The following is a 72,089-nucleotide window of genomic DNA, read 5'->3' on the forward strand; positions in this document are numbered from 1 at the left end:
GAGTGGAAGAGGTTAGTGTATGGAGTGAATGTAATGTGAATGGTACTGGGTAAAAGGAGGGTGGTTGAGTAGTAGTGGTGGGAGAAGAGCACTAGTGGTAGGATGAGAGTATTAGTTATGAGAAGAGAATAGTAGTGTTGGGAGAAGAGTAGTTGTGGGAGGGGAGTAGTTATATGAGGAGTATAGTAGTGAGGGGAAGAGAGTAGTAATGTAGATGTGAGAGTAGGATTAGTAGTGTGTGGGGAGGAATAGTAGTTGTGTGGTAGTAGGAGTGTAGAAGTGGATGGAACAGTAATAGGGTGGTAGATAGAGGAGTAATAATGTGATAGTAGGAGAAGTAGGAGTGTGATAGGAGGAGCAGGAGTCAGGAGATTAGAGAAAGAAGTCAAGAGAGGAAGTTGTCGGAGTAGAAGGGTAAGCTGCTTGTAGGTCTGAGTGAATTATCTAGATCAATACAAAATCAGAACAATGCATCAAAATTACTAACAAGCATTAATTATGAAAAAATGCAAGCCTAGTGCAATAGGGAACATGATTGCATAGCATTAAAAGAGAATTGTAGAAGATGTTTTTAAGAAAGAGAGAACCATTTATCGATGATGTATAAAAAGCACAAAAATAATAAATAGAAAAAAGTAGCTCACTTGATCATAGTTAAAGACAGATGCAGCATATCAATCATAAAATGTCACTATATGCACACATTTTGTAAATGTCTCTATTAAATATAGGCGTGTTTTGCCAAGTGGGGATCAAGTGTTGTGACAGTTTGGCAGTGCTTGCTGTTCCACATTTCCACGTGTCGTTATGCCAAGTGCGGACAAAGTGCTATGACAGTTCGATCAGTTTGGTGGCCAAACTGCATCTGACACTTCCTGTCACAATAAAGTATGTGCAACCTAAGAAATCCATTATTTTTAAAGTGTTTGCTTCAAGTGTTCTGTGCCGTGTTTAGAAAGTGGGAAAGCCCTCGCATTTTCATCATGCGAGCTCGTAGCAAAGCACAGACTGACAGTAATAATCCACGTACGAGACGGATTCAATGTTCAATATTATACTTCTGTGAGGACCACCATAATCTACACCCTATTAGAGTAACACAATAAGCACGTTTCAGTGATATGGACTCACTTCAGCAAAATAAGTCACCAATTTATATAAAAACAATAAAGAATGCAAAAGCAGAGAGGAGAGGTGTCCCAATCAAAGAATGGAAAATGATGAGGAATACTGGACCATTGTATAGTATATTGTGATTTAATAATTCTTCATATTCAAGGAACAAGAAGATTAATTAAACCTCTATGAGGCGTGTTAAATTCGAAGAGTTATCACGGAATATCTGCTTCAAGTAATCGATTGACCATCTTAGTGTCTTAAAATAGTTCCCATATGGCAGATGCATGTAATGCCAATGTACTTCATTGAGTTTGTAGAGGGCAATATGTTAAATTAATATTTCATCTACCAATGATCGTCAGTAAGGTAGCGAAATTACAGAAACAGGGTGCGATGAGACGCGCATTAGGATACATTACTAAATTGACCAAGGTCCTCACAGTCCCACACATTTAAAAATAGGCAATTAATACATGTAGGAAATTAACACATGTACATTAATATGCTGCACTCAGTGAAAGGATGAGAAAGAACCCAAAGTCTCAGCAATTAATTCAAATACAACTTTTACAAATATCCTCATATTATTAGCTCAACTCAACTTTGAAAGATGCATTGAAGCGCTGACCTCATGGTCATACTCAAGGTTACTGGTGTCCACTATTTTTTAGATGATATATTTCAATATGATACAGCGTCATCACATATGCATTCACATGAATCGATCATGTGTGTGGGTAGTGTGACAATTTTAGAATAGCTTGTAGTGTGCAATCATCATAATAAATATGTTCTATGCACTAACATGACCAAATACAAAAACATTCACTTATGTGAGTTTGTATGCATTAAATATTTCAAATGCAAAAGGAAATCTGTACTTTAAAACATGGAGTGCCAACTATGGGGCATGGATCTACTTCCATGGCAATGCTTATTAAAGTAATGTTAGTGAAGCGTCATTCTCCAGACAGGACAGCGATAAGACATTTGACAAACCAACTACAAACTTCAATACCCCTGTATTCATGTCAAGCAGCTCATGGTAAGGTTAAAATATAATCATGCTCAATTATTTGGGAACCACTCATATTGGTCATTAAGATCATGTGTCTCATTTTCATTTAGATGGATCCAGTTTTGTCCTTGAACAAAGTATCCCATTCAATGTGCCTCAATACAAGTTTGGTGGTATTCCGGTAGTAAATCTGCTGTAATACCACCACATGGAATTATCATTAACGCCACATGATCCGGCTGCTTTACTGCAAGATTACAAGTGGTGGTAGCTGGTGTTAGTCCCCATTTATTGGATTCCATAGGACCCCATGGAGATATCAGGAGAATTACTGCTGGTGGTGATTCTGCTGATTTAGCAAATTGTTTGCAAATGTGTTTAACTCCATCTTTTTGCTGGACGGTGAATCCTCCACTTCACCACCTAACTTGTAGTGCGATGGTGCAGGAATGTGGTGGTAATAGGGTTACCACTTCATACCACCATGTTTTTACCATACCACCATTCTCATAATGAGCCCCAATATTCTTGGTCCATGTTTGCTCTAACTGCCTACAAGCCAGAATAATACACTGTCTTCTGTATACTGATGTTCAAAATAATGCTGATGTAAGTCAACATTTCAAATGTGACATCTTATTCTGTGCTCTGTGTTCTGAATATGCACTGCCCAACTATTTGTCAATGTAACAAACAGAGATAACAAGGGCAATATGTATTTGATATTACCTTTTTGCTTTTACAATTTTCCATTTCTTCTCAGGTTCCATGTACAGTGACTCGCAGAAAAGTTAGTAATCATTTTAGTAAATTTGCTGCTAGTACAAGTTCTGAATATTTCATATCCAGCAGAATGGTTCAAGGTTTCATAGTGTAATTGTGCAATTGATCTGGTCGAGGCATTCAATGCTTACTTGATCTAGATTTCTTGAGCATTTTCACGCAAAAAGAGGGATATCAGTATTTAGCAGATTTGCTTTTCCAATAATTTATGTTTTCATTTTGATTTGTTCGAAGATATGTGGCTTGGATTGTAGCTTGTGACACAGATCAATCTTGTTTCTTTCTCAATGCCCTGTGATTTATTAAGCAGATTCTTTCTGGAATTATATTTGGCAGTTTTCCTACAGTCCCTGAGTATTTCTCTGGAAATCTGTGAGCTAATAGCCAGTGGTAAAATCGTATGCATGTTGCAGATATTCTTAAATGGAACTACTTTTCCGTCTTATCATAAAAATTGGCTGCATGATAGGTTGTCTATTTTTGCTCTCGGATTAACCTTTTTTAGCTAAGCAACAAGTTCCTGTATATTGGTTTATGGTATAGAGAAAAAGGTAGTTTCATTCTGAATTATTTACAATCGAATCTAAGAAATTAAACTGGTGATTATTCTCAGATCTAATTAACTGAATGGCCACTAAGCCATTCAAAATATTGATTAAGGGGAGTACGATTAATCCAGGGAATGTGTTCCATCTCATGAAAGGAAAGCCAACTATTTGGGACTAAGGAGGGGATCCTCTTAAGGGACAGGGCAAGTGGGATCCCATGGGTTTGACTCCCCATTGGAGCACAACAAATCCCCAGAAAGAGTTTTTATTCATCCTCCCTCAGGTGAAAAATCCCATGTTTTTGTAGGCTGTACGAGGGATGAACTGGGCAAATGTGTTCAAGCCACTTTACAATTGGCTGGTGGTGCTTCTCGTTGTTCTACAACACGCCAACTACGTGAACCGCAGAATCAACGGATTGTCCAATTGCATTTCTGCCTGAAACATAAAGAGGCTGTACAAGTGAAACAGAAGTAGGAGGAAAGAATGGGTGTCAGCAGCAGAAGGAGGGATGCCTGCAGATTCAGCCACAGTAAGAGAAAAGCCTGAGAAGCCAGTTGTGGGTGGAGACAATTCTGCGGTGCCATCTGAAAGAGGTGATATCCTACTGGAAAGCAGGGACAAGCAGCATCCTGACGCAGAAGTCAGAGCCCATTTCAGAGAAGTCGAACAGCCCAGACGACCCTGCTCTCTTTGAGGATGTCCAGAGCGAGAGAGACCCCACCAAAGGAGAAGAGAAGTCACAACCACACTAGAAGTGGTTGACCAGAGCCGGAACATCACAGCGCCAGAAACACTGTTAAGTTCTGGAAGGAAGCAGCTGATGTGGAGAACCGAACCAGAACAATGGTTTTGTGACAGGAGTGCTGCTACACTGAACAAGGTATATGATTGTTTATTTATATAGCGCCTATACACAATGTGTTTCAAAGCGCTTCAAGGCAAGGGAGGGAACAAGGGAAAATACAACCAAATTCTTACAGGCCATGAATAGTAAGGATGTGAAATTAACGATCGTACTCCTCCTGACGACATTTGGGATAGTGCAAGAGCTAAGACATAGATAAGGAAGGGAGGGGGAAAGTGGGAAGGAAATGGAAACAGACAGGCAACTAGCGTACTAGGCCTGACGACATTTCTGGTAGAGCCAGAGAAAAACAAAAGGTGAGGGAGAGGGGTGCAGAAAGGGAGGGGAGGACCAAAACAATTGACTATCATACTAGGCCTGATGATATTTCAGATAGTTCTGGAGGGGTGGTGGGGAGGAAAAAAACAGTAATGGGAGGGTGGAGGAAACAGACGAGGTTGCTATCATACTAGGTCCAGGGACAATTCTGATAGAGTTAGTGCATAGATGAAAGTGAGGGGAGGAGATAGGAAAAAGGAGAAGGGAAAGGAGGAGAGAAAAGAGATTAAGCAGTCAAAAAGAGTGGAGAAGCAAGAGTGGAGAGCGAATACAATTGCAGAAGTCAGTAGTAACACATAATGTTGCAAGCCAGAATACAAGATGAAGATGGGAACAGCATGATTCAGGGCCACCATGAGTACAAGATGAGATGCAAAGGAAGTCCAGCATGAGAGTTGAGAAAAAGTGACGCACCGTGAATGAATGAAGTCCATAAAAGTCAAATCCAGCATTGGCCACAAGACAGTGATGGTGAAGGAAGGCACCAGGTGGGCAGGGCTTGCTAAGTGGTGAAAAAGAAAAGCAGGCAGGAAGGTACCAGGTGGGTGGGGCTTAGATCAGGTGACCTAGATCCACTTGCACCTGCTCCCTATCTGCAAAGGAAATGAAGCTGGAGGGCTCCTTAAGCAAGAAGGCACCAGGTGGGCGTGGCTTGCTAAGTGGTGAAAAAGAGCAGGAAGCAGGAAGGTGCCACGTGGGCGGGGCTTGCTAAGTGGTGAAAAAGAGCGGCAAGCAGGAAGGCACCAGTTGGGCGGGGCTTGCTAAGTGGTGAAAAAGAGCGGCAGGCAGGAAGGCACCAGGTGGGAGGGGCTTAGGCCAGGTGACCTAGATCCACTTGCACCTGCTCCACATCTGCGGTACACAGGTACACAGTTGTCCCAGGGAGCAGGGAGGATGGAGGAGTGACCAGGTATTACCCCAGGGTAGTTTGAGAGACCAGATAATTCAAGACGCAGTGAGAAGCCATAGATCCCAATGCAGAGTTGGAGATGAGAACTCCCATGGTGGGGTAAGAGACCAGAAACCCCAATGAAGAATGGGAGAGCAGAAACACAAGATGGGGTACATGACCAGAAACCCCATGATGGGGTGAGAAATAGATTACCACACAGTGGTGTGAGAGTAACAGGACCCCAATAAGGGTTGACGAAACAGAACCATAGAAGCCATTCCCAAAGTGGGGGAAAGAAACAAGACCCCAAGGTGGGGATAAAGACACACAACTCTAAGGAGGGGTGAGAGAAACCGTATTCTGTGTCTGAGCGACCACATCCCTACTGCAAGACTCAGAGACTACCCTTTATGAAAAAAGAGGATAAATAAAGAGACACTTCTTTATCTGGAACTTTGAACTGAACAACTATGCAGGCGGATTGAGGAAAGCCATAGAGACATTAAGGCTGGGGTCAAAAATCAGCCACACCTACAAGGGTTAAGAGAAAATCCCTTTCCAAACCTTTCGGATTGAGTTTATGTTACTCCTTTTCTTCCAGTGGGAGGGGCAGAGCTTTAGATTAGGCTTTAGACAAAGGACTGATTATGTGTAGAGAGCTCCTGGAGAGCACCTTATATTGTTTTCTTTCAGATAGGGCCAAGAAATCCTAGGAGTAGGGATAGGACAGGCTTTAGTCTCTTTTGTTCAATAAGTACAAGTTGTAAAATGACCACTTGTCTGTCTCCTGGGACTGATTTACAACAGTAATTTACTATACACTAGTAAATTTAGATGTAAAATCTCTGCCCTCTCTCACTAAACCTGCCTCTGCCTAGGTGTTTACGGACAAGGGAATGCAGAGGATTGGCATTTCACCAGTTCTTAATTAATAGAATGAATTCTTTCAGCATGCATTTTGTCGCACAAACATCCAGTCTATACTGATATTAAAAAAGAACACAGAAAATTGGGATATGCAATACCTTTTCTTTCCCAGTCCTTTTGCATTCCCAGATTTTAGCCTGATCAAAGTTGGACAATTTTGGCGACTGGGTAAGAGTTTCTTTTGATTTACCTTTTAAAACACAATTTATGATTATGGGATAACCAGCCAGGGACCTAGTCAGGCAGTTATTATTCCATCAACAAAATCATCAATTCAGGGATCTAGTTTGCTAGCCAATTTCTCTGTGCATATTGGGCATTCTTCTTTGGGCTGCTCTGGCAACCTTCTTTCAAAAGACAGAAGATTAACTGGGTTGTCAGTCCTTGCTGAGCTTTGCCTCCACTGGTTAATCTATGTAATTAAGATTGTGAGGTGCTGCTATGCTGGGGTTATATTGGCACACAACCAAGTGCTGATCCATATATCTCCAAGAATTAAAGCATAACCCCAATGCAAGCCCCCTTTCTTCAAAGCAGCCTGTGTGTCATTTACACATCATAACAAAATATTGCATATTTAATCCCACAAGAAATGTCCATATATTTCCAAAGCAAAAAGGTCACATTTAGTGTGTTTGTGCGTTAGTAAAGAGACAGGAAACATTCAGTGTCTGATGTACACTAATGTTCGATATGCCGACTACATGGCCATGAGTTTCGGCCTATGGGACTTTACCAAGGCAAAGTGACCATTCAAATCAAATTCAGCTTGTTACCAATATTATCCAATAATAGTTATAAAACACATGAGCAAATAGATAAAGAGACATGGGAAAGATCATTGTTACATAGACAAACAACATGAGAAAAATGAAATAAAAATAATCATTAATAAATATTATGGATGGTACGAAGGAATATAAGTAGGTGGCAAAGTCAATGTATGTAGTTCTAACCTTAAAGCAATTCATAAGATATCTTGTAGTGTGGTCTCTCCAATCACACCCTTCCTTATAAGACTTGTTCTAGAGCTGGTCAAAATTACCCAACTCTCCTCTGCAAGGATCCCTTACATAAAACCTTGTAAGATGCAACCCAAACCCATCTAGCCCAGTGTCCCTTCGGATAACCACTATTTGCACCCTATTCACTGTTTCACCTCCACTCCCTTTCAGTAATTTACATGTGCATCGCTAACTAAAGGTGTTCACTGTTCCCTGATACCCTAAAAGCTTGGACACTATGAAATGCTGTATTGGAAGGGTTACTGCACCATTTACCCAGCTAATGCGTTATTACACTATCAAGTGAGGTACAGTGCTCTCTGGCTTCCTGAAGCTATGCTCACATGCAATACCCCACCAAAAGAACATTAAGAAATAAATACAAAAACAAGTAAAACTGCATCCTCACTACTAGAATTGGATACGATTTTATGATCTGTGAGTTTATCTGAGTCCAGGAACAATTGTTTGAGTTGAGCATATTACTTGGTCAGACTTCTTTTTCATTTTATTTTATTAATGAACATAAATATCCTCTTAACATTTGAATTCTATGAATTGGTGTGTCTGTCTTTGATTATACAGAGCAATGACAAATGTTCTGAAACTAGCATATAGGTGAAATTGTATATTGTTTGAATCATCATAATCTGGAAATGGAGCTCATGACAGACTCATTTCTTCCCCAACTGTGACTTCAAGAAGAACCTTATCTACATGCACCATTGGGTGTGGCTGTCTTTTTCCTCAATATTTACGCTGATTCTACTATATCGATGGTCTTATGAATAGGTCAGAAGGTAACTTTTTCTCAGAGTGCTACCGGTTGCCAAATTCTGTGAAAAACCCATTGGAGCCTAATCCAATTTCAAAGGCTGTCTTACTAAAATATATACATAGACACACAGATATCCTTGAATGTTCTTCTACTGATTAAAATGTATACATCCCATATTATATATTTATATGTATTTTTTGCAAGGCCTGAAAAATGTATTTTGGGGTAAACAATGCATTATCTCAGTTGAAGTGTTCTTGACTATTTTTTCGCACGTTGAAGTGCGGTGGACATTTTACTGCAGAACGTCTTTAGCATGTGAATGCTTTGAAAGAAACTTTTGAAATGTCATATTTTTTCAAAGAGTTCTTCATTCCCCAAAATCATGGGACAAGATCGCACTGGAAAGACTTGATCCTGTGCGATTCCAAAGGACAAGGACCCAAAATGGTATTTGTTCTAACAATAATTATGAAAAGTTACACCATGCGAAATCCAGCAGTTCTGAAATTGACAATGAGCATATACTTCTTTCATAATTAAACTGTGTGTATATATATATGAGTAAACATTTCCAACAAAGGAAAACATGTAATTGAAACATTGATTCTGGTACATTAAATCATATGTCAGTTGTATGCATGACATCGGGGACACAATGAAATCAGAAAATGAATACACGGTTTAAAATCAACAAACTAAGCTTTCCTTCGCAGCTACTTCAATATGAGAGATAGATCATATTTTAACTGGGTTTATTAAACTTTGATTAATTCATTAATTATGAATTTATTAAGAAGGGCTTTTCCCGGGACATAGTGTGGTGCAAACAGGCTGTTGTGTTCCTAAAAGCAAAGACAGGAACATGAACTGAGTGAAATAAAGGCCAGCAAGCATTTCATGACTTTTCATTACTCAGGGCACATTCTAATGCATCGGACATTGCATCCAATAAAGGCCTGTGTATACACCAGAAAGCACTCTGCCTGAAGGGCCACCACAGCATGTGCGGCCTGCATTGAGCTTTCTGTTATCCCTTTGTCCCCGAATGATTCTAGACACAATCCCTTTGTCCCCGAATGAAGTAATGATGGTAAGGCAAAGGTATTGACCCACAATATATACTGACTGATTAACAATGGGCCCCCATTATTGAATGCTAATGGCATATTGTGGTGATTGTCTGGCAGTGATCACTTAGCTTGTTCCTGAAGGGCCAGAAGATCCCGCCGATAACACCAAATGTGTGTGCACTTTGGCATTTCCAAGGAGTTTCCCACATGCAAATGCTAAATTACCTATTGCACATGTGATTTCTTTCTATTTTCAAAACATTGAAATGGGCATTATGGCACTGTGGATGTCTGCCACCCATCTGGCACTGAGCATCCAAAGAGTGCCACTTAAAATGTGACTTTTGGGGGCAGGTAGGTAGAACACTGACTTCAGAGGGTGCCTGTCACCGTTGCAAATGTATGCCCGTGCACCTGTGTTAACAATGGTAATGCAACAGGAGCTGGGGTGGCAATAATAGCACACATGAAGCTCATTTCACAAAGTGGCAGGTGCCCATGCCGTTTTGTAAAATCCTCTGTCTATGCCGAGTTAGTGTCTGCGAACAGGCTAGGCTTACATTTGAGGAGCTTTTGGTGCGAGGCCTTAAATAGAGACCTTTCTAAACCAGACTTGCACCTAACGTTTCGGGTATTGCCTTCATTGCCCAAGGGTATCCCACCGGTCGACTCCTTTGCCATGTGCTTCCCTGTCCTATTGGGCTAAGCACAATGGAAGATAAATGCAGTGGACCATGGCTTTGCAAGAAGATGTAATGCTGAATTAGCGCTCCTGGAAGAGTCATCCGCAGCATAAATGTTGTCAACCGGGCGGGCACATTTCTCAGATACTGCGGCTACCATTTGCACAGGCTCAGACTTACACCATTACAAACAAAATCCTAGCATCAAACTGAAAACAGTGTTCTGCAGTATTCTTGGTTGCCTCTTCCATCAGTCCCACCGCTTCCAGAGTAATCTAGACAGGGCTTAACTGGCATTCAAAATAAGATTAAGGCTACCCAGCTTTCCAACTGGGTACAAATCAATTAAATGCAATTTAATAGGCTCCCCATCCTCTGGTAGAAATGAGCTCGGCTTATATGTTTGATTAGATTAAACATGTTAGAATTACTGTAGACCTGAAGAACCTCCAGGGACCTTCTTCTCTGCACTGCAAAGCACATATGATTATACTAATTTGGAATAAAACACAATAACTAAGTGGTGTATTGGAAATCGGAAAACATGTTCCTTTAATATATCACAGAGAAATATTAAATAACGTCATGTGTGCCCTGGATATCGTTGCAGTTTCATTTCTACATAACGTCACCATGTGCTTACCAAAGTGAAAATCGAAGTTAATATTGTTGTAGAAGTCAAAGAAAGTAAATTGCGTCACGTGTGGAAATCGTATGAAATAACCATTTGTTGTAGTTTGATACATACCCATTGGTCCTGATTTACACAGCACTTTTCAATGGGATTGTGCCATAGTAAAAAGCATTTTTTTTTTGTTTTAAATTCAGAAAAAGTCGTACTTTTTAAATATGACTTGTTATGGGATCATTTCAAATTCTAGATCAACGATCTAAAATTATGTCTTGGAAAGAAATCATGGCAAACATCTAAAGTGATATTGTTTGTTTAAATAAAGCAGCCAGACATATACAGACACACACACACACACACACACTTCATAATGTGTTCAAATTGTTTGTGAACGGTAAAATTGACTATACTTATATACTTATATAAATTACTTATATAAATTACACAAAACACACATTTTTTATGGCATGGAAATTAAGTCACCAAATGTGGGGATGGAAGTCGAATTTGCACTATATAGTTTAAGTGGTTTGGTGTAGTGCACATCGTGGGGGGCCCAATTCTGGAAACGAAAAATCATAGAAATAAAAAGCGTGAAGGATTACTTGTTCTTTTTACTTGTGGCATTTCAAGAAATTACCACATCACTTTATTATTCAGAAAAGTTGATCTACCAATTCTGCACATTTCTGTGGGGATGTGCCAATATCATTATCAGTGTTGTCATAGCAACGTACGCTGGCTTCCTGGACCGCATGGGTGCAGACTGCATTTTTAGTGCTGTGAAATGCAGAAAACTATAAAAGCTTCTGTTCATGATTAAGAAACAGAAGTACAAGCTGGTCAGTGGAAATGTATAAACGTGCATGATATTGTCAGAAATGACATCCTCACACAGGCAAAGGAGTCGCTAGCGGAGACAGGGGCAGCTATAGAACCGGATCTTTTGGTTGTAGCCCTGGCTAGAAGCTCAGGGTCCACGAACACAAGGCTAGCTAGGCCCGAGTCCCGAAAGTCCCGACATTGGCGTAGCCCCAGATCTTTTACAAACCTACCAGCACCACTGCCCACAGGCCCCTGTTCCTGCGTTGTGCAATGTGAATGTTCCCATGCATGATTTAGATTTAGAGGACCTTTGTAATGTGTAAATTGTATGCAACATTATTTAACAAAGCCATCACATCTCACGTATCCCTACACAATGTGCATGAAGGGTGTGCACTGTACATCATCATTGCTGTACACAAAGTGTCCTTTCTACCGTTCTCTATAGCATCAACTCTCCATCACTCCTCCCATCACAATTTCCATATAGCATTCTCTGTGCACAAATTCACAGAACAGCTTCGATTGGTTAAGTCACTGCAAATAGGGTTCAAATGGCAATAGTGAGATATTCTCAACTCAATAAGCTCCAGAGTCTGACTCGGACATAACATTGTCTCAGACACCAATGAAAAAGTGGCCCACAGTTGCAAAAGGCAATTCATTCCTTTTGTGACAGGCTGTTTGAGTAGTACCCAAGGGACAGGTTTTTGATAAAATGTGATTCAAATTGTGCATTTTAAATAATATTCATTCAGTAGCAGTGGTCAAAAATACTAACCCCATGGTGTAAGTTATCAAAGTTGTCCACATGGCCCAAAAAAGTGCCCCACTTTGACCCATAAAACTGTCCTATACTAGCATTTTGCGTTTTTGGTTTGGGCATAGCCCGATTGCCCTATATGCCAGCACGAACAAGATAAGCTCCTGATAGCCCTGAAAACTGTTCAAAAACCTGCAAAAACCTACAAAAAACGTGTACTTCAGCACACAGAAAGAGGGATGCACAACCTGCCACCCATGGTGCATGTGCAGTGGAATAGAGCACATCCTGCAGAAATGTGCCAGTGGGTCCCATAACCAGCAGAGTGCAGAGAGAAAAGCAGCACTTTGCGAATGAAACCCAAAAATGTGCCTACAATTGTCATTTGCTTTGTTGCCTAAATACTCCAAAATGCCTATAACACAATACTTTTCAACATTCATAATCTTGCTGGTGCTAAAATCTACGAATCAAATGGAACATTGTGAAACATACAAAGTCTGAAAACTGACAGCCTCTATGCCAAAACTGGGTGCAGTACCAGGGGCTGCCTGAATGACAGCTGTCAGAGTTACTAAGGCAGCTTTAAAATTACCTAAAACTGAAAAGTCTGCTGAAGTAGCAACATAAACAGGATTGTTGCAAAAAGGAATACTGATTTTAGTTGTGTTTTGATTCCACAGATTTTAAGGCAAAGAAAGAAATGTATTTGTATGTGATGCAACAGATGTGTTTTATTTTGCTAAGTTTAAAAGTTAATTCGTTTGGGTGAAGCTGCAAAACTGGAATAGCAGGTTTTTTTTCTCACAGAAGGAAGGCCTTCCCTCAGCAGGAACTCACAGAGAGGCGTTAATTACAGGGTAGAACAGAATCTGGTCTACAGAGGGAAAAGGAACAATGACAAGCTGCAGCTCCGGAAACTCAAAGTGTGAAGAGGGTCGTAAATGGCCTCTGCAAGGAACACACAAGGAGGAGCATGCTCCTGGACTTCAGGGAGACAAAAAGAGGTGGACCCAGCAACCATCTATGGCTCAACATGTACAAAGAACACTTGCTAGTCAAAATGGTGAAAAATATAAAAATGACAGAGTTGTTCATTTAATTCCTGGCTGCATGGGTGAAGAGGCGCCAGAACTGTATTACATGTTTTGGACAGCAATGGCAAGGTAAGTGGTTTTACGGAAAATGTATTTCCGCTAGAATTGTGAAACTTTATACACTCATTCCCATGTTAAACACACACATTTGTGGAAAGTTGCATAAAAATTGAAAAGTGTGTTCATAGCGAAAAGGGCAAAAGTCTGTAGAAAGGGGAGACATGATCCCACAGCTATGGGGTTTTGAGGAATAGCTGCTATGTAAAATATGCAATCGGTGTATGTGATTTTTATAGATGTTGCACATGTGTAAATATGTATTTTGCCAAAATTAGACTTTGTGTTCCAGTGGCTAGGGGTGTATTCTCAGCATCATAAAATTACACCATAAAGATGACACTCTGTTTCTCTCCTATCAAGTCAGAGAGTCGACTCTGACCCAATCACCTTTCAAAGGGGCAGACTTAGCTAAGCCAGCCCATACACCCCTTTGTGATGTCATTTTTGGGGCATAAATACAGACAGCTGAGAGCACATAGGGACTCACTGATCCAGCCCCAATCCTCAAAATGATCATCTCCACTCAGTAAAGCGCTATGTGGGTGAGAAGGCCTTTTGAACCAGTATCCAGAAATTCTATGGCTTGCGACCACTAGCGTTGCCTGAGGAATTCACCATCCAGCTTATCCAAATACCCACCTACAAGGAGAGCAGATCCTGTGCCAATCCGGTGACCAGTCTAGAGGTTCCAGTCCTGTGCCTGATGTGCTGTTTTTCTTAGACCAGACCCACTCCATGACCAGAGCTGACGGTCTCATTTAAAACGTATCCAGTGATTATAAATAGGAAGAATTGTGTCACATAGCGTATGTCCTTTGCACAGTCTTGTCCCTATTTCCAACCCATCCTATCTTTCAGTCAGAACCAGTATTGTTAGAAGTATCTTTGCCTTGTCTCATACCTAGCTTCAACCCATCCTATCTTACCTTCATAACCAGTATTGTCAGAACTATCTTTGCGCTACCAATTTCTCATCTGAAGAAGTCGGGTTTCCTTATCAGGTGGTCACCCTGATCCAGTGATTGTAATTGCTTTGTGGTATTCGCTTCTTCATAGTCATCCCCTAGTGTAAGCAAACTCATTTGTCATTTTTAAAAGTGCATTTCTATTTTTCACTCTCACGCCTACTTTCCAAAAACGACCTCCCCTAAAAACTCCATAACTCCCTCATTGCTTGTAGCTTACCTCTGTACCTATCCATAGAACCCAAAATCCCATTTTAACTCATTGCGATTCTCCCGTTATAGCGAATATTGCGCAATGAAAGTTTGCCGCAAATTTCCTTTTTGAGAAAGTTTTACAAGTGTAACTGCTTCCGACTTGAATCTTAAGATTTCTATTTTTTTCTGTTGACTAAATCATTGCTTGTGCTTGTGTGCAACTATCCAAAGTGGCTCCCATAAGAATTTATAACAATTTCAGCAATTTTGACCATATTTGGTGTTTTGTACAGTCCATTCTAAAGTCAATCTTGAAAGCCAGTCTGACAGCTGAAAGTCAATTCCGTTTTTCTCTTATGTTTGCTGGGGGAAAGTGGGACTGATATTCTGTTTGATTAATGCACTTCCTGAATACCTGCTCTCTCCTCCTATCGCTTTACATTGCCTATTAGGGGGTTGAGGGGTGTTGCAGGAGGAACTGCTAACCATAGTTTGTTTTGTTTGTTTATTAATTTGTATAGCGCACCTGACCCAAAGGTATATGGGCGCTTAATCTTTGAGTTACAGGCAAGGTAGGGTACAATTATACAGTGATGAAGCAAAGGTATACAAGACAGGATAGCAATTCGTGCATAGACAGTAATATAGCAATTCGTGCATAGACAGTAATATGCTGGCATGGTGCAAAATACAATCAAGCAGGAGGTATGCATTCAATCATGGTAGGTTAATTGTTGAGTAACCAGGTGATGACCTTAGTTCTGAAAGGTTGGAAGGTGGGTGTAGATTTGATATCCAGTGGAATGGTATTCCAAAGTTGTGAAGCCAGAACTGGGAAGCTGGAACCACCAGCTCTTTTGAGGGAGAATTTGGGCACAGTCAATTGTAGTGTATTAGAGGATCTAGTGGTTCTAGTGTTCTGTCTTAGTGTGAATTTGTTGGTGAGATAGGGCGGGGCAAGGCCGTTGAGTGCTTTATAGGTGAGGCAGATAGTTTTTAGATCTATTTTTTGTTGGATGGATAGCCATTTGCATGCGATTCTGGTAGCCGAAATATGTTCTCTTCTGGGAATATTCAGGGCGGCACGGAGTGCATTATTTTGTATAACTTGCAGTTTATTGATTACCGTTTTGTTGGCACCTACGTAGAGACTATTGCAGTAATCTAGTTTAGATTGTATAAGTGCTCTGGCTAGGGTGAGGCAGTTGTTAGGGGAGATCAGCGGTCTACAGGCCCTGATTAGTTTGCCTGTGTAGGCCGTGGCTGAGGCAGTCATATTAATTTGTTTGGCTAGGTTAGTGTTCGTGTCGAGGTAAAAACCAAGGGTTTTTACATTCTTGGCGATAGTGATGGTGTTGCCGTCAATGGTAAGGCTAGTGTAGCTAGGACTAAGTTTCCGAATGGTGTTGGGTGAGCCGACAAGGAGCAGTTCAGTCTTGTCATCATTCAGGCAGAGGCCATGTGTGGCCATCCATGCCTGAATGATGGAGAAGACTTCATTGATCCAAATGGCGTCCGAATTATAGTTGCCGGTTAAGGTGAGGAGTATCTGGGTGTCGTCTGCGTAGTTGGTGTAGGTGACACCCAGATGGTCCAGCTTGTCGAATAGGGGCTTTGTAAAAATGTTATACAAAGTGGGTGATACATACGATCCTTGTGGGACACCACAAGTAATAGGAATAGGGTCGGCCGCTGCTAGGGGTGAGAAGACCCGCATGGTCCTATTGTCCAGGAAGGATTGGATCCATGAAATTGCGGAGTGGGAGAAGTGAACTGCCGATGACAGATGGTTGCACAGGATTTTGTGATCAACCAGATCAAAGGCAGCGGATAGGTCAAGAAGAAGAAGGATGCCAGCTTTACCTTTGTCTTTGAGGTCGTCTATCTAGCACTTGAGTGCTATCTGATCTGAACCAACACAACATTTTTATTTTCTGTGCTGCATTTGTTTTGCTCATTACTTACTCCTTGTGTATTAAAGATATTATTCAGTGTTCTGTCACCCCATTGGTGATTGATGTATATCTATTAAAACATATTGTGATTACATTTTAAATACATAAATACATATGCACCTTTGCAAACTAGCCTGATTTCTGGTCCAGCGTGACCCAGGGTATTCTTAAATAAGGGATGTGATACGAGTGGCACATCTTTCAAATAATTGAATCCACATTTCAAATACGTTTTTCCATTGCGCTGTACACTTGGCCGAGTGCTGAGTGTATCGCCTGATTGAAATACTTAACAAAACAGAGTAGTTCTACAGAGAGCGCTGTCTCTTGTCCATCACTAGCCCACTTATATGGACAGTGCCCTCACCCATCTATGTCTACTTTGCTTCACCTGACACTGCATTCACCCCACAGCCCTGAAAACCCAACTCGGTTCTGCCATCATTCTAATATCCCCATGTTTCCCTTATGAATGGGCCAGAAAATTATAGAAAACAGGATATGCCAGGCACTGGTGTAAATTATGCATTGCCATAAATTACTCCATCAAAGGCCATGACAGATGTCTCCCAGGATAATGTTCGCTTGTAGGCACAAACAAAGGTGAAACAAATGTGACACCTGTCCTATGGCTGGTAAAATCATGACAGAAAATATGTGTGCACAGTCACCAGTTGGACACACTAACCCAGGCACAGTGAAAACACATTGACAGGCATTTCAAGTCACCAGTGGCATGTACCATACCTTGGCACAGACTCAAACCAAAACACACAAGTGCATACCACATATTATTCCCATCACACTCTCTGTCTATCCACAGCCATAGCAGACTGGGCCATTATCCTGTCTAACAGACAATCAGAAGGAAATTTCCCATATGTATGTCCAAGATTTAAAAATGGCCACGATTGGCACCCACAGACAGACAGCTGCCCACACCGGAATTACCTCATTATATCCCAGGAGTCAAAATGTCACAGACACAACAAGAATCTCTGACAGCAGTAACAGGTTTAACTACATAAACACACAGAGCCTCATTACGAGTCCGGCGGTAACCGCGGCGGTAAAACCTCCTGGTTACCGCCAGACTCGTATTACCATTCCGCCTCTGTGATTCCCGGAATTACCGGGGCATTACAACCCCGGTTTTCCAGGAATCACGGAGGCGGAATGGTGTTAATCCCCATTCCCCTTGAGTCCTATGCGACTCAATGGGAATGGGGATCATGGAAACACCAGCAGCATCTCATAATGCTGCCGGTGTTTCCTCGTCCGCCTGCAGGCAGGCAGGTGTTAAACCCGCCAGGTCAGACCTGGCGGGAACATCACCTCCCGCCTGCAGGAGTTGTGATCGCCCGGCATGGAAACAACGGTGGCGGCGGGTTTACCGCCACCGTTGTTTCCATACCGGGCGATTTGTAATGAGGCCCACAGTCTTATCACCCAGGGCGAGAACGATTTTAACCCTGTTGTACATAGGCTCATGACAGGATTGGAGACTGGGATGTCATTTCACCAAAAATGCCAGGGTTAGTGGAAGTGACATCACACAACCCTTGACCTCTGATGACATCACATGATGTGATGTCATTTGACCCCACTCTGAAATGACATTAGAGGAAGTGATGGAACACAACCTTTCACCACTTGACAAAACAGGAAGTGGCATTATATAGTACACCACGAAAAATATGGTTAAGATATCACTGTAATGTGATATACATTTCAAACAAGAATGGATCACCATATGCATCATTATTATCAGTGTGTATAGGCCTATATTACCAAATTACTGTGAATGCAAGCAGACAACCAAGGCCAAATGATAATGATATGTTACTATATAGCACTTACGCTTAAGCGCTTTCTATAGACCAAATATACGTACAATATTGCCCAACCTGTGTTGGTACTCATTTATCGACCTCAGAAGGATGTAAGACTGAGTTTGCCATGCCGAGATTCAAACCTGCACCCTGCAGATCACACGCACATCACAGCAACAAGCACAACCCATTGAGCTATTTTACCGACTATAGCAATCTTACCGGCTATGGTAAAATGAGCAATTACATGTCTGAATGTTCTCAAAGTCAGAAAGCAAATTACACTCTGTAGTGGATACTATTTAACTAGTAACTGAGATTTAACAGCAGGCCAGTTCATCTGCAGGTCTGGTGTAAAGTTGGCCACATCTCAAGCTTGCGTGGATATATTTGTCAAGCTTCAGAGGGTGGCAAAATACATATCATTGGGAGGGTTCATAACTGTGTATTAAAGAATTTAGAGTCGTGCAGAGAAAGCAGCATACTCACACGGCATCCCGTACTCGTGGTACTCGTTATCTCATGCGTGCAAACAAACACCCTCAACAGTATGCCATGGAGATAGGAAAGATAGACACATTACAACAAAGCATCAATTGTGGCACAATGAAATCAAGGGCAACTTCTAGTGCTATGGTCAAACATTTCTACACTGTACACAAGCTTTTGGGCACAAGGATTTTGTCAAATGACCAAGTACACTGAGAAGGAATGCCTTGTGATGATCTTAACAGACACAACGGCAGAATAAAAATGCTATCACTGCAACTTGCGAAAAGCAAAAACATAGTCCGAAGTGAATGCTTTTTCTACTCTAAATGCTTTTTGGAAGTGTGTCTGCATTGTGAATTTGAGGTGTTTAAGAACAGACTAAAATCGCGACTCACCCCCTGAAATGTGCCTGAAATAAACCTTTAATGAGCCCAGCAATTATTGTATAGAATTCCAGAAAGACAAATTATGTGTTATTCCTATTCTTTCTTATTTAGGGTCACTGGTCAAAGTGTTACACTTGTGAAATCCCCTGTTTTTTCTTTTTTTTTTTTTTAATGTGATCTGAACAAGAAAGCCAGCATCTCCAGCCAGAAACAAAGAGCCACATGGCTATTGCACACAGTCCAGGCGCTTCAGGGGTAGCAAGGGAGACCCCAGTGGTAGCCAGGGATACCTCAGGAGTAGCCAGGGAGAACACTGAGGTCACGTCAGTGACCCCTGGTGAACCCCAAATGACGTCCCTGATATGAGCTTCACGTTAAAAAGATATGCAACAATTGCGAAAATCAGGACATTGCACATGGCACACACATGTATAACTACAACTGACCATGGATGCAGAATAGTTCACACACAGCCCACACAAGACAGGGAGCCAAACATGACCCATGTAATGTGCCATTATGTGCAGATAATTATATCAATGCCATCCTTTCAATGGAGTGCCATACATCTGTACAACAAAGATAGAAGTAAGAGAACATAAGTACTGTGAATGAAGACACCATGGACCTGCAAACTGTACATCTGCATCGCAAAGTATATGGAGAAGTGACAGCAGATCATTTCCTCACCCTCCACAGATGGAGAAATGGCCAAAAAGTGTCATGGGAAAGACATTAATAAGACCTAAAGTAGCAAAGTTTTGCATGAACCACATGTCATGCAAGTACAGAGTGTCCATTACCCCAGTGGCATATTTAGGCTATCTTCTGTCCTATGCCCAAATAAGTTCATGCGCGCCCCCCAACTTTACTCCACCTCGACCACACACTGCACCATCACCAGATTCAACTGCAACAAACCCTCTCCGCGGTGTCCAAACTACACCCCTTTATCCCCATTTTGACTCCTTTTTGGCTCCATAACATTATGACATTTTTAACGTTGCAGGAATTCAAAAGTTATTGATTCCTCTCTATTAACTGAAGTCTGTCATCTTCTATTTATTTATTTATTTATTGCTTTTGGAAAGCACCTAAGCCAGGAGGCATAAGGGTGCTGTTGTGAACCAGTTAAACACAGAAAGCAATAACTTAATTTACCTTACAGAGACTCCTTTAAGTAGCTTACTTAGAAGTGTAAGCAGCCTGTTAATGATGCTGAATGACAAAAGTGCCTGGAGATCATAAGAATGTTAGGTGATAGTGTAGTTCTGTGTTATGTTAGTTGAAATAGTGTTTTCACATCTCTGCTGCCCAAGATCTGGAGAGGGCAGTGTGTTCTACAGTTGAGTGCCCTAGAGGTAATTGTTGCGGGTAAATGTCTACTTTTGGGTACTTCCGAAAAAAAACTTTTAGAGGAAGCAATAGGAACAAAAGCTGTCTGCACACTGGACACAAGTGAGCAAAGGTTGGAATGATACAAAAGAGAAAAATCGGGGGACAGCAGCTTCAAAATCCTTGCTCCTAGACACTGGAACTCCCTACCTACCAATATCAAGAATGAAACATCCTACCCACAATTTAAAAAATCACTGAAAACTTGGTTATTCAATCAATAATAAACTGAACGAAGACCCCAACTTTCCTGACTGGACCTCCACTGTCCATTGTATATACACTGTATGCAACATTACCATTGTTTTCATTGTATTCTTGTATTATAATTAAGATTGTATTTACCCATTGTCTGTAACTATGCTCTGATACCTCCGGGCTGGGTGTACTATAAATGTAATAAATAAATACAAAAATAAAAAAGATTTTGGTTTCAATGGTAATAGCTGGATTCCCCCACACATTGTCTGCCAAAGCCATTACTCAAATCAATAGTTATTGACAATAGAATACATTCTGGTGGTCCGGCTCAATTTAAGAGGGCCAGGGAAGCCAATGCAGAGGGAGGCACCTGCAGAGGAGAGAGATCTACCCCCACTCTCTGCCTGGAGAAGCATCTGACCCTTAAAGAGGTAGCTGAGCAAAGGGCTCGAGAAGGAAGATATTTAGGAAGAGAGCGTATTTTGGACAATGCAAATGGTCTTGAACTTGATCCTTGCAGCCACCAGGATCCAGTGGAGAGATTTCTGGGCTGGGGAGATACGGTCCCTGGCCTTGAGGCCAAGGATAAGTCTTGCAGTCCTGTTCTGGATTAGTTGCATAGGTCGGAGAGTAGCAGATGTCAGATTGAGAAAGAGGCTGCTGCAGTGGTCCAGTCTAGAGAGAACCAGGGCTCTGAAAGACAGTGAGCTTCTGGGGAAGGTGAGAAAGGGAAGAGCACCTTTGAGGAGGTGCAGCTGGTAGTGGGACTTCTTGGCAATGTCCGAGATGTGAGGAGAGAAAGAGAGAGTGGAGTCAAAGATAACACCAAGATTTTTTGCCACACAGGAAGGCAAAGGAAGAGGGCAGCCAGAGTTATGATATGACAGTTCATTCATATAGCACATAGGCACAATGTGTTTCAAAGCACTTCAAGGCAAGGGTCCCTGCAAGGGAAAATACAATGACAATTTTACAGGCCATGAACAGTAAGGATGTGAAATTAACTATCGTACTCAGCCTGACGACATTTGTGATAGTGCAAGATCTAAGAAATGGATAAGGAAGGGACGGGGAGAGTGGGAAGGAAATGGACACAGACAGGCGACTACTGTACTATGCCTGATGACATTTCTGGTAGAGCCAGATTAAATGAAAGGTGAGAGAGAGGGGTGCAGAAAGGGAGGGGAGTAACAAAACAAGCGACTATCGAACTAGACCTGACAACAGTTCAGATAGTGCTGGAGGGGGGGCAAATAAGGATAGGGGGGAGGAGACAGAGAAGGTTGCTATCTTAATACGTTTAGGGACATTTTTGTTTGAGTAAGTGCATAGAAGAAAGTAAGGGGAGGAGGTGAGGAGATAGGAAAAAGGGAGACAGGGACAGGAGGAGAGAACAGAGAGTAAGCAGTCAAAAAGAGTAGAGAAGCAAGAGGGAAGAGTGAATGTAATTGCAGAAGTTAGTAGTAACACATAATGTTGCAAGCCTGGATACAAGATGAAGATGGGAACAGCATGATTCATGTCCACCATGAGAAAGTGGGACACACCGTGAATCAATGAAGTCCATAAAAGTAAAATCCAGCATTGGCCACAAGACGGTGATGGGGAACCCATAATGTAACAGAACAGACTCCTGCAGAAGTAGGCTGAGGTGGGAGAGGGGGAGTAGAGTAGAAGAATCAAGCAAAACAGGCAACACCTTTTTGAGAGAAGGGGGGCACAAGGGAACATTACGGGGGGATCAGAGGGGTGGGGAGGGCCTGTGGGACAGAGGGAGTTGGAGATGGAACACGGGAGCAGGAGTCCCAATGAGAAGGATCTCCGTCTAAATGGCGTTTAGGCAGAGATTGTTGGAGGCACACCACTCCTGAATCACGGATAGACAGTCAGGAATATGTGAGAGAGGAGCGGAGGCTGAGGGAAGTCTGAAGGAGAGATGAGTGTCATCTGCATAACACTGAAAGTTAGTAGAGGTTGAAAACCATGGTGAGAGGATAGATTCCTGGGGAATGCCACACGTGTAGAGAGATGTAGCAGAGAGAAAGGAATTGAGTTGGACCTGGGAGGGGTGGTCCAAGAGGAAGGAGGTAAACCATTCCAGGGCCTGATCCATGATGCCCAGGTACCCACTGAGTCGATTGATCAGAATGGCATGGATGACAGTGTCAAAGGCAGAGGAAAGATCAAGAAGGATGAGGACAGAAGAAATGCTGGAATCAATGTTAGAGAGCAGATCTTCATGGGTGTTCAGGAGAGCAGTTTCCATGCCTCTGGCAGCTCTGAAGCTAGACTGGTGGTCATGGAGACAACCAACAGATTCAGTGTGGAGAGTAAACTGGGAGATGGCCAGCATTCCAGGAGTTTGCCCAGGAAAGGGGTGAGAGAGATTGGGCGATACTTTGCCGAACAGGTAGGATTGGCAGACGGCTTCTTGAGGAGGGGGTGCACAAGGGAGTGCTTGAGGAGAGAGGGGACAGTTCCAGTGGTGAAGAAGAGATTACAGAAATTGGCCAAGGCTGGAGCAAGAGTGTCAATATGGTCCTTGGTGGTTCTGGAGGATCAGGGGAGCACCTGTTTGGAAGACAGTTTCATACATCAGACTTGTCTAGAAACCTTGTCAGGTGTTGTCAGAGAGAAAAAGGAACAAGGGGGAAGAGAGGGCGAATTGGCCAAAGGGGGGCTGAGAGAGGAAGAGGGTGAGGAAGAGGAGATAGAGGACAGGATGTCCTGAGTTTAAGTGGTGAAGTCAGAGGCCAGAGCTGTAAATAGGGCATGGGAGGGAACAGGAGAGGTAGAGACTGCAGCAGGATTGGACATTTCCTTGCAAACTACCTTAATTCTGCGTCAATACAGAGGCAAAATAGTTAGCCGATCTGCAGCTTTGGAGCTACTACACGCTCTATGTGAAAGCATCTTCAGACCAAAGCTTAAAAGTTACACTTTTATCTGCTGATAAATCTTCCCATACTACAGCTACATTGCTCTTTTCAGTTTGTATCATGTATGCTGTAACATAACGAGAAACATGTGATGTTTCATCAGCAAGAAACTGTACATCAGTATTTGCCTTCCATAGCTGAGCAAAGATAGGATTGTAGTCATTAATGCATTGGCATTCCTTACTTCTTTTCTTTTTAAATGATATATATTTCTTGGTGACTTACCTGTAACATGGTGTCAAAAAGATGACATTAAACGGTTCACTCAACCAACTGGTGTCACAGGCCTTGGAAAGCCAAATTTGCACTTAGTGTAGTACTTGTCTTTAGGTTTATATTTCCTCTGACAGTACTTTCCACAGGAGTGCTTTTGAAACCTTTCCACCTTGTTCCCTAGATCAAAATTCCTGGGCTGAGTTGGAATGGAACAAGTAGACATATTTTTCAATGAACTTGATCACACAGCCATCACTTTCCTTACCAATCTCTTAAATCCACAACAGCATATGTATATTTGGAGCCCCACATGCCTTGTACTCCTTCCTCCAAAGCAAATGTTCCACAGTGCCTAATGGACTATTTTCTTCATTACATATAAGGTGTAAAATGGCAAAATATCAGCGATGAAATAAGTGCAATTCACTTACAGGGTCCATGGAACACAATTATTTTGGTCTCATATGTTCTATGTTTTCTTTCCGTGGATTAGTTTCACAAATCCACCCTGCAAGATCATCCCAACCATACTCAGCGCAACTTAAAGTCACAAACCAAGTGGCAGAGCCCAAGTTTCTGATCATGCATCTGATCATGCATCTAACATCGGAGTGTCTCCTATACCAATATTATTTAGTTCCTCTCATTGTAGCAAGAATATTTGTAAGTTAACCATCTAAAATTACATTTTTTCCTTCACTTGTTGCATCACTTCACATGCAGAAAGATTCTGAAATCTAGTTCCAGTCTGAAGTGTATGAGCAACAGCATAATATAATGTTGAAAATTCACTTAAAATATGTGAAAATATATTCAACATTGATGCACAATCATCAATCTTCTGAATACATTCTTGTACAATGATATTCTGAAGCACAGATGGACAGCTTCCGATTTTCCAGGAAAAAATGGGTTTATAATGTCTTTTCCCAGATACTGATTGGTGCACCTTTCGTAGCATTTGATACAATTCTAAACGTCTGCCCATCACTTCACGTGAGTGTATATGATAAATAGTGTAATGTTCATACAAACTATTCCCTTCTGCAACAGATAGATGCTGAAACTGACCGTCACTGCTTTTGTTTGTTGACTCAACATCAGTCATAGACAAGTCTGGTAAAGTCAGACTGCCTTTGTATAAATCATTGTGCTCCAATAGAAACTCCAATTCGTTTTTCATTTTTCCAATATCTATAAGCTGTTGCCAAATGTTCTTATCTTTAGTGGCAACATTTACTAAAAAAAACACAGAATCTCCAATTTCACACTTCACTCCTATAGTATTCACATTTTCTTCCAAATTGAGAGGTAAATACACAACTTTGCCTCTCACACCTTGCACTAATGATTTATTATTATTAGGCAGATTTGACATCTTTGTTTGCAATCTAACAATAACTTGGAAAGGATGAACAGTTTGCAATGCAATCACTTCAAACATGTTACATTTTTGAAACACAGAAGGGATATCAGGTACTACCATGTCATTCAAAACACGTCTTGGAGGAATACTTCTTTTATTATAAAACCCAACACAGTGTCTACAAACATATCGTGCCTCTCTTGTGTCAAATTGTTCTTCTACAAACAAATACTGATAAAGCTATTTCCAAACATCTTCCGCACTGTGTTTAATGTTATCCTTAATTTACACTAGTTGCACTCAAAAAAAATCCATCGACAAGATAAACAAACAATGTCAGGTCTTTCACTAGAAGACACATCACACAATGTCCCAGAGGCCAATATACTGTTGAAAAATCTGATCCTTTGAAAGCATAGGATCATGATTTCCACTTCCTGTAAGTGTGTCATCTACATACACAAACTATTTTAAATGCATCATATTTATCATTTGCATTGTAGAAGCTAAACTTTCTACAAAACTGAAAGAGACATACTTGGTGTTTTGCACTCATACATTTTAACTAGAAGGTATCTCATTTTAGTATGATGTGCAGCCAGCATCCGGATATAATGAAACTAACAATTACATCTACTTTTATCAAGACAAGCTATAGAGTTAAACAAACATCCTGGTTTTCACAAACTTCACAGTAATCTATTCTTTGTAGCATCTTGATATGTCTTTGTACATCATCAAAGTTGTGCAAAACATGTCAAAATCTTGGAAAGATTTTACAAGAAAACATATCGATATTGCAAAACAAATTGCACATCCATACCTCACAATCCTTCTTTGGTTTTATTTTTGACTGATCTACACTTTACATTTCTTTATTATTACACTGTACGATTTCTTCATTTTTAGAAATCATATAATTTCGGACTTCATAGCTTTCTTTGAATGTAACTCTCCTCATTAAAACAAAATTCTGTATGATACGTGTTTTTCCACTCTCCACCAAACACATCACAAATGTTGTCACGTGTATTTATATGTGTATAATGGTGTAATAAGTAATTTCTTGAGTTTCTTCAATACGAAAGGAACAATTTTTGTTTCATATCAAAAGCTTTATTAATTATTCTTTCTACTTTATTCTTTTGCAAAAACACTTTACAACATATCTAGATTTTGCTTTCACACTGTTAAGATGGATTTCAAAACTCTGACCTGGTGAGCAGAAGTTTAGGAGGCAACCGTAGTTTAGTGTAAGAGGGGAACCTTCTTGACATGCCAGACCAATTACGGTAGCTTGGCAGGCGGTCAAGACTAAATTTCTGGAGGGGTGAGAGTGATCAGAAGCTCAAAATGAGCACACACAGTAAAACCCCACAGAATATGCTTACTGTATAAAAAATACATAGGGCCTCATTACGAGGTTGGATTTAGTCATGGCACTATTAGTAATAACAGTGTCCTGATATTTGCGGAGGGTCTACCCATGCAGGCAGAGAGTTTCGGGAATAACTAGAGAGTGAAGGCTACCCCACCTAAGCTGGGTATCTTTTTAGGGATTCTCGTGCGTAAAGAACAATGGCTGTGCCACAGGGCCACCGGTAAGGGATGCAAGTACTCATCGCCCTCGACACAGTCTGGGCCAAACTTTGCTAGTATATGCCAGGTTGTTTCTAGGTTCAACCCCTACAGTTACACATCACTCCGGCTCTCAGAGGCCGTGGGAGGGGACGATCATCCGTGGTGGGACAGTAGCCTTTTCTTATCTCTCGGTGAAGAAAAGAGGAAAATTGCAATCCAGCACATCTCAGGGCACAGGGGGGTAGGCAGGCAAGGCTCCTACAATGACTGTCACCACAGCAGGGTGACACAGGGACCGCAAATGCTTGCAGCATGGAACACTCTCTTAAATCGTGACCAAGAGTGGCTAGGATTATGAAATTTGACCACAATCTGGCAATTCCTTAAGTCTCGAGTGTCAACTAGGGACAGTGGCACTCCTAGGCAATACCCCAGGTTTGAGCTGGTCAGTACACTGGATGGCCCAGGAACACCTCCAATGAGGCTCTATTAAAGGGTAATCAGGAAATGCTGAGAGTAGTTGTTTCCACTACTCCACAGGGTCGAAGCACCCTTGCAGGCCTTCAGTGATCGATGCAAAACCAGGGGTCCAACGAGACAACACCGGGCTCAGGGTGCCAAACCGTTCAGTATGTCTCCGGCATCTCCACAAGTCTGCTTTAGCATTTCAGGATACTTGGCTCCTTCTGTAGTTTGGTGTGAGCTTCAGGTGATCGACCTAGAAGTGATGTTGAGCCCCTTCTCTTATCCATGATTTGTTTTGTGCTCAAATCTGGGATAACCAATCGAAGATCTGCTCTCTTGCATATACGCCAGGTGTGGCCGCATCATGGCCCATGGTGGTTCCATTCATTCAGGTATACCAGACAAACTGGCATCAGTAGTGTGGATTGAGACCATACAGTCCAGATGCTCTTCCTGGGCACTAGCACACATGACACACAGGAGCCCGCGAAAGTTCAATTTTTTGCAGGAGGCTGCATGCCCAAATAAAGGCAATGGGAGAAAATGGCCAAAGGACAGAACAAAAGGCTTTGTAGCACAGGCCACTTTCGGCACTGGCCACAGTCTTGAGCCAAACGTGGTGAAAGAGATATGGTTTGTTAAAAAGATGTCAAACTATTATAAAAGTAAACCACTGCCACCAGTTCATCCTAGGCACACTTGTACAATCATAAAAAAAAAACTTAGAAGGTGTCTAGGGCCATAAAACAAAGGGGCCGCTGTGCATGGTAATGTAAGGTACTTGGCACATAGATACAAACGTTACCAAGAAATGGCAACATAGTCAAAGACTAAGGGAAAAATAGTTTCCTAGTACTGAAAGTCTGAAGGGCATGTCAGTTTCCCCATAACAGATGAGCAAAAGCCCACAAAAGCCCAGAAGAGCGCTGCTGAAGGCTGTGCTCCACTTGGAAAAGTCAGGTTAGGTTAGCCAAATAAAAGCAAAATGTTTGGGGGTCCATAAAGGGAGGGCAAATTGTGCATTATGGAAATCTTTCCTAACTCTCGCCCCTCCCTGACCAAGGATAGGGGGAATGAATCCACCCCGGATGAGTCTCATGTTCAGATTGACTAAACATTTTGGATAACCCATCAGCGTTGCTATGTTGGACACCTGGCCTACGCTCAATGGTAAAGTCAAACCCTTGTAAGTTTATGGACCATCTGCACAACTTTAGATTCTTTCTTCATGTTCATTAGCCACACTAAGGGCTCATGGTCAGTTTTCACAGTGAAGTGGGTCCATAGAGGTAGCCGCTCGCCTTCCTTAGGGCCCACATGACAGAAAAGCATGTGACCTGAGCTCTCTGTCCTTTAGCTGGTGACTAATGCATCCCATTGGGTGTTCCTTGCCTTTTTCATCTACCTGTGATAGTACAGCACCTATCCCAGTGTCAGAGGTCTCTGTCTGCAAAATAAAAGCATGTTTGTAGTCAGGGGCCCTGAGAACAGGGGCTTGGCACAGGGAGTCTTTTAAGCCATTTAAGGCCTTCTCATAGTCCTCAGACTAAGAGACCTTCTTGGGTTTCTTCAGAGTAGTGAGAGCAGGTAGAGCGACGTCATGGTACCATAGGGGGTCATTCTGAGTTGGGCGGTAAGGGTTTACGGGCACCGGTAAGGATGCCGGTGCCGGTAAACCCTTGCTGCCCTATTCCGAGGGCCCCTTAGCGGGTCCCAGCAGGAACGGCTGGTCTTACGGGACCCGTTAAGGGACCTTGGAGCTAATAACGGACCTGTTATTAGCGCCTTCCCCATTCCCATTGAGCCCTATGGGGGCTCAAATGGGAATGGGGAATGGTTTACTGAATGGGGATTTACTGGGTCCTCCAAGGTCGGAATGACCCGGTAAATCCCCATTCAGTGAGACCGGACCCGGACTGGGGTTTCGAGGCATCAAATAATACAAGCAATAAAGTATCTGGTCCAAACACAACTGTATGTCCATCAAAAGGCAAAGAGACAGAGACAAATGTGTCTTGTTAAAAAATAACTGCAGTCCCATCAAACGATACAAAGGCAGAACTCTCTGTTCCATTTAAATTCAGCAACACAACTGGTCTACATTTCTATGCAAATGTAGCAATACATTTTCTCTTCCAATTGCCATTGATTGTTCACAACATTTACATAAACAACTCGGACCACTTGTATTTGAAAATGCTCCTCCTTCATAAAAATGACACTATTAATCCTGACAGCACTGACAGTGGCCTTCATTCCGTATCATGGCGCTATTTGCGCCATGACTACCTCCAATACTGGTACTGAGTCCGCCCTGGTTCAATGGGGATTAACCAGTCTATTCCGACTTTCACAGGACCGGTAAATCCCTATTGAAAAAGCCATTCCCCATTCCCATTTCAGCCCCCATAGGGCTCAATGGGAAGGGGGAAGGTGCTAATAACGGTACCACAAATTGTGGTACCGTTATTAGCTCTGAAGTCCCTTAACGGGCCCCATCCATAACGCCTGGTAAAACCAGGTTTTAAGAAAGGGACCCGCTAAGGGACCTCGCAATAGGGCGCAAAGGGATTACCGGCACTGATGTCCTTAACGGAGCCCGGTATCCCTTTGCGCCCAACTCAGAATGAGGGCCAGTGTCTCAGGTATAAAGCACACATTTGACTATTGTTCAGTAATGGTAAAATCACCATAATCACACAGGAAGAGGCACAAGAATTCCCAAAATATCCCTATGAATGAAATTCCAGATTTCATATACGTGGAAACATGCATGCACTCTCTACAACCATGTTTCACAAGTGCATATCCCTAATGAACCATTTGTTAATGTATTCATACCAAATTGAATGCATATGCATTCCATTTCACCAGCTTCTGCAGAATGCAGAATGCAAATCATAGCATATTATGACCTTTTAGCTATTCAGACAATCACTCCAGCATACAAATAAACTCACATGGCAAATATGTGATACTAATGCCTCTAAGGTACAATGCACATAGTACCAAAAATAACTGTAAGATGACTAGCTTTAAACATGGCCAAATATCTCTTGGCAAGACAACCTTCACAATAGTCAGCATAATCTACCATACCAGTGCCACAATCACTTCATTCCACTATACTGCATATGTCAAACAAGTAGTGGTTGGTTTGAATGTAATGCCACTTCCGTTACTCCAAAACATTGGTTACCAGCAAATCTACCAAATGCCTACCTAATATTCTTGCAACCCAAATGTACTCACTCAAGTATATACAATACACAGTTAGAATAAGCCAAAGGGTATCTTACTACTTCAACCATACCCTTCTTTACAATACACTTCAAAGATGCTATCATACATATACTTACACAACATATCCATACTACCACACATATGTATTCTACAATGTGTATATTCTTTAAAGCCATGAAGAATCCACAAACTGTATGTCAATACAGTAGTTTTTATATTATTTTTATCGATCAAGGATTTTTTGTTTCGAATGACACAATGATTACTTCATGTTAATACAGCAACGCATGTGTACCACACATAGATGTTGTACCAAACATAGTGCATAGAATGTACTATTTATGAGGGTCAATAAAGGACATCTATATGTGCACCTGTGTGTAATTTAAGGGTTTAAACTATCCTGTTTAACACACTATGCTTCGTTTTTCTTCAGACAGAAACAACCACAGATTCCATATTCAACTAACTTTTCACACCTACTATTTATTACTCTTAGCATATTACTGTAGCCATAACTACTAAAGACAAACAGCCTCGTCACGAATTTGGCAGTAACCCTTAAATGAAGCAGTAACACTATTACTACCACATTTAAGGGTCCGCCAAATCACAGGTTTGGCTGCATGTACTACCAGTTCTGAGCTGGGGGTAAATGTGCTGGGAACATTCCCATTTTCGGACTCAATTAGTGCCACGCTATAATGAACCCAATGGTGAGTGGTGAATTACTGTTACTGCCAAACCCGTGATCCAGCGCTAATAGGGAGGGTTTGGCAGTAAGGCTATCAGCCTGGGTGGTATCCCAGTGGTAATACTGCTGGGATACTGCCTAACTCGTGATGAGGCCCAAAGTATTATACATTTCACCAGCATCTGCAATATTCAACAAAGCACCCATCCCACTATAAAGATTCTAATGTAGACAAATCACTAAGGACACAATATTGTAACCAGACACAGTACTCAGAATTGTGGTCAGATTACAAATACCATATACACTTCAAAAATATCCTTCCACCATGTTACAAACACTCTATACCCCTTCTTTAGCTATAATTAATAAACACATATCAGTCCAGATTGATGCTCCATCCAGACTATCTATAATTACTGTGCATATATTACTATGGCCACGGCCAGTGTCCAGATTCTTGGGGGGGGGTGGTCTGCGGCCATGCCCACAAGAATCTGGCAACACAGAATATGGTTGCCGCAGTAAAATTGACTGCAAACTCAGTGGCATATGAACAGCCTTTTTTCACCTATAAAAGTGGCTCCATATTAAATGTTTTCCACTCCCCCACCCTTACCAGACACTCTTTCAGCCACAAAAGAATCCCAAATGTATTTTCCAGACTAATTTGCCATCATGCTGATTTTGCACAGTTTCGTGCAGTTTCATAAAGGAGGGCAATGTTATTGAGGTGGTCCCAAAACCTTTGAAATCTGAATAGACATACATTGAAAACAATTCTGATCATGTCCATAGCTTAATCTGCTGGATGGATTTGCACCAAACGTGTGTGAGGAGTGGCAGTCTGGTCTTGAATGTGTGCTTTTGTAAATTTGGTGCAAATCCATCCAGTCGATTTTTTTTAAATGGCCAAAACGTAGGTGAAAACAATGTGCGATATCTGCGCCCGGTATGCAGACTCATATCCTGATTCAGTGTCCACTGACACCCCTGAGCCAAACACGTGATATTTGCAGATGTCAAATGTGCACACTGATTGATTATTGAAAAATGTGAGGTGAGTCAAACTTTCTTAAACCGACGCCATATAGGATCCGCGGACCATTAAAACAATCTGTGTTCAGCATGGTGCAATTAACCTCTGGAAAATACTTTTAGGGCTATTTTGTAAATGAAAGGTTGTGTGGGAAGGGTGATGGAGTTGAACAAGTTACGATTGACCCATTGTTGAAGGTGAAAAACATCCATATGGTTGTCGCTCAGTCTGCAGTAATTTTTACCCTCTGCAACCCGCACGGACACTGCAGGGCTCCATGGGCATATCCCCAGCAACAAATACAAACATCCATTTGCGGACATCCTTTGGACTGGGAGGTGTTCTGTGTCTGGGCATATGTACACATATTTCATGAAAGTAGTGAGCGTGAGTAATATTTATGTGTTTGAAATGAAAATACATATGTCACTTGTTACCGAAGTGTGTAAAGTGGTTATTCCATTGCTAAAGAGTATAGTTGTGTCCATGGCCAGGTGATAACATGGCTCAAGAATATAATTGTTGCCCAAGAATCTGGACACTGGCAATGGCCACAGTAATATGTGCACAGTGATTATGCAATTAATATGAATATTGTAAAATGAATAATGTGGTTATTGGGATTACACATTTTAATAAACCTCATAATAGTTGTAGATGGTTAGCTGGATAATATCTGTTTGCAATACAAATACGTATACATATGTCAGTTGTTACTGTCGTGTTTAAAGTGGTTACAATGTGGTTACTGTATGGGCCTCTCATTCTCTTTCTCTCCTGAATGGGCAGTGTAGGCCAGTACCTCCTTCCATGTCTGCACTTCCCCCCATTTCATCAGTTAGTGTGTGGGAGCATGAGCTCCACACTAACATGGCTGCCACTGTGTTTCCCTGTATGCCAGGAGACCGACACCATCAGTCTGCTTCCATCACGCCATACCATTGGCTCATTCCTACCGTATTGCCTGGATTTGCCTCAAGCGGGCCAGCTTCATTGTCCTTCACCCTCTAAAGGCTGACCATTAAGGCTTCATGCCCCTTTTTGGGCATCTCATTCTCTTTCTCTCCTGACTGAGCAGTGCAGCCCAGCACCTGCTTTCTTGGCCGTACTACCTCCCTTTTCAATGGTTAGTCTTTGGGAGCATTAGCTCCACACTAACATGGCTGCTGCCATGTTTCTCTGCTCGCCTTGAGACCAGCACCATCAGCCTGCTTCCATCGCACCATCCCATTGGCTCATTGCTTCCATATTGCCTGGATCTGCCACAAGCTGGCAGGTGAAGCTGCCCAAATTCGCCTCTAAAGGCCAACTCTTAAGGCTTCATGCCCCTGTCTGGGCCTGTTTGGGCTTGGACGTCTGCATGGAGCTGTTCCCGTCTTCTACCCTTATGTCAGCTCATCACCTTTATTGTCACCTGTTTGATGAAATCACACTGTTACCTTGTTCGCCGCGGGCACCTCTTTGATCATACCTATGCACTGTAAGGTAAGGATAATAAAACCTCCTACTCGTCCACCTTGTTTTAATCCTTTGCTTATACAATTCTTCCTCACCACCTTAAACGTGCCTTTCAGCATTTGTTTTCAGTCAGGTCTGTTGTGCAGCTTGCGTAAATCTAGCAAGGGAAGTCACCCGATTCTGGCATTAGTATCCAAAATTTGTATTGTCACTATATTTTATGCTTGCTCTCCAAACTTGTCCCTACTCTGCCCTGTAACATAGTATCACATTTTTTAATGGAACTTTCCTACGACCTACCAATTCTGACCCATAGCCATGGGCTGGTCATTCTGTACTTGCTCTCTCTCCACAAAACTTGTCTACAGACTTGCACTGCATTTGCCACTGCCCTTAGCCATAACACACCGGTCCTTGTCCGCAGTTGTGTGTTTAACATATAACCTGACTTTTGGCCACAACTTTCCTGATTTGACTCACAGCCAGTTTGTTGGCATTCTTTTCGACTTGCTCATAACTTAGCGGATTTCACCTATAGCTGTACTTTTGCAATACACCGGGCATGACCCCCAGCTGCATGTTAATTCATGTAATCTTCTTGGTTGCAACATACTTGAGCTGACCCACAACTGCTCCTAGTTCTCTCACCCCGATTGTGTCTGTAACAAACTTAATTTGACCTACAGCTGCGTGCTGTACATGTATTCTCCCTCTCATGTTAGCATGCATATGTGAAGTAGCCCCTGTACCATGAGGCATGACTTTGCCAGAATGTGTACTCATATCTATTTTAACATGTTTGCATAGATACCTGTGTGTGATGCTGGAAATGCATTGGAGGGACAGGGCCTCCGTATTCTTGTCCTTTACTGCCATTTATTTTGTGTTCTGTCGTGTTTTCCGCACAGGAGTTCATGTGGGGCTCCTGACGGTGCAGCTCTCTGATAGGAAACAAGATGGCCCCTGTGGCCTCTTGCTTTCTATTGCCTATTACCTTGTTTTCCCAAAGTCCTGGGAAGCCCTGACTCTGTCCTTTCCCCCTGACCAGCTGTTGGGTGGAAGTTCCATATATGGTGTTGTTGTGAAGTCCAGGACAGACTGGCTGGAGCCCTTCCAGTGACTGTATGTTGTGGGTACACCCTGTGGGTGGGACATGGGTGAATGGAGTGTGTGACGAACACACATTCTGTGTTGTGGATGTCTGGTATCTGGTGGTTGACACAATGACTGAGACAGCTCTGCCCGAAACTGGTATGAATGCAGTGTGGAGTGTTGAATGGCTCGGTACTTGTCCCAATACACATAACTTGTTGTGAGTGTCTGGAGAGGAGTGAATGGCCTGAATGCACTATGCACCTGATTGGATGCCTGCCTGCATGAATGCCCTTCTGACCCATTTGTTGCCTGAGTGTAAACCAGTAGAATGAATGGAAGATCAACTAGTAAATCTGGGGGCCTCTCACTGCTGGAATTCATGTTCAGAAGCTGAAGAGAAACTGGAGTTGAAACTGATGCTTAACCTTGAAGCCCTGCTGCAAGAGAAGAATTCCTGTTGCTCTCCTTCATCACTCTGAAAGCTGCTGTGTCTCCAAGGACTGACCCATAGAGGACCTGGTAAGGTGCCCTCTTCCGGAGCTACGAGGGACCATCGTGCACCAGCTGATCTTTGCCAAAGCTCCCTGGTAGACAGACCTATGTCAGGCTGCCGACCGAAGACAGGGACCGCCGCGGAATCCAAAAGAGAAGCACCCGGACTGTTTTTCACCACTGTCGACGACCTCTGTCGCCGACTGGAGCCGCCATGCTTCTGTTCGCCTAAGAACTTCATTTGATCCAAGGACGCTCTCGTTTGCATCACCGCCCGGTTTATCCCACTGGAGAAGGCCCGACCGCATCCGCTGGTGGGTTTTCGCCACCACGACTCGACGCCCTTGCTGGGCCACAGTTCTTCAACATCTCTTTGCGGTCCAGAACTACCATCACCGAGGTGCCCCGCACGCCTCTTCCTTGCAGGACGCCAACGCTCCGTCGTCGACGAGCACCGCTAGGATAGAAGCTGCCACTTCAGCACCATAGTTCACCCTGTTCTCCGTCGGATGTTCGACGACCCGTGACTCCTGCTTTAAAGGGAGGGCACTCAAGAAGGGCCGTCGATTCCCTGATGACGAACGCTACAATTCCAGGTACATTGGGGCTGTACAACTATTGTAGAGGGAACTAAGACTCGTAGAACAATATATGTACTGGGCTTGTGATACATCTTTGCTTTACAGGTTGTCCATGTGGGGGGATCTCCACACAAAACTGTGTCTAGTGGTACAGGTCCAAAATTCTGCCAATTGTTCAACCATCTTGCTTTCCTTCCCCTCTCTACTGCTGGTTTCCTCTTTATTGATATGTGTGGCATTTTAACAGTATAGTTGATGCACTTTAATGAGATCTGATAATAATTGTGGCACCACTTTAGAACTGTATATATTTACCATTATTGATTTTCAGAGCACAAAGTGAGTTATTGTGATAGTGTACATAACCTTGAATATTAATTATATAAAGACTGTGTTTTAACTAATACAGTGTGTGGACATTCCTTTATGGGGGTCTTGGGGACTACACTGTACTTAAGAACCAGCCTGCATCACCTCCTGAGAAGCTAGGCCTTGATTGCTCGACCACGATAATAAGAGAATCTTGGCTGGGGTCCTCTGTGCCTCTACTCTACCATTTAGCGAGCGGAAGTACATACACCCCCCTCCAGTCTTTACACTGTGCACTCACCCACATCTTTTACCTGCTTATTCCTGAATACTTGATGTAGCCCCCCGCACCATGAGGTGAGATATCCCAATGTTGCATTTTACCTACTTGTACAGCATACTTGACGTATCCCCCCGCACCATGTTGCATTTCTTTCTACTTGTACATGCCTACTTGATGTAGCCCCCTGCACGATGAAGTGATCCATTCCAATTTTGCATTCTACCTACTTGTACCTGCATACTTGATGTAGCCCCCCGCACCATGAAGTGTGGCATTCCAATGTTGCAATTTACCTACTTTTACCTGCATACTTGATGTAGCCACCCAACTTTTGGTGAGGCATTCCAGTGTTGCATTTTACCTACTTTTACATGCATAGTTGATGAGGGCCATGCACCGTGATGTGAAGCATTCCAATGCTGCATTTTACATATTTGTACCTGTATACTTGATGTAGCCCCTACACCATGAGGGGAGGCATCCCTCTATTGCATTTTACCTATTTGTTCTTATACACTTGATGTAGCCCCCACACCGTGAGCTGCGGTTCTCCATATGTATGCCTTCATCCCCTTCTGTGTGTTGTAAATATTATTCATTGTCCTTCACCCTATAACCTGTTGTTGTTGCACTTAATGTAACTAGCACCATGATAACTGAGGGTCTCGGGTGCTGCTATAAATGCCAAAAATAAGTAAATAAATATGTGTATAGAATACAGATCGCGGATCACGGCCTTCTATATTTTGGACAATTGCATCCACAACGTTCTTTTCCACTAAGGATCACCCTTTCCAACATGAAACAACAAACCAAAAAAAATACTTTTTCCAAAGGAACCTACAAACTGGAAATATGACCTACTTTAGTCATAGTGGCAAAAGACGTGTCGGGCATCCATACTACATCATTTTTTTTAAAAAATCACGATCAATTTCATATCATTCACAAAATCAGATGATTATTGAGATACTACAATTCACTCTAAATAACAATATCTTTTGTTTCCATTATCAAATTTATCGTCAGCAACAAGGAACAGCAATGGGAGCAACAACCACCCCTCTATACCAACGTTTTTATGGGACACTTTGAAAGCGAGCATGCTTGGCGTCATCCAGCCTTTACCGAACACAAAAACATAGTGTTCTGGGGCCTATGCATAGATGATATTCATATCATCTGAGATGGAGACAAAACATCTTTGTTAATGTATGTAAAATATTTGAATGTAAATGGCAAACACATCCATCTATAGAGAATACTGATAGAGCTAAAATGGCATTAACCAACTACAAAAAGGCGATTTTGTTGGCCAAAAGAACATTTCTTCATTATGAAATTAGAGAGATGATCAATCAGTCGAGAGAACTTTTTTCTGTTATATCAAAGTTCTGCCATCCTACAAGTAAGGGTTCCTCTATCATACCTTAATTGGCACAAGGTAATGCCTTTAATAGTTTTTTTCTAATGAGAAAATCAAAAATATCAAGAGTAATATCCTAGCTAAGGGTCACATTCCAGTTTAAATACTTCGGAACAGACCATTAATCAATCCCCTGGTGGACAAGAACAGCTTGGGGGTGTTGAGATCTTGAAACAGTTAAATTTTCATCCTGTACTAGAGGAGAATATATGTGTATTGGTCAAAGCCTTGAAACCCATCAATGATTTGTTATTTCCTTTGCCTGCACTGGCAGCAAATCATATGGCCATGGAAATCTCCCCTTTTTTTACTACATTTGTCAATACATGAAGGGTCAGTACCTTCGGCATTGAAATATACAACACTAACACCATTATTATAAAATCGAATCTAGAACCTTTGGTGTTATAGAACTACAGACCTATTGCTGGCATTCATTGGCCCGGGAAGGTTCTGGAAAAAGTGGTCACTCAACCGTTGCATGCCTTTGTGGAGGAAGAGCTACTACTTGACCCATTTCAATCAGGGTTCCCCCCTACGTTTGGCACTGAAACAGCCTTATTAGTGGTCTAAAATGAATTGTTTAAAGTAGCTGACCAGGGTAATCTTTCACTCTTGGTAATGCTAGACCTTTCTGCCTCCTTCGATATGGTCAATCACACTATTTGGCTTGATTGTTTGAGGTCAGTTGGCAGGGTATCAGAGCATGCCATCAGTTGGTTTAACTCTTTCTTGGAGAATCGCCATCAATGTTTCAGGCTTGGAGGTTTTACCTCAGATCCAGTTCATGTTGACTGTGGTGTTCCGTAAGCGTCTTCCCTGTAGACACTTCTTTTCAATCTGTATCTTTGGCCCTTGATGGAGATTCTGAGATGTAATGGGATGAGTTATCAATCGTATGCCGATGACACTCAGATCTTCATCACAATTTGCAACATTGAAGAAACCTTTGCTACTATCAATAAGTGCCTTCAAGAGAAATGTGAGTGGATGGCCCTTAATCAACCCAAAATGAATGCCTCTAAAACAGAGTTTATTCTGTTTGGCCCTGACCATCTACTCACAGCTCTAAAAAAACTGCCAATTCCCAACCTTATGGGAATAGAGTTGAAATGTGCTTCTAAAGTAAAGAACCATGGCTGCATTGCGCAGAACAACGTGAGCTGTGAAAGCCAGGCCGGAGCCAAGGTAAAAGCAATTTTTTTACTTGTTGCGACTCATTCGCCAGGATCTTCCTTATGTTCCAGAAGAAGATCATGCCTTTGTGGTGGGTGTTCTCACTAATGCCCACCTGGACTATTGCAATAGTCTACTGATGAGCATTCCAGCAAATCAACTCTACAGGCTTCAGAAGGCCCAGAATGTGGCAGTCAGACGGGTCTGCGGACGGAGTAAAGTGGCCCATGTATCTCCCTCTCGCTGAACAGTCCAATGGCTGGCGGTAGAAGACCGCATTAAGTTTTAAGTGGCATGCCTAGTGTTTAAATGTCTGAATGGCTTGGCACCAAGCTATCTCAAGGATAAGATTAGTCATTATCAGCCTTCTAGATACCTATGCACACAGATTCAACTTCTGTTGAATATCCCTTAATCTACGTTTGTATCAAGGGGGGACAGAAGATTTGCTATATTTGGCCCAAGGCTTTTGAACTGCATTCCCAGAGAGATTAGGACTCTTGATTCCCTCTATCAGTTTCCTAAAGCCTTAAAAACCATCCCATTTAGATAAAACTTCTATTATTCTGTCTGTCGAGAATCATGGGTATTTCTGAGGATGGTTCCATTTATTCATGCAATTTCCCTTGGTTATTTTTGATGTCAGCTGCGCCACTATATGGTTTAGCCCATTAAGAGCGCAAAATAAATCCCTCAAAATCAACATCAAAATCACAATACAACATCAACCTCACCATGAATGAGAACACAGAAAGAATGTGTTTTTAGATCACATCAAAGGGAACATCCCATATGGAGAACTCCTTAGAATCAAAAGGAACTGCACCAAAGACAGAGAATTTTTGTAACATGCGGATGAAATGATGGAAACATTTAGGCAAAGGGGCTATGATGAAAAGAACCTTTAACGATCATTCAGAAAAGCTAACATGAAAGACAGCAGCAAACTACTCATAGACAAGCCCCTAAACCCTGCAACTACAAACAGCAATCAAAAAATAAGAATCATCACAACTTACAGTTCAGATGTACAGAACATAAGAAAAACCTTAAAAAGGCATTGGCACATCTTAAAACTCGATCAGGACATCAACAATGTTTTGGATGAAACACAGGCACTGACAATTTGTAAAGGCATCAACCATTAAGAAAATTATAAGCCAGAGTTTTTTCACTCCAATCAAAACATCTAAAACCATTCAATCAATGTGGAATCAAACACCTCTGTTAAGAAACCACAAATGTGACAATTGTAAAATCTGCAAACAAATGATACAAGGGAAAACGACTATACAACTACCTAATGCAAAGACAAGAAACATTTTACAGTTCATCAACTGCAACACTACATTTGTTATCTATAGCATCCAATGTCAATGTGACCTACTATACATTGGTAGCACAATTTGACCATTGAAATTGAGAATTATGGAACATTTAAGGGCCATTAAGAACAAGGACCCCAAATACCCAATGGCAATCCACTTTAATAAGGAACATCCAAATCACAACCCTGACAAAATGTCCTTCTTTGACATAGAGAAAGTCACTTTGCCAGTCAGAGGAGGAAACAAAGAGCAAATACTGCGAAAAAAAGAAGCAACATTGATACATTTAAAGGACACCTGCAATGTTAGTTTAAATCATAATGATTAAGGTGACTGACAGATTAACACTTCTTTATACTATCAGAAATATTTATAACAACAAATACAGCATTAGCAGCCAAAGCATTTGTCCTGCAAACTTGAAGGACAAATCTCATTGTCCCACTAATATCAAACGGAAAACATTTGAAATCAGTTTAAGACATTGAGAAAAATGTAATATTATTTTCCACACATTTGTTTTAATCTACACAGAGTGCAAGTAGCTAAAAAAAAACTCTGAATGTCTTAGATAAAGCATTATTTCAAGATACACAGTAGAAATATCATAAGTAGTAAAAATGTCTTAGAATACAAGCTATAACTTGTCTTCTCAATGACCCCAACCCAAAATCCCATGGTAAATCGCGGTAAAACATGATCATGTCATCACGCAACACAATGTAATGACATCACCGCAGTGTGTAAATAAATACGGCGGCCAACCTGTAACGCTCTATTCAGATTGCGGGTTGCACCTTCTGTATTTTGGACAATTGCATCCACAATGTTCTTTTCCACTAAGGTAAGGAGAAAAGCCAGTCAGTTTGCTCCCTTTGTTTCCCTAATATAATTTAACTTTAGTATGCTTTACTGCAACAACTCTGCATCCCCCATTGGTTTTAAAGATATCCAATGTTTTGAAACACTTCTCAATCTGCTTACAGGATCCACCTTTCCAACATCAAGCAAAAACCGAAAAAAATAAATGTTCCAAAGGAACCTACAAACTGGGTGAGTGTTCCTTTATATGTTTGCTTTGCCAAAAACTAGTCGTCAAAGACAATAGGCAATTGTTCCTATTCAAAATGCACAAGGATTGGAGCAAAAGGGGAATCCTGCAGTACAGATATGTTAAGCCTTTGAGGAAGCCTCTTTTACATCCTGTAAAAATAACCCTGAGTTTGCAGAAAAAAATTGAAACAGTCAATAGTCAACCTTCTTCATTCCATCAGAAAATATCTGCTAAAAACATGAAAGTGAAGTTTATTGAGGAGGACAATGTGCCAAGCTTGTGAAAGTAGAAAACTCTGTGGAGACAGAAAACAGCATTTTATTATCAAAGTTATATTGCCACCTCCAAAAAAGCAGATAACCAGAGCTCAAAGTAACGTGATAACACATTTAAATGGAAAGAATGATATTCACCAAAATGCCATTAGAATCCTGATCCAGAAAAAATCAAATAGATTCTATAGAGGTACCAAAATCAAAGTATATACTTTTCTCTCTGAGCCTCTCTAGCAGTTGCACTCTGAGCAGGAATGAAGTCCAGCAACCTGAGGAAAGTGGGAAAGTTCCTGTACTATTCTGTATTTCTAAATGTATCTGTATTTATACAGTCATTGGCCAACCACCTGTGGCTTCAAGATGAACAGGAGGACCCAGGGGAAGGAGACTACCTCATGCAGGGTTGGTGCAATGAAGCCATAAACAAACCAGACAACAGAGGTAAGGCAGCACGTGTTCCGGGGTGTCAATTTTAAGACCAGTGGTCAGTTTGAGTATAGTGCACCACCCACATTAGCTTCACACGTTCAGCAGGGTGCCATCGGGCAGGACCCTCATAGTGTTACAGGACCTTGCTCAATCATGGTAGATCCATATGCCCAGGTAAGACATTGAGCTACATAATCACGGCAAAGGTTGAGGTCCTCATAAGCCCATAAACAACTTTAACCACTAAGTTGTGCCCTGGACGATTCTAGCCACAGCAAAATGGTAAAGGTATTCATAATGGGCGTGCTCTGGCTGCATTGTTCTGGAATCAATTAGCATGTTCCCACACTCACTGAATGACTGCTGTAGGAAGAGAGCAAATTGTAGCAATGTTACTATTGACGATAGAGCCTTCAAAGTTTTATAGTTTGAAGGTGCCTTGCCTAGCACGGATATTGGTATTCCGGTTGAGGGGTGGACGGTGTATTGAGTTCCCAGGGTTCTATCAAATGCCATTGCTGAATTGTAGTAATACGTTCTATGATGATATGGGAGCCCCAACTACCAGTTCGTAGTGATCTATTATTCTTACAAATGATACGTTACATCCGGATACCTGAAGGAGAGGACCCACCACAGTACACACCATCACGTACAGCCACCAGGCACCAACTGATTCTCTCTGAACATTCAGCCAACACTCATCCAGGTTACACTCTGAACATTCCACTCTATTCTGTGGGATGTATTTACCCATGCATCCGAGCCCTACCTCAAAACTGTGCAGTACTGACATGAAAACATCATGATGGCCAGAGCTTCCCAGAAAATGCACAGGGAAATGCAGGAAGAATAAACTGCCACTCATTTTGCCGATGTTATGGGCACAGAAGGACACTGCCTAAAACCACCATTGGACTACCCACACAGTAGTCTGAAACCATTGGGAATGGCAATGCTGATTGCCAAAAGCAAACCCATAACTGTTGGGAATTCATTCTTCAATCCCAAAAATGGGTGCAGTACCAGTACTCACCACTATCCAAAAGCCGGCGTTTTAAAACCACCCTGTGTTCCTCTGAAGGCAAGCCAAAGTGTCTATTTTAAACATTGCAACATGTGCAAAATATTCACTGAACACCAGCAGACATTTGGCAGAATGAGGTTTTGTGTGCTCACAAAATCTGGGAAATGAAGAGCCCAAAACAGTGCTTATAACAAAACTGCTATGGAGTCAGCAGTTTAAGTTGCACTGGATTTAAAGACACTAAAATCGAAAATGTTTAGATGAAATGAGTGACCTATGTTTGGTGTCACATGCCTTTGTAACTGTTGAAATGCCATAGTTTTGCACTTAGAATCAGCATTCTAGCTGCATATGTAAAAATGTTTAGTTTTATTTGAATGCAGGAACTGGGGAACAAAAAGTGACATTTTATCTGAAACCCGGCTTAAGGAACTGAATTCTGCCTGGCAACTACCCCCATCAGGAGTGAAACTTGAGTCACAGCTGTGTTCCCAGGCCTAGCTGCCCTTTTGCTGCTCACACTAAGGATATGCCATCTATCTGATAATTGAATTACCTGTGCTCTGCAGGAAAGTGAACAAAGCCCTGTCCTGGCTCAGGCAAAGGTTTTATTGGCAGGAGTCGTAAATGGTCGTAAAAAGTGGCTTCCTCCTGAGGAAAGGGGAGGAGCACTGCCTGTGAGAGCAAGCTGGCTTGGCAGAACTGGAAAAACCAGAAATTCAACCTTGTGCTGAGGGTAAACCACACCCCTTTGGAGCCAGAACATAACTTTAAAAAGATGGATCATTCATAGAGCGGACATGTGAAAATTTTATAAATGACACCATAATTCTTGTGATTTTTCTGCCCACATTTTAAGAGGTTTTTAGAACCGGTGGTATGTTCAGGGGGGTGTCAGCGGAAAGGTGGGGATAACTCTAAATGTATGCATGTTAAAAATCTGAAACTTCATCAGTTAATGTCCGTACTCCCTGCGCACATGTATGTAAAGTTGGGTCAATGTCAGAAATTGCAAAATCAGTTAAAAAGTGAAATATGTGCCATTTCTGAATGCAAGCTCCCAGGAAGAGCAGAGTTTGAACAGGGGATACCTCCTGTAATGCATGATGGGTGCATATGATTTTAAAACAATATGTACCTCTGCAAATATGTATTTGTTTCAAATCTAGATTTGTGTGTAAGTTGACAGGAGGAGTGGACTTTCTGCACGCTGTAAAATGACATCACTCTGACTCACAGTTCATTCCCCAATCAAATGATAAATGGAGGTTTGACCAATTAGAAGCTGAGAGAGAGGTAGGGTCAGTGATGCTAGAACACACCCACATTCTAAACACATAAAAGCAGACAGACAGGACAGATAGGGACCTTCAATTCCATTTGCTGCAACGCGCTCTGCCGGACCATACAACATCCAGAGATCCAGACTTTACCTCCATCAAACCTCCAGAGAGCCAAACTAGAGACTTCAATCTATCCAGAACTAGAGACCAGACCAGAGGGAGAAAGCAGTGCTGTACCCAGAGAGAAAGCAGTGTTGTGCCCAGAGAGAGACCCGAGCCCAGTCCAAAACCCTGACCAGATCCATGGCGAGGCCCATTTCACTCAAGAATATAGTGTGAGTGCCTAGAAAACTGTGCAGAACCAATCTCTTAGTTAAAATCATATAATTCAATCCATTTTTAATCTAAGTAGAACTGCAGCTTAGCAATTGTGTTATCCTGCCATCATTTTTAAAGCTGAAAAAGTGTGCGTTTAAAATTTCAAATCTGAAAAACGACCTTTATTCAAGCGTTCATATCTCCGCAACCGTTTGTGCTAGAGACTTGCAGTAACTTTCATTTTGAAGCTGAGATCCAAGGCTTTCCTAGGACCCCAAAACGATAGAGATAGTCCTTGTGGTTCCTCTGTAATAGCGCTCGGCGCATCCGCGAATTTTGCCGCGATTTGCAAATTTCTCCACATGTAAAATCAGCTGCTGCTTGCCTTCCAATTGCCAGAAATTCGTTTAACCTGCTAACTATCCCTGCATCATTGCTAGTGTGAGCCTGGACTAATATTAACTAGATACCACTCACCCTGAACCTCTGAAAGGGAATTAAAAGTATTTTAGCATATTTTTCAATTCATTGCCAGCACATATCAAAGCAATTTGGGCCTGTGTTTTCAAACTTCTGTAGTCTAAGCTTGCTGGGGTGAACTGAATCACATTTGATTGCATTTCTGAGAACTGTGTGTTTTCCTTCCATTTCCTTGCCTTGCATCAAGGGGGGGAGGGGATTGCCAGAGAAAAGTGATTACATTGTTTTGTGAAATCATATTGAGTATTTCTATACTGCATTTCATTCATTCAACCTTGCATCCATTTGAACTCTATAAAGCATTTTGTACCACCTTCTTCTTTTGTTCCTCTTCACCTGGGTGCTACCTTATTCATTTCATGTCAACTCCTTATTGATTATAGAGAAGCGTGTTAGTGCCAGATTCTCCGTTGTTAATCTTTATCATATCAGATTAAGTGTGATATTCAATTATTAATTTATTATAAAGGGTGATATATATCTATTGTTTAAATTATCAAATAAACCTTTTAAACTTGCAAAACAGAACTACTTCTTGGCTCAGTGGGGTCAGGGGGATTCCAAGAGAGGGGTGTGATATAGGGGTAGTCATCCAGAACGCATGAACTGGACATAAAGATATATCAATAAGGGTTTTCATTCAGTATTATAGACTAGGCGTTGACTTAGCTGTAGTGTTGAATTGAATCCTCTTACAAATTGGGGGCTCGAGCCGGACGTTTGGGTTAGAATACCACTTGTGCAGCTTAATACAGTGTGCTAACTGACGGGATACATACATCCAGTCGGATCACCACGCTGCATTACGCTGTGAAGCATTCCTCAAAAGGGACACTCCAAGAAAAGTTCTGTTCTGCAAAAATAAAATACAAACTTCTGTAAGTCAGGACAGAGACCAATCTCTAGAATGACGACCTTAGTAGACATGAAAATAGCCAGAGAGCACCTCTTGCATAAGCTATTTGTGAGAGGTGAATGGACCGAACAGGGCCAGGATGCGTGGTTGCAGGCCATCACACAACAGGTCACTGAAACAGGGTCAGATATATATAGAGATCAGGGTCCCTTACATGTGGCCCTGAGTGAACTATATATGGCTCCTAAAGCCAAAGAGGAACACAATAAGATTGCCAGGATAGCAGCATACCTGTACCTATACGTGGGAGACATGCAGGATAGATGTGCTGAAAGCCAAAATCTGGCAAATAGGCAACAGATGGCATTACAGAAGGCCCAATCTGATCTGGACTCTTCTGAGCAGAGGCTGCAGAGGAGCCAGGAGTCAGAAAATGACAGCAGACGGTACATCACTAAAATAAAGGAGGATATGGATATACTGCAACAGGAAAAGGCTGACCAGGATACCAGGTTTCTGGCCCTGCAGAAGGAGCACCAAGACAGTTTGGACTCCTTACTGCAGAGCCAGAAAAAGCTGGAGCAACAACTGGACTTCAACAGGGTATGTGCTGAGCAGGTAGTCACCCTGCAAGGCCACCTAGATATAGTGAAGGCAGAGAGCAACAAACTAATTCTGAAAGACCTGGATACCCAGGCAGAGTTTGATCAGGAGCGCCAGAATGCTGGTGCCTTCCAAAGGCAAAGGGACGACCTGGCGGCACAGATGCAGGCTCTTAGTCAGGAAAGGGATACCTTAGGCCAGGAAGTCTGCCATTTAAAAAGAAAAATGGAAGAAAATCACCTGGCCCTCCAGGGGCTGGGTGACCTCCAAAAAGAAAACCAGAACTTGTTAGAGCACACCAGGAGGGTGGAAGAGGCTCTGGCAAGAAAGGAGCAGGCCAATAGGGACACAGATCAGGAGGTAAACCTCCTGCAGCAAAGACTGGCCCAGTTCTCCAGGACCAACCAGGAAGCACAGAGGGAAAATGAGGCCCTCTGTCAACACAATGATAGGCTCCAACAACAGGTAGCGATGCAGGAGAGACTGATAGAGTCTAGTAAGGCCTTGACTGAGGAACTGAAAGCACAAATGCAGGCTCTTGCATTGCAACAGGGAGCAGGGGCGGATAGAGATGAGGTCCGCTGGGAAAGAGAGACTCCTGACCATAACCGCAGGAGCCCTAACACCAGGGGCCTTCATCTCCCCCAGTCCCTGGACTCTACCACCCCCATGTCCCCTGGCGCACATGAGCACAGGGCCGCAGGGATGGCAGATTACTATCCAGCTAACAGTATGGGGCTCATAGGCCAGTACCACTCAGGAATGGAGGGGTGGGCATCCGGGTATGGGCACCCAAGTACAGTACAGTTCAATGGGGAACCCCAGGAGAGTAGGCCCATTAAGGGCATCCTGAAAACCTCTGCCCAGTTAGGTCAGTGGAGGGGGTACCCATCAAATCCTGGCAGCAAGGAGGAATCTGAAGACTCCTCTGAACTGTGCAGGACACAGGAGACCAGGTCCCCACATTCTGCCAGCCATTCCCAGGCTCGCAGAATCCGGGAAAACCTGGAAGAACAGACGGGAACCTCTGGGAGCAGTGCCTCTGAGTCCGAGGAAGAATGGACAAGGGTTACCTGAACCAAAAAGGCCAATAAGGCAAAAAGGGCCTTGCTTAAGGACCCCTTAAAGCAGATTAAGGCGATCATGAGCGTCATCACGCCTTACCATAAGAACGCTAAGTATTCTGTTTGGGAGCACTTAGAGTTGTTTGAACAAATGATGGAGACTTTCCATTTGAAGGACGGCCAAAGCTGTATTCAATATGTAAAGTGGACCTTCTCCCCGGAATACTCCAGTTTCTTTGCGGGGCTGGAGGACCAAAATCATTTAAGATGGTCCACCTATAAGGCGGCCATCTTGAAACATTTTTCTGTTCACAGAAATCCTCAAGAGGCTCGCAAGGCAGCCTACAATTTGCAATGTGGGGAGGATCAGGCCCCACAAGAATTTGTGCAGGAGTTAAAACGTGCTTTTGCACAGACCACAAGAAGGGTGCGCACGGATAGCAGGGAATTTATTAATACGTTTTTCCATGCCTTGCCCAAATATATCATGACCCAGCTCGTGAGGGATTTTCACGAGAAAAGATCTTTAGACTGGGTCATTGAACAGGCTACCCGGATCTATGAGGTGCAGAAACCGGTAGATAGCAAAAGTAATGCCCAGAAAAACCCCAAAGCCAACAGCACCCCTGCTGCTGCCAAGGTGGCAGAGGTAAAGGTCACCCCCGTTTTGGATTTGGAGATGGGGGGGCCTAAAAACCTACCTGCACCTAATAATGCTAGGCCCAGAAGGTCCTCGGGCCAGTCACAGACAGGGAGCCAGGGAGGCAGCCCCACAAATGGGGTCCCTCGCTCTCCTGATTATGTAAGTCCCCGTTACAAGGGAAATCGACCCATCCTGGGTTATGTGTGGACTCCTCCAGCCCAAGGGGGGGGATCCAGCCAAGCACCTAACCCAGGGAACTTCCCTCCAAACTTCCCACAGGAGGGCAGAAATTTACCAAACCCTGGGCAGAACTTTTTCCCCAGATATCCACCCGACTTTCAGCCCCAAAACCATCCATCCTTCTTTCCCCAATTCCCTGAGCCCAGACCACTGAATCCAGGAGAGGGGAGGCCAAGGGTGGAGGGGTACCCAAATCTTCCCAACCCGGGGTATTACCAGAGGAGTGACAGCTACCCTTCCCGGGATCAGCCCAGGGGAGAAAACAGGGCCCCGTATCAGCCTGAGCGGGTTTCCCAGTTAGAGCGCCAGGTTCAAAACATGGCGCGGGATCTGGGTCACATACTGAGGGCTCAGCAGAACCCTCAGATGGGCGTGCCGGCGCAGAACGCACCCAACTCTGGACCTGGTGCTCCAGAACAATGACTCACCGGTTCCCAGGGAGGAGGTACAAAGGGAAGGGGGGTGTAAAGCCTTGGAGGAAGCTTCCTTCCTCACTTGTAAACAGCCCCTGGAAACCCAGGAACCGGAAACAAAATCTCTTGCCCCTGAAAGTCTGCCTCCTAAGGAGCAGAGGGGGGGTAGGAGAAACAAAAGACCCAAACAGACTCAGTTTGAGGAGGAGGTACAGATCTTCCAATTTGAGGGAGATGGATCCTCAGAGGATCCTGGGAAAAGGATCTTCTCCTTCAGAGAGGGGGGAACTCCTCCCAAAGAAAAATGGGTCCCTAGGGATGCAAATCCAGACTGGGGAGATGTGGAGACTGAGCTACCGCCGCCCACCATCTCATCCCAGAACCAACAGCAAGAAAATCCCCTGGTTCAAACCCATCCTGGTGACTGCCTCCAAAAAGGGGGGGGCGGCCCGGAACCGGAGCCAGGGGAACCCACAATGGCTCTGATCTCCAGTTGCCAACTTTTTCTTTCAGATTCCCAAGGCTCTCCACAGAATTCTGCCCAAAATTCTTCTCTCGCGATGTCCAAAACCAGAAAATTAGCCCACCAGTTGTCCAAAAATGTACATTATCTGTGCCCCCTTGAGGAGAAGGAGGGAAGATATTATGCCCCGGTACAAGTACAGGGGCAGGGTACAATCTCGGCACTGGTGGACACTGGATCTCAAGCCACCCTTCTGTCCAGAAGGGCCTTTGATAAACTGAATGCAGGGAGGGGAGGGAATTACCAAATTCCTCTCACCTCTCTTCCTGGACAACTCCAGAACTTTGACGGGAAGGAAATTCCCGTCGAGGGGACGGCAGACTTGGACATTAAAATTGGGCGACACAAGTTGAAACACCCGGTCATAGTTGTGACTCCAGAGGGCACACCTTGTTTACTAGGGAATGACCTCCTGAGAAGGTTGTCACCCCTAATAGATTGCGTAAACAAGATCCTCTGGACCCAGACTAGCCGACCAATAAAATTAAAACAGAGTGTCAACCATGTTAGTTTAAACGGCACATGCCACATGGTTGAACAAAAATCTGACCAATTAGAATTTCACTTCCAGAATAGCCAAATTCCAGACGTGACAGTAATAGCAGTAGGACAACAGACTGGTGATGGGGGGTCCTCTCTATTTCTGAAAATCAACCTTCCTTCCAGTCTAAAGTGGTATTCCACGCTGGAAGGAAACACTTTGAAATTCTATACCAATCCACAATCTGAAACTCCCACTCCTATAGTCCAGAAAGATGTGAAATCAGCTCAGAGCCTGGCTGATATTCAGCAAATTGGAGAGCAGTTGTTCATCCCTGTTCAGTTAAATGATGGGAAGGACTCTGTTCTCGCTCGAGTGTGTGTGAACAACGGTAAGAGCTTCATCAGCGAAGCCATGTTCCGCCAACTCCCAAAAGATCCAGCCATTCCCACCTTCAAACTGATAGACAAGTGGGAAATGGACCTGGAAGCACCCAATTCAAAACATCTCCTGCAAAGCAGGTGTATGCTCAAAATCTCCATTGGCAACAAGAGCATAGTCCACAATTGTTGGGTCGTGCGAGACGTCCCCGCCGCCTTTTACTTAGGCAGTGACATTCTCAATCGCTTTGCCATTAGTTTGGACCTAATAAACTTCAAAGCTTGGTCCCGATTAGCGGATAATCCCATGGGCTTTGATGATCCAGAAAAAGCATTTAGGTCAGCTCAATTGCTACCTTATGCAGTTGAAATTCAGGTTAAAGAGGAAGTCACCATCCCAGAAAGGACCCGACAATTCTCCCTGGAAGTGAAAGTTAAAAGGGGACAAGAGTTGAAAAACCCTGATGCTTACATACATCTAAATGCTTCTCTCCAACAGCAAGGGTTGGGGGTAAACCCAACTCCATTAGTCAACATAGAACATGACACCATTCCAATAGAGGTGGATAACAGCGACTTAAAGAGTATTACTCTAGCCGCAGGCACCATTATTGGAATGGCGGTTGATGACCGACATTTCTCCATTGATCTTGTAAATGAACTGTTAGGACCAATCCCCAAGGACTGTTTTGACAGTGACAGTGAGGACCATACAACACCAGACAGGATTTTTACCCGGCATGGGGGGAACTTCCTGGTGTACACTTCCTGCCCCTATGGTAAGGAAGATGTGACGTGTGACTTCAGGAGGGATGAGGTGATTTTCCAGGTTCATGAAGGCTGCCTTGCCCACCTGAAGCCTCCGGTCCAAATCAGCACTCTGACCAGGGACTTCTCCACCCAGCTGGAGGAGGCCGCTGAAATAGCCAAACCAGAAGTCTTTCCAGGCTTCAGGCAGATGGTGGAAGAGAGAGTCAACCTAGCTGATGCCTGTGTGACTCTGGAACAAAAGCAAAAGTTGAAACAAGTTTTCTTGGATTTCCAAGATCTCTTTGCGGTAGACTCATATGACTGTGGCCGCACCGACATCCACACAACAACAATCCCCACGGACCCTGGCATGACTCCTGTGTTTGTGAAGCAATATCACTTGCCTCTCGCATCAATGGAGTCCCTTACTGAAATAATTAAGAACCTTGAGTCCCGGGGAATAATCCGTCCAGTCCACAGCACCTTCAATAATCCGGTGCTGGGAATATTGAAGCCAAACGGCCAGTGGAGACTCTGCGCCGACCTTAGGGAGCTCAACAAACGGGTCCACACTTCCCGATGGCCTCTGCCCTACATTGACCAAGGGCTGGCCCAGATCCAGGGGTCACAGGTATTCACTGCAATAGACCTGACCAATGGATACTGGACCGTGCCTGTCAGTAGGGAGGACCAATACAAACTGGCTTTTACCTTTGGGGGCCAGCAGTACACATGGACCCGGACTCCCTTCGGATACCTCAACTCCGGTAATGAGTTCAATATTTTCCTACATAAGGCCATGCCCGACCTGGGTGCGAGGGGTAACCTGGCTTATGTAGATGATGTCCTCATCAAAAGTTCATCTGTGGAGGAACACATAGCGGAGATCCGTTATGTTCTGACACAGTTGAGGGCCGCCGGAGCAAAACTTTCCTTTCAGAAAGCACAGTGGTGTAGAACCCGGGTTAATTTCTTGGGGCATGAGATTACTCCTCAGGGTCTCTGTCCCCAGGAAAAGAAAGTGGAAGCACTTCAGAAACTGAAAGACCCCACAACTCTGCGAGAACTAAGGAGCCTCCTTGGACTGACTAATTACAGCAGAAAGTTCATTGAGGGCTACGCAGAGATCACCAGACCCCTGATTCATCTCCTGAAGGGGGGGGTCAAGTGGGAATGGGGTCCAGAACAAGCCGAGGCGGTAAAACAACTCAAAAGAAGCCTCTCACAAGCGCCTTGCCTAGCTTACCCTGTCAGAAACAAGGAGTTCTTCCTGGAGACGGGGTTCTCTGATACGTGCTTGACGGCAGTATTATACCAAAAGCATGACAAGGTCAATAAAGTAATCTCCTATGCGAGCAAAACTTTATCCTCTGTGGAGGAAAAATTCAACGATTGTGAGAAGGCACTCCTGGCAACGGTGTGGGCATTGAAGAATTACCGCCCGTTTATCCAGGGGGAACACATCATAGTGGAGACTCCACACCAGCCTCTGCAATATCTCCAAAGTGACAGAATCCGGGCCGGAAATGTGAGTAATTCCCGAATTACTTCCTGGATTCTGTCAATGCAAGGCTTTCCTGTGGAGGTCAGATATGGCCAAAACAAGAAGAGTCCCCTCGCGCAAGGTCTGGCTGACTTGCATGATTGTGCCAGAGAAAACTGTCTCGAGGACGAAAGTCTGAAAATCAAGGACAACATGGAGGCATACCTTAATTCCCCACACAAAGTCTTTGAAGAAGACAAGTGTGAGGGAATGCCCACTGTATATGTGGATGGATGCTCTTACCATGTTGACAACAACGGGGAGAAAGAACTGGTGGCCGGCGTAGGGAATGCATGGGTGAATGAGTCCCCAGAACCCTCCGCTGGATACAAAATTGGTCCCCGAAGTAGTCAGGTGGCAGAATTGATGGCTGTGCATCAGGCCATCCTCACTGCTGTCCAGCATCAACTCCGCAAACTGGTCATAATCACAGATTCGGATTATGTACGGAACGGGTTTGTGGAGCACCGGGTTAATTGGAAAACCAGAGGCATGTTATGTGCTAACAACAAACCCTTGAAACATGGGAAGTTGATCCAAAACATTGATGATCTGGTCACATCGAATGAGATGACCATCTATTGGAAAAAGATCAAGGGTCATTCCAAAGTAGAGGGACCAGACAAAACTGGAAATGACTTAGCTGATCAGCTGGCCAAAACCGGGGCCATCCAAGGGGATCTAATTGAGATTGAGTCCCTGTTGGGGGAAATCCAGGTCACTGCCATCACTAGGTCCCAGACAAATGCTCACAACGACCTTTCAATTGCACAATGGAGTAAGGAGACCCCTGATGCTGATTTGATTACTGCTCAGAAGGGGGATCCAATTATTGGTAAATTTTACCAGCACCTTGAGGACCCTGAGAACTTTCCCCTGACGGATACCGATTATATTGGGAAAGAGGACCTAAGAGTGTTGATGAAATGTCCAAAAATGTTCCGGATCCAAGACGGTTTGTTGGTAAGGAAATCCAAAGCTGGCCACGATCAGTGGGTGGTTCCTACCTCATTCCGAAGCCTGATGTTAAGTCACGCCCATGATGCGGCCACTGCCGGTCATAGGGGGTTTCACACAACACTGGAAATCTTAAGAGAGGTTGCATACTGGCCACACATGGGGCAGGACCTCGACCAATACTTGAAGGGGTGTCTTGTGTGTGCACAATTTCAGCCATCATCCCTTACGCACCGGGCGCCTTTACAAAAGAGGGGAATGACACTGCCATGGTCAGATTTACAAATCGACTTTGTAGGCCCTGTGATTCGCTCGGCTAGGGGGAATAAGTACATGTTGACTGTGACATGCTTGTTTACCAAGTGGGTGGAATGTCTCCCAGCCCCAAATTGCAAGGCAGAAACCGCAGCTGCCTTGATGATTAACCACATCTTTTCCCGTTTTGGTCTACCTCAAAGGATTGAGTCAGACAGAGGTAGCCACTTCACCAGTGAAGTAATGACAAAGATGTGGGAGATACTGGGGGTCAAGAGAAAGCTGCATATTGCTTATAGACCAGCTTCTTCTGGGGCAGTAGAGAGATATAACCGGACAATTGTGAGCATATTAAAGAAGTTTGTGGCAGATTCTGGGCCAAGTTGGGATATCCGATTACCTCTGGTCCTAATGGCTATCAGATCTACCCCTTCATCTGCAACCAAAATGTCACCATTTGAGTTGATGACTGGGCGCAAGATGGTGCTTCCTCAGCATTTGCTCTATAGGACCCAAGAGCAGACACTGATAAATGCCTCCACTACTCATGAGTATGTGGAGAATTTAAGGAAACACCTTCAACATGCTTTTGCTTATGCTCAGCGGAATCTAGAAAGATCAGCTGATAGCATGAAGACCCACTATGACCTGAAAACTTCCAGGAAGGAATATCAGGTGGGAGACCGGGTCTATCTATACAACTTCCAAAGGAACCAGGCCAAGCAGCGCAAATTTTTGCCTACATGGAAGGGACCCTTTGAGATCGTCGATAAGATCTCCCCTGTGGCCTACAAGATCCGCATCCCCAAAGGCGGTTCGGCAGAGGGGGAAGACAAGTGGGTCCACATAAACCAGTTGAAATGTTGCCATCCCAGGCACACTCTGCAACAACTGGAGGAATCCTCTGGAATCCTAGCGGGTACTGTCTCAGACTAATTCTGTTCCAATCATAAAACATACCACATCTAGTCTCTAAAATATTGTGATTTGCATGAAACTGTCTCTTAGTTATACTGTTTTTTTTTTCAAAATAAGAATGTAATGTTTCGTGATGATGAAATGCATATGCTGCCCCACTATCTCAACGGTGGTGGAAAAACGTCTATGAATAGGTATTGCCGCTCTTCCTTTGTCGTCCTAGGAGAAAGAAAACCTTGAGACGGGCCGAGGAGGACGATCCGGAGACCGGGAGCTGAGACGCAACGGGCTCGGGGTACCGCCCAATATTCCCATCAGGACCGGCGAGGAGAACCGATCGATCCGACCGGATGGAGGAAAAGATGCTGAACTGTGCCATCTATTGGAAGAAGATGAGGAAACATCCCAGATCTTGCGAGTCCCATCAGTGAAACCGAATGGCCATCGCAAGAGGGGGGCTTGTGGGATGTATTTACCCATGCATCCGAGCCCTACCTCAAAACTGTGCAGTACTGACATGAAAACATCATGATGGCCAGAGCTTCCCAGAAAATGCACAGGGAAATGCAGGAAGAATAAACTGCCACTCATTTTGCCGATGTTATGGGCACAGAAGGACACTGCCTAAAACCACCATTGGACTACCCACACAGTAGTCTGAAACCATTGGGAATGGCAATGCTGATTGCCAAAAGCAAACCCATAACTGTTGGGAATTCATTCTTCAATCCCAAAAATGGGTGCAGTACCAGTACTCACCACTATCCAAAAGCCGGCGTTTTAAAACCACCCTGTGTTCCTCTGAAGGCAAGCCAAAGTGACTATTTTAAACATTGCAACATGTGCAAAATATTCACTGAACACCAGCAGACATTTGGCAGAATGAGGTTTTGTGTGCTCACAAAATCTGGGAAATGAAGAGCCCAAAACAGTGCTTATAACAAAACTGCTATGGAGTCAGCAGTTTAAGTTGCACTGGATTTAAAGACACTAAAATCGAAAATGTTTAGATGAAATGAGTGACCTATGTTTGGTGTCACATGCCTTTGTAACTGTTGAAATGCCATAGTTTTGCACTTAGAATCAGCATTCTAGCTGCATATGTAAAAATGTTTAGTTTTATTTGAATGCAGGAACTGGGGAACAAAAAGTGACATTTTATCTGAAACCCGGCTTAAGGAACTGAATTCTGCCTGGCAACTACCCCCATCAGGAGTGAAACTTGAGTCACAGCTGTGTTCCCTGGCCTAGCTGCCCTTTTGCTGCTCACACTAAGGATATGCCATCTATCTGATAATTGAATTACCTGTGCTCTGCAGGAAAGTGAACAAAGCCCTGTCCTGGCTCAGGCAAAGGTTTTATTGGCAGGAGTCGTAAATGGTCGTAAAAAGTGGCTTCCTCCTGAGGAAAGGGGAGGAGCACTGCCTGTGAGAGCAAGCTGGCTTGGCAGAACTGGAAAAACCAGAAATTCAACCTTGTGCTGAGGGTAAACCACACCCCTTTGGAGCCAGAACATAACTTTAAAAAGATGGATCATTCATAGAGCGGACATGTGAAAATTTTATAAATGACACCATAATTCTTGTGATTTTTCTGCCCACATTTTAAGAGGTTTTTAGAACCGGTGGTATGTTCAGGGGGGTGTCAGCGGAAAAGTGGGGATAACTCTAAATGTATGCATGTTAAAAATCTGAAACTTCATCAGTTAATGTCCGTACTCCCTGCGCACATGTATGTAAAGTTGGGTCAATGTCAGAAATTGCAAAATCAGTTAAAAAGTGAAATATGTGCCATTTCTGAATGCAAGCTCCCAGGAAGAGCAGAGTTTGAACAGGGGATACCTCCTGTAATGCATGATGGGTGCATATGATTTTAAAACAATATGTACCTCTGCAAATATGTATTTGTTTCAAATCTAGATTTGTGTGTAAGTTGACAGGAGGAGTGGACTTTCTGCAGGCTGTAAAATGACATCACTCTGACTCACAGTTCATTCCCCAATCAAATGATAAATGGAAGTTTGACCAATTAGAAGCTGAGAGAGAGGTAGGGTCAGTGATGCTAGAACACACCCACATTCTAAACACATAAAAGCAGACAGACAGGACAGATAGGGACCTTCAATTCCATTTGCTGCAACGCGCTCTGCCGGACCATACAACATCCAGAGATCCAGACTTTACCTCCATCAAACCTCCAGAGAGCCAAACTAGAGACTTCAATCTATCCAGAACTAGAGACCAGACCAGAGGGAGAAAGCAGTGCTGTACCCAGAGAGAAAGCAGTGCTGTGCCCAGAGAGAGACCCGAGCCCAGTCCAAAACCCTGACCAGATCCATGGCGAGGCCCATTTCACTCAAGAATATAGTGTGAGTACCTAGAAAACTGTGCAGAACCAATCTCTTAGTTAAAATCATATAATTCAATCCATTTTTAATCTAAGTAGAACTGCAGCTTAGCAATTGTGTTATCCTGCCATCATTTTTAAAGCTGAAAAAGTGTGCGTTTAAAATTTCAAATCTGAAAAACGACCTTTATTCAATCGTTCATATCTCCGCAACCGTTTGTTCTAGAGACTTGCAGTAACTTTCATTTTGAAGCTGAGATCCTACGCTTTCCTAGGACCCCAAAACGATAGAGATAGTCCTTGTGGTTCCTCTGTAATAGCGCTCGGCGCATCCGCGAATTTTGCCGCGATTTGCAAATTTCTCCACATGTAAAATCAGCTGCTGCTTGCCTTCCAATTGCCAGAAATTCGTTTAACCTGCTAACTATCCCTGCATCATTGCTAGTGTGAGCCTGGACTAATATTAACTAGATACCACTCACCCTGAACCTCTGAAAGGGAATTAAAAGTATTTTAGCATATTTTTCAATTCATTGCCAGCACATATCAAAGCAATTTGGGCCTGTGTTTTCAAACTTCTGTAGTCTAAGCTTGCTGGGGTGAACTGAATCACATTTGATTGCATTTCTGAGAACTGTGTGTTTTCCTTCCATTTCCTTGCCTTGCATCAAGGGGGGGAGGGGATTGCCAGAGAAAAGTGATTACATTGTTTTGTGAAATCATATTGAGTATTTCTATACTGCATTTCATTCATTCAACCTTGCATCCATTTGAACTCTATAAAGCATTTTGTACCACCTTCTTCTTTTGTTCCTCTTCACCTGGGTGCTACCTTATTCATTTCATGTCAACTCCTTATTGATTATAGAGAAGCGTGTTAGTGCCAGATTCTCCGTTGTTAATCTTTATCATATCAGATTAAGTGTGATATTCAATTATTAATTTATTATAAAGGGTGATATATATCTATTGTTTAAATTATCAAATAAACCTTTTAAACTTGCAAAACAGAACTACTTCTTGGCTCAGTGGGGTCAGGGGGATTCCAAGAGAGGGGTGTGATATAGGGGTAGTCATCCAGAACGCATGAACTGGACATAAAGATATATCAATAAGGGTTTTCATTCAGTATTATAGACTAGGCGTTGACTTAGCTGTAGTGTTGAATTGAATCCTCTTACAATTCCATGCAGCCTTGCCATTTGGCACATGGCATTCCCTGAACAACGCTGCTGCGCTGACTGACCCCCTAGATGACCAGACCACACCCCACCCAAAGTACAGCAATTGAGGTCCCCGAATGCATGTTTCTACTTGAGGACCGTCATAAGTCGCTCAAATGTTGCTTTGTAGGGCACACTCACCAAAGTGCCACATTGACAGTGTTTGTACATTTGCAAACCTATCCTGACACTGTAAGAGGGCCAAGAACCACCCCCATGGTGTGGCGTTACTTCCTCCCCAAAGGCACTGTTGATGAGCACACTAACTATATTCCAACTTCGGTGTGGTACACATTCACTGCATCCGTCTAGGGCAGCGGTTTTCAACCTGCAGGTCTGCAGATGTTTTGAACAATGGCTCACATGTTCCCTCGCCATTGACTATGCAGGCTAGGGCTGATTGTAGTTGCAGTCCAAAACAATGTGAGAGGGAAAAACTGGAGACCCCTGACAAGCAATAGGTATATGCCCCTATGTAAATATAGGGAAGTGACATTTTACATTAACCTCTACATTATCAACATTATTGAAGAGAACGTGTCATCACTGTCATAACACAAACATCTAGTCTATGCAGAGCAAAAGACAATATGCACCCTTACATAGTACTGTAACCTGATGTCTCCATAGGGATATTGCATGCACTAATACAATAAATTGGCAACTAACTGACAACAATGTTGTTTTTTATATAGCGCTTTAATCTAAAACAATTTCCATAGGACATATACATACCGATTTTAACACAATCGATATCGACCTCGGAAAGATGAAAAACTGAGTTGGCCTTGCTGGGATTTGAACGTGCGAAATGAAAATCAAACACAGATAACAACAACGAGCGCTCAACCCGCTGAGCCATCTTACCGGTTTTGGGCAACAGCAAAAAACTGTCCATGTCGTTTTAATGTATTGAAAATTGTGGTAATTATGCATGAAGGGTGATGAAATGTTCAAGCCAGGCCTTATTTGTTAGCATTGTTTACAAGTGTCCATTTTATTTTATTACAAAGCTTTCATAATCAACATAACAATGTTAAGGCGTGATTTACCGTTACACTGAACACCTACAGTTCATTTGCTTAGCGGGCCACCAATACATAAACAAACACATCCATAAATAAATATATAAATGAATAGCAGCCTTTTTCAATCGCCTAAACTATGTACATAGGTAATGTAAGATTGGCTGTTCAAACAAAGTGCAGTCTGCACAGTGCCTTTCTCTACTGTGGAGTGTATGACCACCTGAACTTGGAACCACATCAGCAAGAGCACGCCATGCAGGCAGTGCCCCTTTGCCATAGTTCCCAAGCCAAAGACATCTTACCTCACCCCGTCCTCCTCAGCAAATAAACCGTTTGTAAAATGATTTCCACGGAGATGTCGGTTGCTATAGAGATGACATTAAATTAAAAGGACAGAAAATATAGAGGGCGATAAACTGCATGCTTGGATGACACACTTGACTTTCAAGCCTGTGTTCAGACATGGCGCACATGCCAAGATGTGCATGAAAGAAGAAATTAAAATGTAGCACCATCAAGCTGCTTCTGACAAGGCATTGGGTGCTGGATGCTCGACTCATGCTCCATCTATTTATTGTCTGTCATTTTTTTTTCTGGCCCTGACAAAGGTCTCCTTGTGCTGTAAATCAAACCCCTTAATCTGCCACTAAACACAGAGGCTGTTGTGGCGCGAGTGAGGAAAAGGAACCGCGGATGCCTCGGAATCGCTCCTTATGGGTCTCTGGTGCATGACAGACTTTAACTATCGCATCAGAAATGACAGTTACTCTTTGTTTTGGCACATTTACAAGCGCTACATTGTTGCCGTTTGACCTAGCAACAAAGAAATAGCAGAAAAAGAATGAGATGTCATGTTCTTAAGAAAACAGACCACAACCAGTGAAGGTCTGATATATGTTCCATTGCATACATTGTGTTTTTCATCATTCGACTTGCATGCATGCCCTTGGAAAGTTTAAAACATTGAGATATCGATGTCAGGAGGTCTCACCAATTATGAAAGCATGCAACATAATATTTACTTGCATTTACATTAAGAACACGGAGTGTATCATCTGTAAGGACGAGTGTTGTTCCATTGTTGAATAAACACACCAGTTCATTTGTACAGGGTTATCTGCAGCAAATACTCTGCTTGCCCCCCCCCCCCAAACTCCAACTAAAAACGAAACAAAGCCTTGAAAGTCCTCGAGTGTGATGTTGGCCCCACAATGGAGTGGGAGCATCATCTAGTCATTTTAATTATTGTGTGAGATGGATATTTGATTTCCAATCCCTAAGTGAGTCGGTTGTTTCTCTGCTGCAAAAGATGTTTTTTTGTTGTTGTTGTTGTTTTTTTTTCCTTAGCAGTGTGGCTTGTGTTATTGTTCTATTTCACACAGTGGCTGGTGGGAAAACAAGTTGCACCAAACAAGTAAGACCAGTGCTCAAGCTACATATATGTATTGCCGCATGTTTTGTTTAATTTTTTTTAAAAAAATGTTTTAATTTGAACGTTTACTTATTTACAATAAGTTTTATCAAAACTTTCGCATCATCTGAAGCAGAAATAAAAACTTCTCCAGCTACATAAAACCTCCCAAACTAACTGGTCCGTCACAGTGGGTGCTGATCAAAAGGATCTAAAACTAGGCTCCTGAGATCTACTCCCTAAGCCAAAACACCCTCGGACGCTTGGCGATTTAACTGTTCGAATGCAATTTCAAATAATTTGACCAGTGCTATGGTCCATCTTGTTTTTTGGCCAGAGATCAATCTATTCCACAGATCGTCGGGTTGGAATATCCATAGGTTTTTGACCAGCGATGGGAGGTAGATGTTTCTAGTTGCGTTGGTTTTTGGGCAGTTAATCATGAGGTTCTTTAGTGTTTCAAGAGATGACTCCTCCTTACATAAGCAACATCTCTTGTCGGTTGTGGTTCCTCGGATTGTTATAATCTCTCGGGTCAACAGAAGGTTAAGTCTCGCTTTCATGGCGCCAATTCTCATCTTCTTGTCCGGAAATGTTTGGCAGTAGTTAAGTGGTTTTCTCATTTTGTTAAAAGTGGGTGGTAGGTGACTTAGGAGTCTGTTCCCCACCGCTTTCTCTATTGTCAGGATCTAGTCCATCTCTTCCATTTTTCTTTTAATTCGATCTGGGTTTTCCTTCAGCTCTACTTCTGTACATGCTATTTGTGCTAGATTAGCCTTTCTGGCCTTAACCCATTTTTTCAGAGCCTCACATTTGCCTGTTTCACTTTCTTCCTTCAAGGTGTTAAAAATGTGCAATGTATCCAACATGATTATTCTCCTGTACAGTCTCATCGCTCTTTGGTCTACCATTGATGCTAATGATACTAACTCCAGCACTCTCCTGATGGCCGGCGTGGCAGTTGATTTTGTTAGACCCAAAAGTGTTTTCCAAACATAGCCCTCTAGTTTTAGTTTGCTCCAGAGGTGGCGTGGGGTGTACAAAGAAGCTTCCATCCAATATGCCAGTGCTGGGATGACTTTAGCCTTATAAAAGGTTATCACTGGTATTAAGGAAAACTTTCCAAACTTGGAGTCAACCGCTCTTGTCTGGGAAGTTAGACGTCTCACTTTTTCCCACAGTTGATTTTGCGCACTCATGTCTGTTCCTGAACTGTCAATCTGGACCCTCAGATATTTGACATTTTTGACGATTTCAATTTTGGTGTTGTCGAGAAACCAATTTAGTTTTTTCGTTGCTTTGCTGGTTACTTTTTCAATTACCAAGATTTTGGTCTTTGTTTTATTTATCTCCAAGTGGTTTTTGCTGATATACTTCTCCAGGTTTGCTAGTTTTCTTTGAAGCCCCACTTTGGTCTGATCTATTAGGATCACGTCATCGGCCTACAGAAGACGTGGAATCTCCATTTTCCCAATTTTAGGAGGAACAGATCTTATTTTGTTTTCTGAGAGCTGGTAATCACCTAAAAACGCTATAAACAAGGCCGGGGCCAAGAGACACCCCTGCTTGACACCTCTATTCACCACTATCTCCTCTGATAGTGCGCCTTGGTAGTTTAGTTGAACTCTGATTTTCGTATGCGAGTGAAGGGCTTTTATGGGGTTGAGTATTTTTTTCGGGCAGTTCCAACATTGCAGTTTCGACCAAAGTCTGTTCCGGTCGATCCTATCAAAAGCTTTCGAAAGGTCAACAAAAGCCAAATAGACCTTTGGTGCACCTTCTTTTACTTTGGCTTTCAGGATGTTTATTATCAGTAGGTTGATTGTTGTGCAGCCATTTTTTTTAAAGCCCGTTTGTAGATGGTCTTTTGATGGGCCGTCTTTTTCCCAAATTCTGAAGTGTTCCACCAGGAGGGTTGCATAGATTTTCCCTAGTATGTCCAATAAGGCTATTGGCCTATAGCTCTCAGGTTCGTTTCTTGCTCCTTTTTTATAAATTGGGACTATCATCGCTTTTTGCCATGATTCAGGGATCATTTTTGTTCTACCACATTCGGCGAAAATCTTACTGATCGTTTCAGACCATTGCTTTGGGAACATTTTTAGATCCACGTTCGTCAATCCATCCGGACCTGCGGCTCTCAATGTTTTCAGTTTCCTTATGGATGCTTCAATGTTTTCTGCGCTCGAGAGATCTTCCACGGGTATATTGGAGGCCTGGTTACTCATTGATGGTTCTGAGTTTAGGCCTTCAAATTCCGTCGTGAAATAACTGATCCACCTTTCTTCCGCCACGGCGTTGCACTGGGCTGCACTTTGAAAACTGTTCTTTCCTTTTATCAGTGTCCAAAATTCGTTGGATTTTTTGGTTTGTAATTTGCTCATCATGTTCTCGGCATCATTTTGATATTGGACGGCTCTGTGTTGTTTGCACCAGTTGTTACAGTTTTTCATTTGAAGTTGCCATTTTTCCCAATCCTCAGTGGCATTTGATTTCTTCACTATTCTTTTCAATCTGCGGCCCACCTTTCTTTTCGCAACCAGGCCTTTGCCATAGGTGTGGTTAGTATGTTCTGGATTCTTCATTTTCTTCTTGCCCACTACTTGGAATGACAACAGTAGTGGCAGATAATTCGGTCTGTCTTTCGTTGCATTCAAGACGTAGCCATTAACCTTCTGCTCCCAGGCCCATTTAATTAGCGCAATGTCTTGTTCAGTCAGTCGGAACCGGGTCTGTTGGAGATTTGTTTCAATGGCCAGATCGTAAAAACTTTTCTTCGAACTTCTTTTTTGCCACGTACACATCAGTAAATTGTGATCGCTGTGCACGGTTTCTTGGACCTTGAAGCCTGTCATGCCTTGAATCAGCCCGTTGGAGACAAAAATATAATCGAGGGTTGCTTTTGGAAAGTCACGCTCCCATGTCAGAAGGTTCATTTAGTTTGGGAACACAGAGGCAACATTTTGGATGTTTCTTGAGGATATACCTTCATTCCACGCCTTGCCTCTCTCGATGGTAAGGTGTGAGCCTCTCCGAGGTTGGACGGGTCTTTGTTGGTCGACCACCGTTGCCGAGCATTTGGTGTTGAAATCACCACAGATGATAAGTTCACATTTGTCAAATTCAATGTATAGCTGGTCTATCATTGCACTCATGTTGGAACAGAATGTTTTTTTCGACATCTGCTGCAGATTCCTATAGCAATTAGCTATAGCCAAGGGGTTTTGCAGACCATTTTGGTTCTTGTCGTTCTAATCGGACTGAGAGGTCAGAATGACCAGCATTTCATATGACTCTTTCCACTTTATGGGTTCACTCAAACCCGTTCCTGTTTTGATTGCAGTTAAAAGACCCAATGACGGTCTAACTAGCAGGCCTTTAACTGCTGGTGATATCGTCACTGTGAACCCGTCAAGAGCAGTTTGGCTCAACAACCAGCTTTCTTGCAGACAAACTATGTCGAAGAGACCCAGATTGACATCTCCAGCTGTCGTTAGGTGAGCATGTCCTCTCGTATTCCATGAACCCAGACTGTAATTTTCCTTTACGGGTCGCTCGATTCATCTCTTACAGATGTTATTGTCGAGTCAGGCTAACCCTGGTTGTTGCTATTTGCCGGTATTTTTGTTCCAGTTTGACATTAGCCACTTCCAGGGCCCTTTAGGTTGTCTTGCGCCTTCTGATTTCTCTTGGATAAGTCTGTATGAGTTTTTATTTTTCTCCGAGTGTTTAGGACCTGATACCATACCGGAAGAGGGTTGCCCTGATACCATAAGGAAAGAGGGTTGCTGCTGTTCCTCTCTTTGGGTTTTTAGACTCTTACATCCCGACTCAAGCTGCTCCTTATTGCCGGGGCTTTGCCTTCGATTGTTTACCGCAAGGTCCCTCTTAGTCGCCTCAAACCAATTGTTCTCTGCCCCACCATTCCAATGTGATCTTCTGCTGGATTCATCGAACCCCTGGGACCTGTACCATCGATTTTGACTGTATAGAACGTCAATTTTTGATCGGTAGTGCTTTTGGATTTTGTTCCTTACCTTTTTTTCAACTTTACAATCTTGTCTATCCATCTTCCTTTTTATTTCCATCAGACGGAAACCCAAATGTTCAATTTCTTCATAGGCAGACTCATCAATATATTTAATGCCTGCAGATTTCAGATGTAAAAAAGCTTTTGCTTTCTTTTCCCTGTGGTATGGTTCCACAAGCTCGAAATCCTCTGTTCTCATTTTTTTTAGTGTTTTCATTTTCCGTGTTATTTGCAGTACTGTCAGTCTATTTAATATTAGGACGTTTTTATCTTCTTCCATTTGCTCCAGCTTGAAAACTTGCATCTCTTCTTTTACGTTTTTTTGATGATTTTCCGCTTCGACCCTTTCAGCTCGATTATTCCACAAGCTTCCTCGTTTGTCTGCCTGCTTTCGTTCCGATCATATTTTCGATGGACTCCTTCTTGCTCTACCCTCATGGCTTTTGTCCTGCTTTTCTTCAACGTTTGGGTGTAGTTTGGCTTTGGGCCGGGCCTCATTGGCATCCGGCTGAGAGGGACCTCTCTTATTATTCCGCACAGCTCCCTCTTTGGCCACTATATCTGTGTCTATGGGGCAGACATCCTGATCGTTAAGCCTCCTTTTTCGCTGCCTTCTGTTCGATGCTCCTTTATCTCCTGCCTCTCCTTTTCTGAGAGTAGAGATATATTCATTAGGTCCGAACAGCCTAAAAATTCTTCTGCTGTTCTTGGTGATCTGGGTGTGATGTTTTCCTCAGGCCGTATCATTGGCTCAAGTCGGTTAACCTTTAATAGTGGCGCTCCGGCTCTAAAGTCTGATCTAGCCAACGTTTCAATGATGATCTTGGAATTGGGGTTGCTCTCATTCTGGGGGGTTATAGGCAGCGGGGTCTTTTTTGCTTTTGAAAATTTGCTTCCTTCATTAAATACTTGTTGGAGCATTGGAGGGCTTTTATCATTTCCCTTTGTCAGCCCCTGAATCTCTTGAACCGTTTGGTCAGAGGCAGATATTATTGATTTTAGATTTCTGTTTTGTGTGTCCATATTTTTGATCTTTTTTTTCAGGGCTAAAATTTTTCTTTCCCAACAGGTTTTCTGATTGAGAGCTTTGTCTTCGATTGCTGTTATGTAGCTTTCCACGTTGGCCAATTTCCCCATTATATTTGACAGGATTGCTGTTTTGTCGTGGCCGTTTTCTTTTATCGCGTCATATAATTTACAGAAGGGTGCTAGCACGATGGTCATAGCCGACATGATGGCTAGCATGTCGGGTTTTTTGTTTGGTGATTCGTTTTGCATAGCCACTGCGATGTCACTTAGTCGTCTCTTTTTTGGCGAGACTTCAGTTTTTTCAGTTCGACTCATGGGTGCTGATGAGTCCAAAACCAAGCATTCCACTGGGGATCAGAGTTTGTCAGGTTTCTTAATGGTCCATTTTTTCTATGAGAGTTGTCCCAATTTGCTTTTAACTCGGCTCCTTTCGTAGTCGGAGTAGACATCAACTGACCCGTTGACAGATGGGGCTTTGTCCGTGCCAGACGCAGCTCTCTTTCAGGTTGAGTGAGGGACCCCATTTGGTGCTTTTTGAGTCTGGGCATTCAGAGCCATACCTCTTGAATGGCCTTTTGGGATTGGTGCCAGTTCTTTAGTAGATGTATTCTTATTCACCTGAAGACGGCAGTCTTCTCGCCCTTGCTTGTCAGTTGTTAATGTTGCTGTATCAGTTTTCCTCTGCTTTAATACTGACTGTGTTTCACTTACTATTTCAAGCATTTACGCATCAGATACTTCGGTCTCTATACTCTGTTTCCCTTTATGTTGTTGTGTGAAGAAAGCCTTTAGGGGGCAAGACAGAAGTGGATTAGGCAGCCCTTTCGATATTTGACCCTGACTTCTGATGATTTTTTTTTTCTTTCAATTTCCCCAAGGAAAGTTTATTGAGGGCTCTCATGTTTTCCATGTTTTCAGTCCCTTGTTTCCTTGCTTTGGCCGGAGTATTGCTTTTGTTTCTCTTTTTTCTTTTTACTGCGCAACCAATTTTAAGTTGCTCTCCATCAGTCTCCTTGTTCGAATCCTCCGGCTCACCCTCCGTTTGTTTATCACTTTCCAAGCCGTCTGATTCCTCATCTTTGCTTAGATCGGCATCCATTTTTTTATCACTGATCTCTATGACGGGCCTAGAGACCCTTGGTTCATTTTTGCCCTGCCTTTGCGTGAGATCATCGGATTCACGATGTGTATCATGAAGCATGACTTGAATGCAAAGCGTATTTGGTGCAATTTCACTTTCTTCAACTATACCTGGGGGTTTAGACAGCGCTTCCACTTCAGTGCTCTGCTGACAGGTCAGCTTCTCTCCTGCCGATTGATGTTCTGGTACCTCAGATGTTTCGAGACCTGCTTCTGCCTCCTTAGTCCCCCTTGCACTCCTGTTACTCGGGTCCCATGCCTGGCTGGACGCTACATTGTTTCTGACTGGTTTCTCCAGGAATATAGCTGTTTCCCAAACCTCGGTTACCTCCAGTTTGGGACTTTCTTCACTTCCGCTGCAGGGCCGCCGCTTCGAGTCAGGCGGGCGCCGTCCTCCGACCACGCCCGGGCGAACTCCACTCACTCTAACCGGTGACGACGGACTGTTACCTGCTGGATGTAATGCGGCCGAGGCGAGCAGGGCACGGTCCCTCTTGTGCCCCCTCTGCCTCCTCTTCTCGGGCGGGCCGCTCCTCTCGCTCCTCCACCGACGCCGTGGATTTCATCGATGAAGCGACTCCCGCTCATTGCCTCGTACTTCAGGTAGGATGTTATTTTCTTTTCTGTTTCTTTTGCCAAGTCCATGTAACGGCGCCTGTGGACATATCAGTCCAGGAGCTATAGATAGGAAGTCCACAATCGTAGATGTCAAAGGCGGTCTTGGTGCTGAATCAGATTTTCTCCTCCTTCTGTCAGTTGATCCCGGGGCCATTGCCCCCTCTGGCTTAGTTGTTTTAGTCGACGGTGAGTTTTTTATGGGTGGTCTCAAGAGTGGTTTCAAGGATTTCAGAGGTCGAACCTCCGGCTCCATGCGACTCTGACTTCGCGTCTGCAGCGAACTGCTGCAGACTGGCTCTCCACCTCAGGCTCTCCAACTTCGCTCACCGCTCCGCAGTGTATTGAGGCACTTATAGGCACCTCCTGCAAAATAGCGTGGATGGGCTGCACAATGCTGCAGACTGGCTCTCGACCTCAGGCTCTCCAACTCTGCTCTGTCTCTGTATTGACAAAGGTTGTTCTCTTTCCACGTATAATCATTCACCTATCTCTCCCAATGGGCAGCAAGGACACGTGTGCATCAGATCAGAATTGCCGTTGCCGGTCATGGGCGGCACAGACCTTACAAGATGTTGCCAGTGGTTATCCAAGCACTCTCTCTACTCATGTTGGAGTGGGCAGACAATGGCAGGTAGATGAACAAACAGCTCCATGAAATCATGTGCACTGGTTCCCCTTACAGTACTTCCAAGAAATTGAGGGTTTATAGACGAGTGGAGCATTGTTTCACCACGATTTCACATGATGCAATTTTGGAATCGCCCATTTCTGTGCATGCATGTTCCTGTGTGTAGATGTCAGCAACGTCTCATCCTCCAGAGGTTTCTTTGACACTGTTACAAAAGCAGCACACATTTTGCCATTTTGCATAATTTTTAAGGTTAAGGCACAGAAATTCGCCTGAATGTTCACCCATACGGTGGGAATCTGGATAAAAATATAAAAGCACAAACAATGGTGGAAGGTGGATTTCCTGCCAGTTAGAACTTCAGATTCTGTGTTTTTTGTGTAAATCAGACAAGCAATTTCTGTGAACTAGCAGAATACATAATTTGAAGCGAGTGTGTGGGTTATCAGTATTGTAAGCCACCATCAGGATCAAAAATGTCCCATACCCACATAGTCAGCAAATGATCAAATAAATCCTTCAACAATACAATGGGCCTCATTACAACCTTGGTGCTAAGTGCACCAACTTTACCACCATGTAAACTCCGTTTACACCATGGTGGATGGCGGATTTACCGCCCCATTCCAAGGTGAGTGGGGCGGTAAATCCCCATTTCCCATTTTCCCTTCCCCATTCCCATTTTTGCCCCATAGGGCATAATGGGAGTGGGGAAGGCGCTAATTACGCCGCCGTAAATTACGGCGGCGTAATTAGCACCATGGCAGGTTAGCGCCATGGATTTTAACGCCTGCTAAAAGCAGGCGTTAAAATCAGAATCAGGCGTTAAGGGTTAACGGTGGCGTTAACCCTTAACGCCTGAGTTGTAATGAGGCCCAATGAGAAAGGACCTTTAAAGGGTAATATATTTTTCTCACACATAACCATAGCATAACATGTATTACTGCTTGATCAATCTCCTGTAAACACAATTAAACAAATTGAAATATGAAATATACTACATTGCAAACAATACTTATAAACTGTACTAGATCAGAAACGTAAACATACATAATATATTTTATATAAACAACAATTCACATTATACATGAAATATATAAAAATACACAATCACTGACCTTCAGCTACTCCAAAGAATGAATAGATATTTTCAATCAGAGAAATAGTCTCTCCTCTACTACAATTTAAACAATGTTGCAAAATGTCTATTTACTCTTTCCTTAGATGACTAATTGACATTATTTCCCCAAAGAGAAAAAAACATTTGCTCCCTGTCAAAAATATTTCTCCACAATTTGAGCATAAACCTCTCATTTCAAATACTCTATCTAAAATAACATTATAGAACAAGAAAACATTCGGAGACAATGCTTTGAAAATACATCACCAATGTCCTCAACATCACTATCAGCCCCATTCTCAAAATTCTAAAAATTACCTAATGGGCCACAGTCTTCTGAACAATGAGATTCCTCTCCTTCTGAAATTGGCTCAATTTTTAAAATATATAAAGAAACAATACATATAGCCCCTTAAATTGCACAATCTCTTGAAAGCACACCTGACTCTCAAGCAATACAAATTCACTATATAGAACACCTCTTAATATTATGATGCAATAGAATTTACAGTTTTATTGGCATGTATAAACATCACTCAAAAAAAGTGCAATGTCTGAAAGGTTCAACCGTTGAAAAGCATCTGAGGTACAGTCTATTGGCAGCTGACCACCACACAAACACTAAACAACCAATCAGAAAGTAAATACAAGTAATTCCACCTTCTCTCCTCATGTAATCTTCTTCCATTGTTTATTCTAATATCTGAGGTGACAAGCAGTATTTTTTTTCTCTCAAAGTACAATGGAAAAATACATGGAATGTCTGAAAGAAAATTATCCTACAGAGGAAGAAATAAAAGAAGATGCTAAAGAGAAGGAACCAGAAAAAACTAGGCAACATTCAGGATTGTGTAAATCCATTCTTACATTCATGTAAAATGAGACTAACAACATTTTAAGGAACACATATCAGTCACTAAATGCATATAGTTTACCCAACTACTTTTAAATGTCTATGCAACCAACATAATAGGGTATTAAATATTCAATTGTTTAAACATGTTTCAAATATTTTCAAACAGATGAAGAAGTCATTCAAGTATCATGACAAATTAAACTAAAAGCACCACACAAACTACCCACAACACTACCCGTGGATACAATAAAAGAAAAACAACAATTATTAATGTTCAAAATGTAGCACAATCAATGAAAAAGGACATAAAAAACTTAAGACAAATCATGGACAGTAATAATCCACATAATTGGGCTAAGGAAGAAGATGTATGTGTCGAAAGTAAAAGAAAAAGACATCCCACAACCACATTCACCGCAAATAAACCTGTTTTTAAAAAACTTTGTTTGCATACTTATTTAACTTTTTAAAGGATTTACACTTATATATATTATTAATGAATACAATGGATTAAAAGTGTTAACGTAACTGTTTACAAAAACTACACGCAATATATATATATATATAAAGAAACATTACAAGACCACTACCCACACATATATGTGGATATATATTACACAGCCACAGTAGTGGCTGTGTAGTTATGGTTAAGTTGCTAATCCCATAGGAAGAGCACTTTTTGGGCGGCTTATAACTTCACTCCCCTTGGACGAATCCACACCAAACTTTGCAAAAAAAGTATATGGCCCACTCTGAATTTTTTTGCAAGGTTTGCTGAGGTTTGGTCCAGGGGGGGAAATAGACTGAATGGGTGAAAAACGTTGCGCACGCCTACAGCCCAAACCGCTGGATGGATTTTCACCAAATTTGCGGCAGGAGCAGCGGCTGGGTCCCGAAAGCGTGCTTTTGTAAATTTAAATTTGATGAAAATCCATCCAGTAGTTTTTTTTAAAACGATCAAAAAGTAGATCTCAAACAATTAGTGATATCTATGTCCGCTCCGCGGACACACTTCCCTGTTCGCTCCGCAGGCAAGATATCGATTGGCTAATCGCTTGCGTCATGTCCGCGGACATGTGACGCATTCGCTGATTGGATGTTGAAGAGCATGAAGTGTGTCAGATTGTTCCGATGCGCCCGCCATCTTGGAATCGTGTTTTGGTGTCCGCGGACATCGCGGCAAAAACATATTAAAAAACACAACATTGCACTTGTTAAACTTATCAAATACTGTCTGGGGAGGTGAGGGTTGATGAGGATGGGATGGGATATGGCAACAAGAAGCAAAACAAATGCTGTTTTTTTGTCACAAAAGTCATACGGTACATTTGGAGGTGTTCCACAATATAATGTGCGTAAAGTACAGGCAAAGGACTAATGTGTCTGTGTTAAAATGTAATTAAAATAATAATGGAGTCAGACTGTCGCCCCCTAGAGTCTGGCATCTGAGGCAGCCAGCTGCACTGTCTGATGCAAAGTGCGGCCCTGCACGTGTATGAGAATAACAGTTCTCATGGCGTCGGTGAGTTGTTGCAAAGTGAGAATGTATTTTGATTCTGAGTGAAGGACACCAGCTTTGAATTTTTGGTTGCGAGCTGAGGAAGCCCACGCATGGGGCACACAGTATAAGGTTCAATTGTTTTTTGACCTTGAGAGAAAGGGACCATTC

Source organism: Ambystoma mexicanum, chromosome 1q, assembly GCF_040938575.1.
Source record: "Ambystoma mexicanum isolate Mex_15411 chromosome 1q, UKY_AmexF1_1, whole genome shotgun sequence".
NCBI lineage: Eukaryota > Metazoa > Chordata > Amphibia > Caudata > Ambystomatidae > Ambystoma > Ambystoma mexicanum.